Source organism: Acomys minous (assembly GCF_964271855.1).
Source record: "Acomys minous genome assembly, contig: scaffold_26, whole genome shotgun sequence".
NCBI classification, from domain to species: Eukaryota; Metazoa; Chordata; class Mammalia; order Rodentia; family Muridae; genus Acomys; species Acomys minous.
This window is the reverse complement of record NW_028182179.1, coordinates 1155392-1227480: the sequence shown is the minus strand read 5'-3', so window position 1 is coordinate 1227480 and position 72089 is coordinate 1155392.

Sequence of the window (72089 nt, the reverse complement as noted above, 5' to 3'; positions counted from 1 at the left end):
GGAAATGGGAACACACTGAGGAGACACTTGTGGGAGCTACTGTGACTAAAACTGAGCTTCCCTACGCACAGGGAAGCAAGAGAAATGCTGATTTCATCAAGCCCAGTTACATACTCAGAATCTGTACTACTGCGCAAATAGGCATGTCTCTGTAGGCAAAAAACTCATTTCTGACAAAGTTGCCCAAATGCATCTCAGAAGTGTGCAACTTTTCCTCTGCGTTAGAAAACGTCGACAAACGTTCTTTTCTGCTAGCGCTGTGCGTCTACACATTTATTTGCTGAACGGTGAAAGCGCACAGTAATTCACTTTTCTCCCAGCAAATACACTGTTTCTAAGGCAATGGGAACACACTGAGGAGACACTTGTGGGAGCTGCTGTGACTAAAACTGAGCTTCCCATGGCACAGGGAAGCAAGAGAAATGCTGATTTCATCAAGCCCAGTTATATACTCAGAATCTGTACTACTGCGCAAATAGGCATGTCTCTGTAGGCAAAAAACTCATTTCTGACAAAGTTGCCCAAATGCATCTCAGAAGTGTGCAACTTGTTCCCTGAGTTAGAAAACGTCGAGAAACGTTCGTTTCTGCTAGCGCTGTGCTTCTACACATGTATTTGCTGAACGGTGAAAGCGCACAGTAATGCACTTTTCTCCCAGCTAATACACTGTTTCTAAGGAAATGGGAACACACTGAGGAGACACTTGTGGGAGCTACTGTGACTAAAACTGAGCTTCCCTACGCACATGGAAGCAAGAGAAATGCTGATTTCATCAAGCCAAGTTACATACTCAGAATCTGTACTACTGCGCACATAGGCATGTCTCTGTAGGCAAAAAACTCATTTCTGAGAAAGTTGCCCAAATGCATCTCAGAAGTGTGCAACTTGTTCCCTGAGTTAGAAAAAGTCGAGAAACGTTCGTTTCTGCTAGCGCTGTGCTTCTACACATGTATTTGCTGAACGGTGAAAGCACACAGTAATGCACTTTTCTCCTAGCAAATACACTGTTTCTAAGGAAATGGGAACACACTGAGGAGACACTCGTGGGAGCTACTGTGACTAAAACTGAGCTTCCCTACGCACAGGGAATCAAGAGAAATGCTGATTTCATCAAGCCCAGTTACATACTCAGAATCTGTACTACTGCACAAATAGGCATGTCTCTGTAGGCAAAAAACTCATTTCTGACAAAGTTGCCCAAATGCATCTCAGAAGTGTGCAACTTGTTCTCTGTGTTAGAAAACGTCGAGAAACGGTCTTTTGTGCTAGCGCTGTGCTTCTACACATTTATTTGCTGAGCGGTGAAATCACACAGTAATGCACTTTTCTCCCAGCAAATACACTGTTTCTAAGGAAATGGGAACACACTGAGGAGACACTTTTGGGAGCTACTGTGACTAAAACTGAGCTTCCCTACGCCCAGGGAAGCAAGAGAAATGCTGATTTCATCAAGCCCAGTTACATACTCAGAATCTGTACTACTGCGCAAATAGGCATGCCTCTGTAGACAAAAAACTCTTTTCTGACAAAGTTGCCCAAATGCATCTCAGAAGTGTGCAACTTGTTCTCTGATTTAGAAAACGACGAGAAACGGTCTTTTCTGCTAGCGCTGTGCTTCTACACATGTATTTGCTGAACGGTGAAAGCGCACAGAAATGCACTTTTCTCCCAGCAAATACACTGTTTCTAAGGAAATGGGAACACACTGAGGAGACACTTGTGGGAGCTACTGTGACTAAAACTGAGCTTCGCTACGCACAGGGAAGCAAGAGAAATGCTGATTTCATCAAGCCCAGTTACATACTCAGAATCTGTACTACTGCGCAAATAGGCATGTCTCTGTAGGCAAAAAACTCATTTCTGACAAAGTTGCCCAAATGCATCTCAGAAGTGTGCAACTTGTTCCCTGAGTTAGAAAACGTCGAGAAACGGTCGTTTCTGCTAGCGCTGTGCTTCTACACATGTATTTGCTGAACGGTGAAAGCGCACAGTAATGCACTTTTCTCCCAGCAAATACACTGTTTCTAAGGAAATGGGAACACACTGAGGAGACACTTGTGGGAGCTACTGTGACTAAAACTGAGCTTCCCTACGCACCGTGAAGCAAGAGAAATGCTGATTTCATCAAGCCCAGTTACATACTCAGAATCTGTTCTACTGCGCAAATAGGCATGTCTCTTTAGGCAAAAAACTCATTTCTGACAAAGTTGCCCAAATGCATCTCAGAAGTGTGCAACTTGTTCCCTGAGTTAGAAAACGTTGAGAAACGGTCGTTTCTGATAGCGCTGTGCTTCTACACATGTATTTGCTGAACGGTGAAAGCGCACAGTAATGCACTTTTCTCCCAGCAAATACACTGTTTCTAAGGAACTGGGAACACACTGAGGAGACACTTGTGGGAGATACTGTGACTAAAACTGAGCTTCCCAACGCACAGGGAAGCAAGAGAAATGCTCATTTCATCAAGCCCAGTTACAAACTCAGAGTCTGTACAACTGCGCAAATAGGCATGTCTCTGTAGGCAAAAAACTCATTTCTGACAAAGTTGCCCAAATGCATCTCAGAAGTGTGCAACTTGTTCCCTGAGTTAGAAAACGTCGAGAAACGTTCGTTTCTGCTAGCGCTGTGCTTCTACACATGTATTTCCTGAACGGTGATAGCTCAGAGTAATGCACTTTTCTCCCAGCAAATACACTGTTTCTAAGGAAATGGGAACACACTGAGGAGACAGTTGTGGGAGCTACTGTGACTAAAACTGAGCTTCCCTACGCACAGGGAAGCAAGAGAAATGCTGATTTCATCAAGCCCAGTTACATACTCAGAATCTGTACTACTGCGCAAATAGGCATGTCTCGGTAGGCAAAAAACTCATTTCTGAGAAAGTTGCCCAAATGCATCTCAGAAGTGTGCAACTTGTTCCCTGAGTTAGAAAACGTCGAGAAACGTTCGTTTTTGCTAGCGCTGTGCTTCTACACATGTATTTGCTGAACGGTGAAAGGGCACAGTAATGCACTTTTCTCCCAGCAAATACACTGTTTCTAAGGAACTGGGAACACACTGAGGAGACACTTGTGGGAGCTACTGTGACTAAAACTGAGCTTTCCTATGCACAGGGAAGCAAGAGAAATGCTGATTTCATCAAGCCCAGTTACATACTCAGAATCTGTACTACTGCGCAAATAGGCATGTCTCTGTAGGCAAAAAACTCATTTCTGACAAAGTTGCCCAAATGCATCTCAGAAGTGTGGAACTTGTTCTCTGAGTTAGAAAACGTCGAGAAACGGTCGTTTCTGCTAGCGCTGTGCTTCTACACATGTATTTGCTGAAAGGTGAAAGCGCACAGTAATGCACTTTTCTCCCAGCAAATACACTGTTTCTAAGGAAATGGGAACACACTGAGGAGACACTTGTGGGAGCTACTGTGACTAAAACTGAGCTTCCCTACGCACAGGGAAGCAAGAGAAATGCTGATTTCATCAAGCCCAGTTACATACTCAGAATCTGTACTGCTGCGCAAACTGGCATGTCTCTGTAGGCAAAAAACTCATTTCTGACAAAGTTGCCGAAATGCATCTCAGAAGTGTGCAACTTTTTTCCTGAGTTAGAAAACGTCGAGAAACGGTCGTTTCTGCTAGCGCTGTGCTTCTACACATGTATTTGCTGAACGGTGAAAGCGCACAGTAATGCACTTTTCTCCCAGCAAATACACTGTTTCTAAGGAAATGGGAACACACTGAGGAGACACTTGTGGGAGCTACTGTGACTAAAACTGAGCTTCCCTACGCACAGGGAAACAAGAGAAATGCTGATTTCATCAAGCCCAGTTACATACTCAGAATCTGTACTACTGCGCAAATAGGCATGTCTCTTTCGGCATAAAACTTATTTCTGACAAAGTTGCCCAAATGCATCTCAGAAGTGTGCAACTTGTTCCCTGAGTTAGAAAACGTCGAGAAACGGTCGTTTCTGCTAGCGCTGTGCTTCTACACATGTATTTGCTGAACGGTGAAAGCGCACAGTAATGCACTTTTCTCCCAGCAAATACACTGTTTCTAAGGAAATGGGAACACACTGAGGAGACACTTGTGGGAGCTACTGTGACTAAAACTGAGCTTCCCTACGCACCGTGAAGCAAGAGAAATGCTGATTTCATCAAGCCCAGTTACATACTCAGAATCTGTTCTACTGCGCAAATAGGCATGTCTCTTTAGGCAAAAAACTCATTTCTGACAAAGTTGCCCAAATGCATCTCAGAAGTGTGCACCTTGTTCCCTGAGTTAGAAAACGTTGAGAAACGGTCGTTTCTGCTAGCGCTGTGCTTCTACACATGTATTTGCTGAACGGTGAAAGCGCACAGTAATGCACTTTTCTCCCAGCAAATACACTGTTTCTAAGGAACTGGGAACACACTGAGGAGACACTTGTGGGAGCTACTGTGACTAAAACTGAGCTTCCCAACGCACAGGGAAGCAAGAGAAATGCTCATTTCATCAAGCCCAGTTACAAACTCAGAGTCTGTACAACTGCGCAAATAGGCATGTCTCTGTAGGCAAAAAACTCATTTCTGACAAACTTGCCCAAATGCATCTCAGAAGTGTGCAACTTGTTCCCTGAGTTAGAAAACGTCGAGAAACGTTCGTTTCTGCTAGCGCTGTGCTTCTACACATGTATTTCCTGAACGGTGATAGCTCAGAGTAATGCACTTTTCTCCCAGCAAATACACTGTTTCTAAGGAAATGGGAACACACTGAGGAGACAGTTGTGGGAGCTACTGTGACTAAAACTGAGCTTCCCTACGCACAGGGAAGCAAGGGAAATGCTGATTTCATCCAGCCCAGTTACATACTCAGAATCTGTACTACTGCGCAAATAGGCATGTCTCTGTAGGCAAAAAACTCATTTCTGAGAAAGTTGCCCAAATGCATCTCAGAAGTGTGCAACTTGTTCCCTGAGTTAGAAAACGTCGAGAAACGTTCGTTTTTGCTAGCGCTGTGCTTCTACACATGTATTTGCTGAACGGTGAAAGGGCACAGTAATGCACTTTTCTCCCAGCAAATACACTGTTTCTAAGGAACTGGGAACACACTGAGGAGACACTTGTGGGAGCTACTGTGACTAAAACTGAGCTTCCCTACGCACAGGGATGCAAGAGAAATGCTGATTTCATCAAGCCCAGTTACATACTCAGAATCTGTACTACTGCGCAAATAGGCATGTCTCTGTAGGCAAAAAACTCATTTCTGACAAAGTTGCCCAAATGCATCTCAGAAGTGTGGAACTTGTTCTCTGAGTTAGAAAACGTCGAGAAACGTTAGTTTCTGCTAGCGCTGTGCTTCTACACATGTATTTGCTGAACGGTGAAAGCGCACAGTAATGCACTTTTCTCCCAGCAAATACACTGTTTCTAAGGAAATGGGAACACACTGAGGAGACACTTGTGGGAGCTACTGGTACTAAAACTGAGCTTCCCTACGCACAGGGAAGCAAGAGAAATGCTGATTTCATCAAGCCCAGTTGCATATTCAGAATCTTTACTACTGCGCAAATAGGCATGTCTCTGTAGGCAAAAAACTCATTTCTGAGAAAGTTGCCCAAATGCATCTCAGAAGTGTGCAACTTGTTCTCTGAGTTAGAAAACGTCGAGAAACTTTCGTTTCTGCTAGCGCTGTGCTTCTACACATGTATTTGCTGAACGGTGAAAGTGCACAGTAATGCACTTTTCTCCCTGCAAATACACTGTTTCTAAGGAAATGGGAACACACTGAGGAGACACTTGTGGGAGCTACTGTGACTAAAACTGAGCTTCCCTATGCACAGGCAAGCAAGAGAAATGCTGATTTCATCAAGCCCAGTTACATACTCAGAATCTGTACTAATGCGCAAATAGGCATGACTCTGTAGGCAAAAAACTCATTTCTGACAAAGTTGCCCAAATGCATCTCAGAAGTGTGCAACTTGTTCCCTGAGTTAGAAAACATAGAGAAACGGTCATTTCTGCTAGCGCTGTGCTTCTACACATGTACTTGCTGAACAGTGAAAGCACACAGTAATGCACTTTACTCCCAGCAAATACACTATTTCTAAGGAACTGGGAAAACACTGAGGAGACACTTGTGGGAGCTACTGTGACTAAAACTGAGCTTCCCTACGCACAGGGAAGCAAGAGAAATGCTGATTTCATCAAGCCCAGTTACATACTCAGAATCAGTACTACTGCGCAAATAGGCATGTCTCTTTAGGCAAAAAACTCATTTCTGACAAAGTTGCCAAAATGCATCTCAGAAGTGTGGAACTTGTTCTCTGAGTTAGAAAACGTCGAGAAACGTTTGTTTCTGCTAGCACTGTGTTTCTACACATGTACTTGCTGAACGGTGAAAGCGCACAGTAATGCACTTTTCTCCCAGCAAATACACTGTTTCTAAGGAAATGGGAACACACTGAGGAGACACTTGTGGGAGCTACTGTGATTAAAACTAGGCTTCCCTATGCACAGGGAAGCAAGAGAAATGCTGAGTTCATCAAGCCCAGTTACATACTCAGAATCTGTACTACTGCGCAAATAGGCATGTCTCTGTAGGCAAAAAACTCATTTCTGACAAAGTTGCCCAAATGCATCTCAGAAGTGTGCAACTTGTTCCGTGATTTAGAAAATGTCAAGAAACGTTCGTTTCTGCTAGCGCTGTGCTTCTACACATGATTTGCTGAACGGTGAAAGCGCACAGTAATGCACTTTTCTCCCAGCAAATATACTGTTTCTATGGAAATGGGAACACACTGAGGAGACACTTGTGGGAGCAACTGTGACTAAAACTGAGCTTCCTTACGCACAGGGAAGCAAGAGAAATGCTGATTTCATCAAGCCCAGTTACATACTCAGAATCTGTACTTCTGCGCAAATAGGAATGTCTCTTTAGGCAAAAAACTCATTTCTGACAAAGTTGCCCAAATGCGTCTCAGAAGTGTGCAACTTGTTCCCTGAGTTAGAAAACATAGAGAAACGGTCATATCTGCTAGCGCTGTGCTTCTACACATGTACTTGCGGAACAGTGAAAGCGCACAGTAATGCACTTTTCTCCCAGCAAATACACTGTTTCTAAGGAAATGAGAACACACTGAGGAGACACTTGCGGGAGCTACTGTGACTAAAACTGAGCTTCGCTACGCACAGGGAAGCAAGAGAAATGCTGATTTCATCAAGCCCAGTTGCATATTCAGAATCTGTACTACTGCGCAAATAGGCATGTCTCTGTAGGCAAAAAACTCATTTCTGAGAAAGTTGCCCAAATGCATCGCAGAAGTGTGCAACATGTTCCCTGAGTTAGAAAACGTCGAGAAACGGTCGTTTCTGCTAGCGCTGTGCTTCTACACATGTATTTGCTGAACGGTGAAAGCGCACAGTAATGCACTTTTCTCCCTGCAAATACACTGTTTCTAAGGAAATGGGAACACACTGAGGAGACAGTTGTGGGAGCTACTGTGACTAAAACTGAGCTTCCCTACGCACAGGGAAGCAAGAGAAATGCTGATTTCATCAAGCCCAGTTACATACTCAGAATCTGTATTACTGCGCAAATAGGCATGCCTCTGTAGGCAAAAAACTCATTTCTGACAAAGTTGCCCAAATGCATCTCAGAAATGTGCAACTTGTTCCCTGGATTAGAAAACGTAGAGAAACGTTCGTTTCTGCTAGCGCTGTGCTTCTACACATGTATTTGCTGAACGGTGAAAGCGCACAGTAATGCACTTCTCTCCCAGCAAATACACTGTTTTTAAGGAAATGGGAACACACTGAGGAGACACTTGTGGGAGCTACTGTGACGAAAACTGAGCTTCCCTACGCACAGGGAAGCAAGAGAAATGCTGATTTCATCAAGCCCAGTTACATACTCAGAATCTGTACTACTGCGCAAATAGGCATGTCTCTTTAGGCAAAAAACTCATTTCTGACAAAGTTGCCCAAATGCATCTCAGAAGTGTGCAACTTGTTCCCTGAGTTAGAAAACGTCGAGAAACGTTCGTTTCAGCTAGCGCTGTGCTTCTACACATGTATTTGCTGAACGGTGAAAGCGCACAGTAATGCACTTTTCTCCCAGCAAATACACTGTTTCTAAGGAAATGGGAACACACTGAGGAGACACTTGTGGGAGCTACTGTAACTAAAACTGAGCTTCCCTACGCACAGGGAAGCAAGAGAAATGCTGATTTCATCAAGCCCAGTTACATACTCAGAATCTGTACTACTGCGCAAATAGGCATGTCTCTTTAGGCAAAAAACTCATTTCTGACAAAGTTGCCCAAATGCATCTCAGAAGTGTGCAACTTGTTCCCTGAGTTAGATAACATAGAGAAACGGTCATTTCTGCTAGCGCTGTGCTTCTACACATGTACTTGCTGAACAGTGAAAGCACACAGTAATGCACTTTTCTCCCAGCAAATACACTGTGTCTAAGGAAATGGGAACACACTGAGGAGACACTTGTGGGAGCTACTGTGACTAAAACTGAACTTCCCTACGCACAGGGAAGCAAGAGAAATCCTGATTTCATCAAGCCAAGTTACATACTCAGAATCTGTACTACTGCGCAAATAGGCATTTCTCTGTAGGCAAAAAACTCATTTCTGACAAAGTTGCCCAAATGCATCTCAGAAGTGTGGAACTTGTTCTCTGAGTTAGAAAACATCGAGAAACGTTCGTTTCTGCTAGCGCTGTGCTTCTACACATGTACTTGCTGAACGGTGAATGCGCACAGTAATGCACTTTTCTCCCAGCAAATACACTGTTTCTAAGGAAATGGCAACACACTGAGGAGACACTTGTGGGAGCTACTGTGACTAAAACTGAGCTTCCCTATGCACAGGGAAGCAAGAGAAATGCTGAGTTCATCAAGCCCAGTTACATACTCAGAATCTGTACTACTGCGCAAATAGGCATGTCTCTTTAGGAAAAAAACTCATTTCTGACAAAGTTGCCCAAATGCATCTCAGAAGTGTGCAACTTGTTCCGTGAGTTAGAAAACGTCGAGAAACGTTCGTTTCTGCTAGCGCTGTGCTTCTACACATGTATTTGCTGAACGGTGAAAGCGCACAGTAATGGACTTTTCTCCCAGCAAATACACTGTTTCTAAGGAAATGGGAACACACTGAGGAGACACTTGTGGGAGCTACTGTGACAAAAACTGAGCTTCCCTACGCACAGGGAAGCAAGACAAATGCTGATTTCATCAAGCCTAGTTACATTCAGAATCTGTACTACTGCGCAAATAGGCATGTCTCTATAGGCAAAAAACTCATTTCTGACAAAGTTGCCCAAATGCATCTCAGAAGTGTGCAACTTGTTCCCTGAGTTAGAAAATGTTGAGAAACGTTCGTTTCTGCTAGCGCTGTGCTTCTACACATGTATTTGCTGAACGATGAAAGCGCACAGTAATGCACTTTTCTCCCAGCAAATACACTGTTTCTATGGAAATGGAAACACACTGAGGAGACACTTGTGTGAGCTACTGTGACAAAAACTGAGCTTCCCTACGCACAGGGAAGCAAGAGAAATGCTGATTTCATCAAGCCCATTTACATACTCAGAATCTGTATCTACTGCGCAAATAGGCATGTCTCTTTAGGCAAAAAACTCATTTCTGACAAAGTTGCCCAAATACTTCTCAGAAGTGTGCAACTTGTTCTCTGAGTTAGACAACGGTGAGAAACGGTCTTTTCTGCTAGCGCTGTGCTTCTACACATGTATTTGCTGAACGGTGAAAGCGCACAGTAATGCACTTTTCTCCCAGCAAATACACTGTTTCTAAGCAAATGGGAACACACTGAGGAGACACTTTTGGGGGCTACTGTGACTTAAACTGAGCTTCACTACGCACAGGGAAGCAAGAGAAAGGCTGATTTCATCAAGCCCAGTTACATACTCAGAATCTGTACTACTGCGCAAATAGGCATGTCTCTGTAGACAAAAAACTCATTTCTGACAAAGTTGCCCAAATGCATCTCAGAAGTGTGTAACTTGTTCCTTGAGTTAGAAAACGTCGAGAAACGTTCGTTTCTGCTAGCGCTGTGCTTCTACACATGTATTTGCTGAACTTTGAAAGCGCACAGTAATGCACTTTTCTCCCAGCAAATAAACTGTTTCTAAGGAAATGGGAACACACTGAGGAGACACTTGTGGGAGCTACTGTGACTAAAACTGAGCTTCCCTACGCACGGGGAAGCAAGAGAAATGCTGATTTCATCAAGCCCAATTACATACTCAGAATCCGTACTACTGCGCAAATAGGCATTCTCTGTAGGCAAAAAACTCATTTCTGACAAAGTTGCCCAAATGCATCTCAGAAGTGTGCAACTTGTTCCGTGAGTTAGAAAACGTCGAGAAACGTTCGGTTCTGCTAGCGCTGTGCTTCTACACATGTATTTGCTGAACGGTGAAAGGGCACAGTAATGCACTTTTCTCCCAGCAAATACACTGTTTCTAAGGAAATGGGAACACACTGAGGAGACACTTGTGGGAGCTACAGTGACTAAAACTGAGCTTCCCTACGCACAGGGAAGCAAGAGAAATGCTGATTTCATCAAGCCCAGTTACATACTCAGAATCTGTACTACTGCGCAAATAGGCATGTCTCTGTAGGCAAAAAACTCATTTCGGACAAAGTTGCCCAAATGCATCTCAGAAGTGTGCAACTTGTTCCCTGAGTTAGAAAACGTCGAGAAACGTTCGTTTCTGCTAGCGCTGTGCTTCTACACATGTATTTGCTGACCGGTGAAAGCGCACAGTAATGCACTTTTCTCCCAGCAAATACACTGTTTCTACGGTAATGGGAACACTGTGGAGACACTTGTGGGAGCTACTGTGACTAAAACTGAGCTTCCCTACGCACAGGGAATCAAGAGAAATGCTGATTTCATCAAGCCCAGTTACATACTCAGAATCTGTACTACTGCGCAAATAGGCATGTCTCTTTAGGCAAAAAACTCATTTCTGACAAAGTTGCCCAAATGCATCTCAGAAGTGTGCAACTTGTTCCCTGAGTTAGAAAACGTCGAGAAACGGTCGTTTCTGCTAGCGCTGTGCTTCTACAAGTATACTTGCTGAACGTTGAAAGCGCACAGTAATGCACTTTTCTCCCAGCAAATACACTGTTTCTGAGGAAATGGGAACACACTGAGGAGACACTTGTGGGAGCTACAGTGAATAAAACTGAGCTTCCCTACGCACAGGGAAGTAAGAGAAATGCTGATTTCATCAAGCCCAGTTACATACTCAGAATCTGTACTACTGCGCAAATAGGCATGTCTCTGTAGGCAAAAAACTCATTTCTGACAAAGTTGCCCAAATGCATCTCAGAAGTGTGCAACTTGTTCCGTGAGTTAGAAAACGTCGAGAAACGTTCGTTTCTGCTAGCGCTGTGCTTCTACACATGTATTTGCTGAACGGTGAAAGCGCACAGTAATGCACTTTTCTCCCAGCAAATACACTGTTTCTGAGGAAATGGGAACACACTGAGGAGACACTTGTGGGAGCTACTGTGACTAAAACTGAGCTTCCCTACGCATAGGGAAGCAAGAGAAATGCTGATTCCATCAAGCCCAGTTACATACTCAGAATCTGTACTACTGCGCAAATAGGCATGTCTCTGTAGGCAAAAAACTCATTTCTGACAAAGTTGCCCAAATGCATCTCAGAAGTGTGCAACTTGTTCCCTGAGTTAGAAAACGTCGAGAAACGGTCGTTTCTGCTAGCGCTGTGCTTCTACACATGTATTTGCTGAACGGTGAAAGCGCACCGTAATGCACTTTTCTCCCAGCAAATACACTGTTTCTACCGAAATGGGAACACTGTGGAGACACTTCTGGGAGCTACTGTGACTAAAACTGAGCTTCCCTACGCACAGGGAAGCAAGAGAAATGCTGATTTCGTCAAGCCCAGTTACATACTCAGAATCTGTACTACTGCGCAAATAGGCATGTCTCTGTAGGCAAAAAACTCATTTCTGACAAAGTTGCCCAAATGCATCTCAGAAGTGTGCAACTTGTTCCCTGAGTTAGAAAACGTCGAGAAACGTTCGTTTCTGCTAGCGCTGTGCTTCTACACATGTATTTGCTGAACGGTGAAAGCGCACAGTAATGCACTTTTCTCCCAGCAAATACACTGTTTCTAAGGAAATGGGAACACACTGAGGAGACACTTGTGGGAGCTACTGGGACTAAAACTGAGCTTCCCTATGCACAGGGAAGCAAGAGAAATGCTGATTTCATCAAGCCCAGTTACATACTCAGAATCTGTACTACTGCGCAAATAGGCATGTCTCTTTAGGCAAAAAACTCATTTCTCACAAAGTTGCCCAAATGCATCTCAGAAGTGTGCAACTTGTTCCCTGAGTTAGAAAACGTCGAGAAACGTTCATTTCTGCTAGCGCTGTGCTTCTACACATGTATTTGCTGAACGGTGAAAGCGCACAGTAATGCACTTTTCTCCCAGCAAATACACTGTTTCTAAGGAAATGGGAACACACTGAGGAGACACTTGTGGGAGCTACCGGGACTAAAACTGAGCTTCCCTACGCACAGGGAAGCAAGAGAAATGCTGATTTCATCAAGCCCAGTTACATATTCAGAATCTGTACTACTGCGCAATTAGGCATGTCTCTTTAGGCAAAAAACTCATTTCTGACAAAGTTGCCCAAATGCATCTCAGAAGTGTGCAACTTGTTCCCTGAGTTAGAAAACTTCGAGAAACGTTTGTTTCTGCTAGCGCTGTGCTTCTACACATGTATTTTCTGAACGGTTAAAGCGCACAGTAATGCAATTTTCTCCCACCAAATACACTGTTTCTAAGGAAATGGGAACACACTGAGAAGACACTTGTGGGAGCTACTGTGACTAAAACTGAGCTTCCCTATGCACAGGGAAGCAAGAGAAATGCTGATTTCATCAAGCCCAGTTACATACTCAGAATCTGTACTACTGCGCAAATAGGCATGTCTCTGTAGGGAAAAAACTCATTTCTGACAAAGTTGCCAAATGCATCTCAGAAGTGTGCAACTTGTTCCCTGAGTTAGAAAACGTCGAGAAACGATTGATTCTGCTAGTGCTGTGCTTCTACACATGTATTTGCTGCCGGTGAAAGCACACAGTAATGCACTTTTCTCCCAGCAAATACACTGTTGCTAAGGAAATGGGAACACACTGAGGAGACACTTGTGGGAGCTACTGTGACTAAAACTGAGCTTCCCTACGCACAGGGAAGCAAGAGAAATGCTGATTTCATCAAGCCCAGTTACATACTCAGAATCTGTACTACTGCGCAAATAGGCATGTCTCTGTAGGCAAAAAACTCATTTCTGACAAAGTTGCCCAAATGCATCTCAGAAGTGTGCAACTTGTTCCCTGAGTTAGAAAACGTCGAGAAACGGTCGTTTCTGCTAGCGCTGTGCTTCTACACATGTATTTGCTGAACGGTGGAAGCGCACAGTAATGCACTTTTCTCCCAGCAAATACAGTGTTTCTAAGGAAATGGGAACACACTGAGGAGACACTTGTGGGAGCTACTGTGACTAAAACTGAGCTTCCCTACGCACAGGGAAGCAAGAGAAATGCTGATTTCATCAAGCCCAGTTACTTACTCAGAATCTGTACTACTGCGCAAATAGGCATGTCTCTGTAGGCAAAAAACTCATTTCAGACAAAGTTGCCCAAATGCATCTCAGAAGTGTGCAACTTGTTCCCTGAGTTAGAAAACGTCGAGAAACGTTAGTTTCTGCTAGCGCTGTGCTTCTACACATGTATTTGCTGAACGGTGAAAACGCACAGTAATGCACTTTTCTCCCAGCAAATACACTGTTTCTAAGGAAATGGGAACACACTGAGGAGACACTTGTGGGAGCTACTGGGACTAAAACTGAGCTTCCCTACGCAAAGGGAAGCAAGAGAAATGCTGATTTCATCAAGCCCAGTTACATACTCAGAATCTGTACTACTGCGCAAATAGGCATGTCTCTGTAGGCAAAAAACTCATTTCTGACAAAGTTGCCCAAATGCATCTCAGAAGTGTGGAACTTGTTCTCTGAGTTAGAAAACTTCGAGAAACGTTTGTTTCTGCTAGCGCTGTGCTTCTACACATGTATTTTCTGAACGGTGAAAGCGCACAGTAATGCACTTTTCTCCCAGCAAATACACTGTTTCTAAGGAAATGGGAACACACTGAGAAGACACTTGTGGGAGCTACTGTGACTAAAACTGAGCTTCCCTACGCACAGGGAAGCAAGAGAAATGCTGATTTCATCAAGCCTAGTTACATACTCAGAATCTGTACTACTGCAAAAATAGGCATGTCTCTGTAGGCAAAAAACTCATTTCTGACAAAGTTGCCCAAATGCATCTCAGAAGTGTGCAACTTGTTCCCTGAGTTAGAAAACTTAGAGAAACGTTAGTTTCTGCTAGCGCTGTGCTTCTACACATGTATTTGCTGAAAGGTGAAAGCGCACAGTAATGCACTTTTCTCCCAGCAAATACACTGTTTCTAAGGAAATGGGAACACACTGAGGAGACACTTGTGGGAGGTACTGGGACTAAAACTGAGCTTCCCTACGCACAGGGAAGCAAGAGAAATGCTGATTTCATCAAGCCCAGTTACATACTCAGAATCTGTACTACTGCGCAAATAGGCATGTCTCTGTAGGCAAAAAACTCATTTCGGACAAAGTTGCCCAAATGCATCTCAGAAGTGTGCAACTTGTTCCCTGAGTTAGAAAACGTCGAGAAACGTTCGTTTCTGCTAGCGCTGTGCTTCTACACATGTATTTGCTGAACGGTGGAAGCGCACAGTAATGCACTTTTCTCCCAGCAAATACACTGTTTCTAAGGAAATGGGAACACACTGAGGAGACACTTGTGGGAGCTACTGTGACTAAAACTGAGCTTTTCTACGCACAGGGAAGCAAGAGAAATGCTGATTTCATCAAGCCCAGTTACATACTCAGAATCTGTACTACTGCGCAAATAGGCATGTCTCTGTAGGCAAAAAACTCATTTCAGACAAAGTTGCCCAAATGCATCTCAGAAGTGTGCAACTTGTTCCCTGAGTTAGAAAACGTCGAGAAACGTTAGTTTCTGATAGCGCTGTGCTTCTACACATGTATTTGCTGAACGGTGAAAGCGCACAGTAATGCACTTTTCTCCCAGCAAATACACTGTTTCTAAGGAAATGGGAACACACTGAGGAGACACTTGTGGGAGCTACTGGGACTAAAACTGAGCTTCCCTACGCACAGGGAAGCAAGAGAAATGCTGATTTCATCAAGCCCAGTTACATACTCAGAATCTGTACTACTGGGCAAATAGGCATGTCTCCTTAGGCAAAAAACTCATTTCTGACAAAGTTGCCCAAATGCATCTCAGAAGTGTGGAACTTGTTCTCTGAGTTAGAAAACGTCGAGAAACGTTCGTTTCTGCTAGCGCGGTGCTTCTACACATGTATTTGCTGAACGGTGAAAGCGCACAGTAATGCACTTTTCTCCCAGCAAATACACTGTTTCTAAGGAAATGGGAACACACTGAGGAGACACTTGTGGGAGCTACTGTGAGTAAAACTGAGCTTCCCTACGCACAGGGAAGCAAGACAAATGCTGATTTCATCAAGCCCAGTTACATACTCAGAATCTGTACTACTGCGCAAATAGGCATGTCTCTTTAGGCAAAAAACTCATTTCTGACAAAGTTGCCCAAATGCATCTCAGAAGTGTGCAACTTGTTCCCTGAGTTAGAAAACGTCGAGAAACGGTCGTTTCTGCTAGCGATATGCTTCTACACATGTATTTGCTGAACGGTGAAAGCGCACAGTAATGCACTTTTCTCCCAGCAAATACACTGTTTCTAAGGAAATGGGAACACACTGAGGAGACACTTGTGGGAGCTACTGGGACTAAAACTGAGCTTCCCTACGCACAGGGAAGCAAGAGAAATGCTGATTTAATCAAGCCCAGTTACATACTCAGAATCTGTACTACTGCGCAAATAGGCATGTCTCTGTAGGCAAAAAACTCATTTTTGAGAAAGTTACCCAAATGCATCTCAGAAGTGTGCAACTTGTTCCCTGAGTTAGAAAACGTCGAGAAACGTTCGTTACTGCTAGCGCTGTGCTTCTACACATGTATTTGCTGAACGGTGAAAGCGCACAGTAATGCACTTTTCTCCCAGCAAATACACTGTTTCTAAGGAAATGGGAACACACTGAGGAGACACTTGTGGGAGCTACTGTGACTAAAACTGAGCTTCCCTGCGCACAGGGAAGCAAGAGAAATGCTGATTTCATCAAGCCCAGTTACATACTCAGAATCTGTACTACTGCGCAAATAGGCATGTCTCTTTAGGCAAAAAACTCATTTCTGACAAAGTTGCCCAAATGCATCTCAGAAGTGTGCCACTTGTTCCCTGAGTTAGAAAACGTCGAGAAACGGTCGTTTCAGCTAGCGCTGTGCTTCTACACATGTATTTACTGAACGGTGAAAGCGCACAGTGATGCACTTTTCTCCCAGCAAATACACTGTTTCTAAGGAACTGGGAAAACACTGAGGAGACACATGTGGGAGCTACTGTGACTAAAACTGAGCTTCCCTACGCACAGGGAAGCAAGAGAAATGCTGATTTAATCAAGCCCAGTTACATACTCAGAATCCGTACTACTGCGCAAATAGGCATGTCTCTGTAGGCAAAAAACTCATTTCTGACAAAGTTGCCCAAATGCATCTCAGAAGTGTGCAACTTGTTCCCTGAGTTAGAAAACGTCGAGAAACGGTCGTTTCTGCTAGCGCTGTGCTTCTACACATGTATTTGCTGAACGGTGAAAGCGCACAGTAATGCACTTTTCTCCCAGCAAATACACTGTTTCTAAGGAACTGGGAACACATTGAGGAGACACTTGTGGGAGCTACTGTGACTAAAACTGAGCTTCCCTACGCACAGGGAAGCAAGAGAAATGCTGATTTCATCAAGCCCAGTTACATACTCAGAATCTGTACTACTGCGCAAATAGGCATGTCTCTGTAGGCAAAAAACTCATTTCTGACAAAGTTGCCCAAATGCATCTCAGAAGTGTGCAACTTGTTCCCTGAGTTAGAAAACGTCGAGAAACGGTCGTTTTTCCTAGCGCTGTGCTTCTACACATGTATTTGCTGAACGGTGAAAGCGCACAGTAATGCACTTTTCTCTCAGCAAATACACTGTTTCTAAGGAAATGGGAACACACTGAGGAGACACTTGTGGGAGCTACTGTGACTAAAACTGAGCTTCCCTACGCACAGGGAAGCAAGAGAAATGCTGATTTAATCAAGCCCAGTTACATACTCAGAATCTGTACTACTGCGCAAATAGGCATGTCTCTGTAGGCAAAAAACTCATTTCTGACAAAGTTGCCCAAATGCATCTCAGAAGTGTGCAACTTGTTCCCTGATTTAGAAAACGTCGAGAAACGGTCGTTTCTGCTAGCGCTGTGCTTCTACACATGTATTTGCTGAACGGTGAAAGCGCACAGTAATGCACTTTTCTCCCACAAATACAGTGTTTCTAAGGAAATGGGAACACACTGAGGAGACACTTGTGGGAGCTACTGTGACTAAAACTGAGCTTCCCTACGCACAGGGAAGCAAGAGAAATGCTGATTTCATCAAGCCCAGTTACATACTCAGAATCTGTACTACTGCGCAAATAGGCATGTCTCTGTAGGCAAAAAACTATTTTGACAAAGTTGCCCAAATGCATTTCAGAAGTGTGCCACTTGTTCCCTGAGTTAGAAAACGTCGAGAAACGGTCGTTTCTGCTAGCGCTGTGCTTCTACACATGTATTTGCTGAACGGTGAAAGCGCACAGTAATGCACTTTTTCTCCCAGCAAATACACTGTGTCTAAGGAAATGGGAACACACTGAGGAGACACTTGTGGGAGCTACTGTGACTAAAACTGAGCTTCCCTACGCACAGGGAAGCAAGAGAAATGCTGATTTCATCAAGCCCAGTTACATACTCAGAATCTGTACTACTGGGCAAATAGGCATGTCTCTGTAGGCAAAAAATCAATTTTGAGTAAGTTACCCAAATGCATCTCAAGGTAATGTGCACGTTCCCTGAGTTAGAAAACGTCGAGAAACGTTGTTTCTGCTAGCGCTGTGCTTCTACACATGTATTTGCTGAATGGTGAAAGTGCACAGTAATGCACTTTTCTCCCAGCAAATACACTGTTTCTAAGGAAATGGGAACACACGGAGGAGACACTTGTGGGAGCTACTGTGACTAAAACTGAGCTTCCCTACGCACAGGGAAGCAAGAGAAATGCTGATTTCAAGCCAGCCATCACATACTCAGAATCTGTACTATTGTGCAAATAGGCATGTCTTTGTAGGCAAAAAAACTCATTTCTGACAAGTTGCCCAATGCATCTCAGAAGTTGCCACTTGTTCCCTGAGTTAGAAAACGTCGAGAAACGGTCGTTTCAGCTAGCGCTGTGCTTCTACCATGTATTGCTGAACGGTGAAAGCGCACAGTAATGCACTTTTCTCCCAGCAAATACACTGTTTCTAAGGAAAATGGGAACACACTGAGGAGACATTTGTGGGAGCTACTGTGACTAAAACTGAGCTTCCCTACGCACAGGGAAGCAAGAGAAATGCTGATTTCATCAAGCCCAGCTATATACTCAGAATCTGTACTACTGCGGCAAATAGGCATGTCTCTGTAGGCAAAACTCATTTTGAGAAGTTACCCAAATGCATCTCAGAAGTGTGCAACTTTGTTCTCTGAGTTTCCCTGAGTTAGAAAACGTTGAGAAACGTTCGTTACTGCTAGCGCTGTGCTTCTACACATGTATTTGCTGAACGGTGAAAGCGCACAGTAATGCACTTTTCTCCCAGCAAATATACTGTTTCTAAGGAAATGGGAACACACTGAGGAGACACTTGTGGGAGCTACTGTGACTAAAACTGAGCTTCCCTACGCACAGGGAAGCCAGAGAAATGCTGATTTCATCAAGCCCAGTTACATACTCAGAATCTGTACTACTGCGCAAATAGGCATGTCTCTTTAGGCAAAAAACTCATTTCTGACAAAGTTGCCCAAATGCATCTCAGAAGTGTGCCACTTGTTCCCTGAGTTAGAAAATGTCGAGAAACGGTCGTTTCAGCTAGCAATGTGCTTCTACACATGTATTTACTGAACGGTGAAAGCGCACAGTAATGCATTTTTCTCCCAGCAAATACACTGCTTCTAAGGAAATGGGAACACACTGAGGAGACACTTGTGGGAGCGACTGTGACTAAAACTGAGCTTCCCTACTCACAGGGAAGCAAGAGAAATGCTGATGTCATCAAGCCCAGTTACATACTCAGAATCTGTACTTCTGCGCAAATAGGCATGTCTCTGTACGCAAAAAACTCATTTCAGACAAAGTTGCCCAAATGCATCTCAGAAGTGTGCAATTGTTCCCTGAGTTAGAAAACGTCAAGAAACGTTCGTTTCTGCTAGCGCTGTGCTTCTACACTTGTATTTGCTGAACGGTGAAAGCGCACAGTAATGCACTATTCTCCCAGCAAATACACTGTTTCTAAGGAAACGGGAACACACTGAGGAGACACCTGTGTGAGCTACTGGGACAAAACTGAGCTTCCCTACGCACAGGGAAGCAAGAGAAATGCTGATTTCATCAAGCCTAGTTACATACTCAGATCTGTACTACTGCGCCAAATAGGCATGTCTCTGTAGGCAAAAAACTCATTTCTGACAAAGTTGCCCAAATGCATCTCAGAAGTGTGCAACTTGTTCCCTGAGTTAGAAAACGTCGAGAAACGTTCGTTTCTGCTAGCGCTGTGCTTCTACACATGTATTTGCTGAACGGTGAAAGCGCACAGTAATGCACTTTTCTCCCAGCAAATACACTGTTTCTAAGGAAATGGGAACACACTGAGGAGACACTTGTGGGAGCTACTGTGACTAAAACTGAGCTTCCCTACGCACGGGAAGCAAGAGAAATGCTGATTTCATCAAGCCCAGTTACATACTCAGAATCTGTACTACTGCGCAAATAGGCATGTCTCTTTAGGCAAAAAACTCATTTCTGACAAAGTTGCCCAAATGCATCTCAGAAGTGTGCCACTTGTTCCCTGAGTTAGAAAATGTCGAGAAACGGTCGTTTCAGCTAGCAATGTGCTTCTACACATGTATTTACTGAACGGTGAAAGCGCACAGTAATGCATTTTTCTCCCAGCAAATACACTGCTTCTAAGGAAACGGGAACACACTGAGGAGACACCTGTGGGAGCTACTGGGACAAAACTGAGCTTCCCTACGCACAGGGAAGCAAGAGAAATGCTGATTTCATCAAGCCTAGTTACATACTCAGAATCTGTACTACTGCGCAAATAGGCATGTCTCTGTAGGCAAAAAACTCATTTCTGACAAAGTTGCCCAAATGCATCTCAGAAGTGTGCAACTTGTTCCCTGAGTTAGAAAACGTCGAGAAACGTTCGTTTCTGCTAGCGCTGTGCTTCTACACATGTATTTGCTGAACGGTGAAAGCGCACAGTAATGCCCTTTTCTCCCAGCAAATACACTGTTTCTAAGGAAATGGGAACACACTGAGGAGACACTTGTGGGAGCTACAGTGATTAAACTGAGCTTCCCTACGCACAGGGAAGCAAGAGAAATGCTGATTTCATCAAGCCCAGTTACATACTCAGAATCTGTACTACTGCGCATATAGGCATGTCTCTGTAGGCAAAAAACTCATTTCTGACAAAGTTGCCCAAATGCATCTCAGAAGTGTGCAACTTGTTCCCTGAGTTAGAAAACGTCGAGAAACGGTCGTTTCAGCTAGCGCTGTGCTTCTACAAATGTATTTACTGAACGGTGAAAGCGCACAGTAATGCATTTTTCTCCCAGCAAATACACTACTTCTAAGGAAATAGGAACACACTGAGGAGACACATGTGGGAGCTACTGGGACAAAACTGAGCTTCCCTACGCACAGGGAAGCAAGAGAAATGCTGATTTCATCAAGCCCAGTTACATACTCAGAATCTGTACTACTGCGCAAATAGGCATGTCTCTGTAGGCAAAAAACTCATTTCGGACAAAGTTGCCCAAATGCATCTCAGAAGTGTGCAACTTGTTCCCTGAGTTAGAAAACGTCGAGAAACGTTCGTTTCTGCTAGCGCTGTGCTTCTACACATGTATTCGCTGAACGGTGAAAGCGCACAGTAATGCACTTTTCTCACAGCAAATACACTGTTTCTAAGGAAATGGGAACACACTGAGGAGACACTTGTGGGAGCTACAGTGACTAAAACTGAGCTTCCCTACGCACAGGGAAGCAAGAGAAATGCTGATTTCATCAAGCCCAGTTACATACTCAGAATCTGTACTACTGCGCAAATAGGCATGTCTCTGTAGGCAAAAAACTCATTTCTGACAAAGTTGCCCAAATGCATCTCAGAAGTGTGCAACTTCTTCCCTGAGTTAGAAAACTTAGAAAACGTTCGTTTCTGCTAGCGCTGTGCTTCTAGACATGTATTTGCTGAACGGTGAAAGCGCACAGTAATGCACTTTTCTCCCAGCAAATACACTGTTTCTAAGGAAATGGGAACACACTGAGGAGACACTTGTGGGAGCTACTGGGACTAAAACTGAGCTTCCCTACGCACAGGGAAGCAAGAGAAATGCTGATTTCATCAAGCCCAGTTACATACTCAGAATCTGTACTACTGCGCAAATAGGCATGTCTCTGTAGGCAAAAAACTCATTTCTGACAAAGTTGCCCAAATGCATCTCAGAAGTGTGCAACTTGTTCCCTGAGTTAGAAAACGTCGAGAAACGTTCGTTTCTGCTAGCGCTGTGCTTCTACACATGTATTTGCTGAACGGTGGAAGCGCACAGTAATGCACTTTTCCCCAGCAAATACAGTGTTTCTAAGGAAATGGGACCACACTGAGGAGACACTTGTGGGAGCTACTGTGACTAAAACTGAGCTTCCCTACGCACAGGGAAGCAAGAGAAATGCTGATTTCATCAAGCCCAGTTACTTACTCAGAATCTGTACTACTGCGCAAATAGGCATGTCTCTGTAGGCAAAAAACTCATTTCAGACAAAGTTGCCCAAATGCATCTCAGAAGTGTGCAACTTGTTCCCTGAGTTAGAAAACGTCGAGAAACGTTAGTTTCTGCTAGCGCTGTGCTTCTACACATGTATTTGCTGAACGGTGAAAACGCACAGTAATGCACTTTTCTCCCAGCAAATACACTGTTTCTAAGGAAATGGGAACACACTGAGGAGACACTTGTGGGAGCTACTGGGACTAAAACTGAGCTTCCCTACGCAAAGGGAAGCAAGAGAAATGCTGATTTCATCAAGCCAAGTTACATACTCAGAATCTGTACTACTGCGCAAATAGACATGTCTCTGTAGGCAAAAAACTCATTTCTGACAAAGTTGCCCAAATGCATCTCAGAAGTGTGCAACTTCTTCCCTGAGTTAGAAAACTTAGAGAAACGTTCGTTTCCGATAGCGCTGTGCTTCTACACATGTATTTGCTGAACGGTGAAAGCGCACAGTAATGCACTTTTCTCCCAGCAAATACACTGTTTCTAAGGAAATGGGAACACACTGAGGAGACACTTGTGGGAGCTACTGTGACTAAAACTGAGCTTCCCTAAGAACAGGGAAGCAAGAGAAATGCTGATTTCATCAAGCCCAGTTACATACTCAGAATCTGTACTACTGCGCAAATAGGCATGTCTCTGTAGGCAAAAAACGCATTTCTGACAAAGTTCCCCAAATGCATCTCAGAAGTGTGCAACTTGTTCCCTGAGTTAGAAAACGTCGAGAAACGGTCGTTTCTGCTAGCGCGGTGCTTCTACACATGTATTTGCTGAACGGTGAAAGCGCACAGTAATGCACTTTTCTCCCAGCAAATACACTGTTTCTAAGGAAATGGGAACACACTGAGGAGACACTTGTGGGAGCTACTGTGACTAAAATTGAGCTTCCCTACGCACAGGGAAGCAAGAGAAATGCTGATTTCATCAAGCCCAGTTACATACTCAGAATCTGTACTACTGCGCAAATAGGCATGTCTCTGTAGGCAAAAAACTCATTTCTGACAAAGTTGCCCAAATGCATCTCAGAAGTGTGCAACTTGTTCCCTGAGTTAGAAAACGTCGAGAAACATTCGTTTCTGCTAGCGCTGTGCTTCTACACATGTATTTGCTGAACGGTGAAAGCGCACAGTAATGCACTTTTCTCCCAGCAAATACAGTGTTTCTAAGGAAATGGGAACACACTGAGGAGACACTTGTGGGAGCTACTGTGACTAAAACTGAGCTTCCCTACGCACAGGGAAGCAAGAGAAATGCTGATTTCATCAAGCCCAGTTACATACTCAGAATCTGTACTACTGCGCAAATAGGCATGTCTCTGTAGGCAAAAAACTCATTTCTGACAAAGTTGCCCAAATGCATTTCAGAAGTGTGCCACTTATTCCCTGAGTTAGAAAACGTCGAGAACCGGTCGTTTCTACTAGCGCTGTGCTTCTACACATGTATTTGCTGAACGGTGAAAGCGCACAGTAATGCACTTTTCTCCCAGCAAATACACTGTTTCTAAGGAACTGGGAACACACTGAGGAGACACTTGTGGGAGCTACTGTGACTAAAACTGAGCTTCCCTACGCACAGGGAAGCAAGAGAAATGCTGATTTCATCAAGGCCAGTTACATACTCAGAATCTGTACTACTGGGCAAATAGGCATGTCTCTGTAGGCAAAAAACTCAATTTTGAATAAGTTACCCAAATGCATCTCAGAAGTGTGCAACTTGTTCCCTGAGTTAGAAAACGTCGAGAAACGTTCGTTTCTGCTAGCGCTGTGCTTCTACACATGTATTTGCTGAATGGTGAAAGTGCACAGAAATGCACTTTTCTCCCAGCAAATACACTGTTTCTAAGGAAATGGGAACACACGGAGAAGACACTTGTGGGAGCTACTGTGACTAAAACTGAGCTTCCCTACGGACAGGGAAGCAAGAGAAATGCTGATTTCATCAAGCCCAGTCACATACTCAGAATCTGTACTATTGCGCAAATAGGCATGTCTCTGTAGGCAAAAAACTCATTTCTGACAAAGTTGCCCAAATGCATCTCAGAAGTGTGCCACTTGTTCCCTGAGTTAGAAAACGTCGAGAAACGGTCGTTTCAGCTAGCGCTGTGCTTCTACACATGTATTTGCTGAACGGTGAAAGCGCACAGTAATGCACTTTTCTCCCAGCAAATACACTGTTTCTAAGGAAATGGGAACACACTGAGGAGACACTTGTGGGAGCTACTGTGACTAAAACTGAGCTTCCCTACGCACAGGGAAGCAAGAGAAATGCTGATTTCAACAAGCCCAGCTATATACTCAGAATCTGTACTACTGCGCAAATAGGCATGTCTCTGTAGGCAAAAAACTCATTTTTGAGAAAGTTACCCAAATGCATCTCAGAAGTGTGCAACTTGTTCCCTGAGTTAGAAAACGTCGAGAAACGTTCGTTACTGCTAGCGCTGTGCTTCTACACATGTATTTGCTGAACGGTGAAAGCGCACAGTAATGCACTTTTCTCCCAGCAAATACACTGTTTCTAAGGAAATGGGAACACACTGAGGAGACACTTGTGGGAGCTACTGTGACTAAAACTGAGCTTCCCTACGCACAGGGAAGCAAGAGAAATGCTGATTTCATCAAGCCCAGTTACATACTCAGAATCTGTACTACTGCGCAAATAGGCATGTCTCTTTAGGCAAAAAACTCATTTCTGACAAAGTTGGCCAAATGCATCTCAGAAGTGTGCCACTTGTTCCCTGAGTTAGAAAATGTCGAGAAACGGTCGGTTCAGCTAGCAATGTGCTTCTACACATGTATTTACTAAACGGTGAAAGCGCACAGTAATGCATTTTTCTCCCAGCAAATACACTGCTTCTAAGGAAATGGGAACACACTGAGGAGACACTTGTGGGAGCGACTGTGACTAAAACTGAGCTTCCCTACTCACAGGGAAGCAAGAGAAATGCTGATGTCATCAAGCCCAGTTACATACTCAGAATCTGTACTTCTGCGCAAATAGGCATGTCTCTTTAGGCAAAAAACTCATTTCTGACAAAGTTGCCCAAATGCATCTCAGAAGTTTGCCACTTGTTCCCTGAGTTAGAAAACGTCTAGAAACGGTCATTTCAGCTAGCGCTGTGCTTCTACACATGTATTTGCTGAACGGTGAAAGCGCACAGTGATGCACTTTTCTCCCAGCAAATACACTGTTTCTAAGGAACTGGGAACACACTGAGGAGACACATGTGGGAGCTACTGTGACTAAAACTGAGCTTCCCTACGCACAGGGAAGCAAGAGAAATGCTGATTTCATCAAGCCCTGTTACATACTCAGAATCTATACTACTGCGCAAATAGGCATGTCTCTGTAGGCACAAAACTCATTTTTGAGAAAGTTACCGAAATGCATCTCAGAAGTGTGCAACTTGTTCCCTGAGATAGAAAACGTCGAGAAACGTTCGTTTCTGCTAGCGCTGTGCTTCTACACATGTATTTGCTGAACGGTGAAAGCACACAGCAATGCACTTTTCTCCCAGCAAATACACTGTTTCTAAGGAAACGGGAACACACTGAGGAGACACCTGTGGGAGCTACTGGGACAAAACTGAGCTTCCCTACGCACAGGGAAGCAAGAGAAATGCTGATTTCATCAAGCCCAGTTACATACTCAGAATCTGTACTACTGCGCAAATAGGCATGTCTCTGTAGGCAAAAAACTCATTTCTGACAAAGTTGCCCAAATGCATCTCAGAAGTGTGCAACTTGTTCCCTGAGTTAGAAAACGTCGAGAAACGTTCGTTTCTGCTAGCGCTGTGCTTCTACACATGTATTCGCTGAACGGTGAAAGCGCACAGTAATGCACTATTCTCCCAGCAAATACACTGTTTCTAAGGAAATGGGAACACACTGAGGAGACACTTGTGGGAGCTACAGTGACTAAAACTGAGCTTCCCTACGCACAGGGAAGCAAGAGAAATGCCGATTTCATCAAGCCCAGTTACATACTCAGAATCTGTACTACTGCGCAAATAGGCATGTCTCTGTAGGCAAAAAACTCATTTCTGACAAAGTTGCCCAATGCATTTCAGAAGTGTGCCACTTGTTCCCTGAGTTAGAAAACGTCGAGAAACGGTCGTTTCAGCTAGCGCTGTGCTTCTACACATGTACTTGCTGAACGGTGAAAGCGCACAGTAATGCACTTTTCTCCGAGTAAATACACTGTTTCTAAGGAACTGGGAACACACTGAGGAGACACTTGTGGGAGCTACTGTGACTAAAACTGAGCTTCCCTACGCACAGGGAAGCAAGAGAAATGCTGATTTCATCAAGCCCATTTACATACTCAGAATCTGTACTACTGCGCAAATAGGCATGTCTCTATAGGCAAAAAACTCATTTCTGACAATGTTGCCCAAATGCATCTCAGAAGTGTGCCACTTGTTCCCTGAGTTAGAAAACGTCGAGCAACGGTCGTTTCAGCTAGCGCTGTGCTTCTACACATGTATTTGCTGAACGGTGAATGCGCACCGTGATGCACTTTTCTCCCAGAAAATACACTGTTTCTAAGGAACTAGGAACACACTGAGGAGACACTTGTGGGAGCTACTGTGACTAAAACTGAGCTTCCCTACGCACAGGGAAGCAAGAGAAATGCTGATTTCATCAAGCCCAGTTACATACTCAGAATCTGTACTAGTGCGCAAATAGGCATGTCTCTTTAGGCAAAAAACTCATTTGTGACAAAGTGCCCAAATGCATCTCAGAAGTGTGCAACTTGTTCCCTGAGTTAGATAACGTCGAGAAACGTTCGTTTCTGCTAGTGCTGTGCTTCTACACATGTATTTGCTGAACGGTGAAAGCGCACAGTAATGCACTTTTCTCCCAGCAAATACACTGTTTCTATGGAACTGGGAACACACTGAGGAGACACTTGTGGGAGCTACTGGGACTAAAACTGAGCTTCCCTACGCACAGGGAAGCAAGAGAAATGCTGATTTCATCAAGCCCAGTTACATACTCAGAATCTGTACTACTGCGCAAATAGTCATGTCTCTTTAGGCAAAAAACTCATTTCTGACAAAGTTGCCCAAATGCATCTCTGAAGTGTGCAACCTGTTCCCTGAGTTAGAAAATGTCGAGAAACTTTCGTTTCTGCTAGCGCTGTGCTTCTACACATGTATTTGCTGAACGGTGAAAGCGCACAGTAATGCACTTTTCTCCCAGCAAATACACTGTTTCTAAGGAAATGGGAACACACTGAGGAGACACTTGTGGGAGCTACTGTGACTAAAACTGAGCTTCCCTACGCACAGGGAAGCAAGAGAAATGCTGATTTCATCAAGCCCAGTTACATACTCAGAATCTGTACTACTGCGCAAATAGGCATGTCTCTGTACGCAAAAAACTCATTTGTGACAAAGTGCCCAAATGCATCTCAGAAGTGTGCAACTTGTTCCCTGAGTTAGAAAACGTCGAGAAACTTTCGTTTCTGCTAGTGCTGTGCTTCTACACATGTATTTGCTGAACGGTGAAAGCGCACAGTAATGCACTTTTCTCCCAGCAAATACACTGTTTCTATGGAACTGGGAACACACTGAGGAGACACTTGTGGGAGCTACTGGGAATAAAACTGAGCTTCCCTACGCACAGGGAAGCAAGAGAAATGCTGATTTCATCAAGCCCAGTTACATACTCAGAATCTGTACTACTGCGCAAATAGTCATGTCTCTTTAGCAAAAAACTCATATCTGACAAAGTTGCCCAAATGCATCTCTGAAGTGTGCAACCTGTTCCCTGAGTTAGAAAATGTCGAGAAACTTTCGTTTCTGCTAGCGCTGTGCTTCTACACATGTATTTGCTGAACGGTGAAAGCGCACAGTAATGCACTTTTCTCCCAGCAAATACACTGTTTCTAAGGAAATGGGAACACACTGAGGAGACACTTGTGGGAGCTACTGTGACTAAAACTGAGCTTCCCTACGCACAGGGAAGCAAGAGAAATGCTGATTTCATCAAGCCCAGTTACATACTCAGAATCTGTACTACTGCGCAAATAGGCATGTCTCTGTAGGCAAAAAACTCATTTCTGACAAAGTTGCCCAAATGCATCTCAGAAGTTTGCAACTTGTTCCCTGAGTTAGAAAACGTCGAGAAACGGTCGTTTCTGCTAGCGCTGTGCTTCTACACATGTATTTGTTGAACGGTGAAAGCACACAGTAATGCACTTTTCTCCCAGCAAATACACTGTTTCTAAGGAAATGGGAACACACTGAGGAGACACTTGTGGGAGCTACTGTGACTAAAACTGAGCTTCCCTACTCATAGGGAAGCAAGAGAAATGCTGATTTCATCAAGCCCAGTTACATACTCAGAATCTGTACTACTGCGCAAATAGGCATGTCTCTTTAGGCAAAAAACTCATTTCTGACAAAGTTGCCCAAATGCATCTCAGAAGTGTGCAACTTGTTCCCTGAGTTAGAAAACGTCGAGAAACGGTCGTTTCTGCTAGCGCTGTGCTTCTACACATGTATTAGCCGAACGGTGAAAGAGCACAGTAATGCACTTTTCTCCCAGCAAATACACTGTTTCTAAGGAAATGGGAACACACTGAGGAGACACTTGTGGGAGCTACTGTGACTAAAACTGAGCTTCCCTACGAACAGGGAAGCAAGAGAAATGCTGATTTCATCCAGCCCAGTTATATACTCAGAATCTCTACTACTGCGCAAATAGGCATGTCTCTGTAGGCAAAAAACTCATTTCTGACAAAGTTGCCCAAATGCATCTCAGAAGTGTGCAACTTGTTCCCTGAGTTAGAAAACTTCGAGAAACGGTCGTTTCTGCTAGCGCTGTGCTTCTACACATGTATTTGCTGAACGGTGAAAGCGCACAGTAATACACTTTTCTCCCAGCAAATACACTGTTTCTAAGGAAATGGGAACACACTGAGGAGACACTTGTGGGAGCTACTGTGACTAACTGAGCTTCCCTACGCACAGGGAAGCAAGAGAAATGCTGATTTCATCAAGCCCAGTTACATGCTCAGAATCTGTACTACTGCGCAAATAGGCATGTCTCTGTACGCAAAAAACTCATTTCTGACAAAGTTGCCCAAATGCATCTCAGAAGTGTGCAATTGTTCCCTGAGTTAGAAAACGTCGAGAAACGTTCGTTTCTGCTAGCGCTGTGCTTCTACACATGTATTTGCTGAACGGTGAATGCGCACCGTGATTCACTTTTCTCCCAGAAAATACACTGTTTCTAAGGAACTGGGAACACACTGAGGAGACACTTGTGGGAGCTACTGTGACTAAAACTGAGCTTCCCTACGCACAGGGAAGCAAGAGAAATGCTGATTTCATCAAGCCCAGTTACATACTCAGAATCTGTACTAGTGCGCAAATAGGCATGTCTCTTTAGGCAAAAAACTCATTTGTGACAAAGTGCCCAAATGCATCTCAGAAGTGTGCAACTTGTTCCCTGAGTTAGAAAACGTCGAGAAACGTTCGTTTCTGCTAGTGCTGTGCTTCTACACATGTATTTGCTGAACGGTGAAAGCGCACAGTAATGCACTTTTCTCCCAGCAAATACACTGTTTCTATGGAACTGGAAACACACTGAGGAGACACTTGTGGGAGCTACTGGGACTAAAACTGAGCTTCCCTACGCACAGGGAAGCAAGAGAAATGCTGATTTCATCAAGCCCAGTTACATACTCAGAATCTGTACTACTGCGCAAATAGTCATGTCTCTTTAGGAAAAAAACTCATTTCTGACAAAGTTGCCCAAATGCATCTCTGAAGTGTGCAACCTGTTCCCTGAGTTAGAAAATGTCGAGAAACTTTCGTTTCTGCTAGCGCTGTGCTTCTACACATGTATTTGCTGAACGGTGAAAGCGCACAGTAATGCACTTTTCTCCCAGCAAATACACTGTTTCTAAGGAAATGGGAACACACTGAGGAGACACTTGTGGGAGCTACTGTGACTAAAACTGAGCTTCCCTACGCACAGGGAAGCAAGAGAAATGCTGATTTCATCAAGCCCAGTTACATACTCAGAATCTGTACTAGTGCGCAAATAGGCATGTCTCTTTAGGCAAAAAACTCATTTGTGAAAAAGTGCCCAAATGCATCTCAGAAGTGTGCAACTTGTTCCCTGAGTTAGAAAACGTCGAGAAACGGTCGTTTCTGCTAGTGCTGTGCTTCTACAAATGTATTTGCTGAACGGTGAAAGCGCACAGTAATGCACTTTTCTCCCAGCAAATACACTGTTTCTATGGAACTGGGAACACACTGAGGAGACACTTGTGGGAGCTACTGGGACTAAAACTGAGCTTCCCTACGCACAGGGAAGCAAGAGAAATGCTGATTTCATCAAGCCCAGTTACATACTCAGAATCTGTACTACTGCGCAAATAGGCATGTCTCTTTAGGCAAAAAACTCATTTCTGACAAAGTTGCCCAAATGCATCTCAGAAGTTTGCAACTTGTTCCCTGAGTTAGAAAACGTCGAGAAACGGTCGTTTCTGCTAGCGCTGTGCTTCTACACATGTATTTGCTGAACGGTGAAAGCGCACAGTAATGCACTTTTCTCCCAGCAAATACACTGTGTCTAAGGAAATGGGAACAAACTGAGGAGACACTTGTGGGAGCTACTGTGACTAAAACTGAGCTTCCCTACGTACAGGGAAGCAAGAGAAATGCTGATTTCATCATGTGCAGTTACATACTCAGAATCTGTACTCCTGCACAAATAGGCATGTCTCTTTATGCAAAAAACTCATTTCTGACAAACTTGCCCAAATGCATCTCAGAGGTGTGCAACTTGTTCCCTGAGTTAGAAAACGTCGAGAAAAGGTCGTTTCTGCTAGCGCTGTGCTTCTACACATGTACTTGCTGAACGGTGAAAGCGCACAGTAATGCACTTTTCTCCCAGCAAATACACTGTTTCTATGGAAATGGGAACACACTGAGGAGACACTTGTGGGAGCTACTGTAACTAAAACTGGGCTTCCCTACGCACAGGGAAGCAAGAGAAATGCTGATTTCATCAAGCCCAGTTACATACTCAGAATCTGTACTACTGCGCAAATAGGCATGTCTCTGTAGGCAAAAAACTCATTTCTGACAAAGTTGCCCAAATGCATCTCAGAAGTGTGCAACTTGTTCCCTGAGTTAGAAAACGTCGAGAAACGTTCGTTTCTGCTAGCGCTGTGCTTCTACACATGTATTTGCTGAACGGTGAAAGCGCACAGTAATGCACTTTTCTCCCAGCAAATACACTGTTTCTAAGGAAATGGGAACACACTGAGGAGACACTTGTGGGAGCTACTGTGACTAATATTGAGCTTCCCTACGCACAGGGAAGCAAGAGAAATGCTGATTTCATCAAGCCCAGTTACATACTGAGAATCTGTACTACTGCGCAAATAGGCATGTCTCTGTAGGCAAAAAACTCTTTTCTGACAAAGTTGCCCAAATGCATCTCAGAAGTGTGCAACTTGTTCCCTGAGTTAGAAAACGTCGAGAAACGTTCGTTTCTGCTAGCGCTGTGCTTCTACACACGTATTTGTTGAACGGTGAAAGCGCACAGTAATGCACTTTTCTCCCAGCAAATACACTGTTTCTAAGGAAATGGGAACACACTGAGGAGACACTTGTGGGAGCTACTGTGACTAAAACTGAGCTTCCCTACGCACAGGGAAGCAAGAGAAATGCTGATTTCATCCAGCCCAGTTACATACTCAGAATCTCTACTACTGCGCAAATAGGCATGTCTCTGTAGGCAAAAAACTCATTTCTGACAAAGTTGCCCAAATGCATCTCAGAAGTGTGCAACTTGTTCCCTGAGTTAGAAAACGTCGAGAAACGGTCATATCTGCTAACGCTGTGCTTCTACACATGTATTTGCTGAACGGTGAAAGCGCAAGTAATGCACTTTTCTCCCAGCAAATACACTGTTTCTAAGGAAATGGGAACACACTGAGGAGACACTTGTGGGAGCTACTGTGACTAATATTGAGCTTCCCTACGCACAGGGAAGCAAGAGAAATGCTGATTTCATCAAGCCCAGTTACATACTGAGAATCTGTACTACTGCGCAAATAGGCATGTCTCTGTAGGCAAAAAACTCTTTTCTGACAAAGTTGCCCAAATGCATCTCAGAAGTGTGCAACTTGTTCCCTGAGTTAGAAAACGTCGAGAAACGTTCGTTTCTGCTAGCGCTGTGCTTCTACACACGTATTTGTTGAACGGTGAAAGCGCACAGTAATGCACTTTTCTCCCAGCAAATACACTGTTTCTAAGGAAATGGGAACACACTGAGGAGACACTTGTGGGAGCTACTGTGACTAAAACTGAGCTTCCCTACGCACAGGGAAGCAAGAGAAATGCTGATTTCATCCAGCCCAGTTACATACTCAGAATCTCTACTACTGCGCAAATAGGCATGTCTCTGTAGGCAAAAAACTCATTTCTGACAAAGTTGCCCAAATGCATCTCAGAAGTGTGCAACTTGTTCCCTGAGTTAGAAAACGTCGAGAAACGGTCATATCTGCTAACGCTGTGCTTCTACACATGTATTTGCTGAACGGTGAAAGCGCACAGTAATGCACTTTTCTCCCAGCAAATACACTGTTTCTAAGGAAATGGGAACACACTGAGGAGACACTTGTGGGAGCTACTGTGACTAAAACTGAGCTTCCCTACGCACAGGGAAGCAAGAGAAATGCTGATTTCATCAAGCCCAGTTACATACTCAGAATCTGTACTACTGCGCAAATAGGCATGTCTCTTTAGGCAAAAAACTCATTTAGGACAAAGTTGCCCAAATGCATCTCAGAAGTGTGCAACTTGTTCCCTGAGTTAGAAAACGTCGAGAAACGGTCGTTTCTTCTAGCGCTATGCTTCTACACATATATTTGCTGAACAGTGAAAGCGCACAGTAATGCACTTTTCTCCCAGCAAATACACTGTTTCTAAGGAAATGGGAACACACTGAGGAGACACTTGTGGGAGCTACTGTGACTAAAACTGAGCTTCCCTACACACAGGGAAGCAAGAGAAATGCTGATTTCATCAAGCCCAGTTACATACTCAGAATCTGTATTACTGCGCAAATAGGCATGTCTCTTTAGGCAAAAAACTCATTTCTGACAAAGTTGCCCAAATGCATCTCAGAAGTGTGCAACCTGTTCCCTGAGTTAGAAAACGTCGAGAAATGTTCGTTTCTAGTAGGGCTGTGCTTCTACACATGTATTTGCTGAACGGTGAAAGCGCACAGTAATGCACTTTTCTCCCAGCAAATACACTGTGTCTAAGGAAATGGGAACACACTGAGGAGACACTTGTGGGAGCTACTGTGACTAAAACTGAGCTTCCCTACGCACAGGGAAGCAAGAGAAATGCTGATTTCATCAAGCCCAGTTACATACTCAGAATCTGTACTACTGCGCAAATAGGCATGTCTCTTTAGGCAAAAAACTCATTTCTGACAAAGTTGCCCAAATGCATCTCAGAAGTGTGCAACTTGTTCCCTGAGTTAGAAAACGTCGAGAAACGGTCGTTTCTTCTAGCGCTGTGCTTCTACACATGTATTTGCTGAACGGTGAAAGCGCACAGTAATGCACTTTTCTCCCAGCAAATACACTGTGTCTATGGAAATGGGAACACACTGAGGAGACACTTGTGGGAGCTACTGTGACTAAAACTGAGCTTCCCTACGCACAGGGAAGCAAGAGAAATGCTGATTTCATCAAGCCCAGTTACATACTCAGAATCTGTACTACTGCGCAAATAGGCATGTCTCTTTAGGCAAAAAACTCATTTCTGACAAAGTTGCCCAAATGCATCTCAGAAGTGTGCAACTTGTTCCCTGAGTTAGAAAACGTCGAGAAACGGTCGTTTCAGCTAGCGCTGTGCTTCTACACATGTATTTTCTGAACGGTGAAAGCGCACAGTAATGCACTTTTCTCCCAGCAAATACACTGTGTCTAAGGAAATGGGAACACACTGAGGAGACACTTGTGGGAGCTACTGTGACTAAAACTGAGCTTCCCTACGCACAGGGAAGCAAGAGAAATGCTGATTTCATCAAGCCCAGTTACATACTCAGAATCTGTACTACTGCGCAAATAGGCATGTCTCTTTAGGCAAAAAACTCATTTCTGACAAAGTTGCCCAAATGCATCTCAGAAGTGTGCAACTTGTTCCCTGAGTTAGAAAACGTCGAGAAACGGTCGTTTCAGCTAGCGCTGTGCTTCTACACATGTATTTTCTGAACGGTGAAAGCGCACAGTAATGCACTTTTCTCCCAGCAAATACACTGTGTCTAAGGAAATGGGAACACACTGAGGAGACACTTGTGGGAGCTACTGTGACTAAAACTGAGCTTCCCTACGCACAGGGAAGCAAGAGAAATGCTGATTTCATCAAGCCCAGTTACATACTCAGAATCTGTACTACTGCGCAAATAGGCATGTCTCTTTAGCCAAAAAACTCATTTCTGACAAAGTTGCCCAAATGCATCTCAGAAGTGTGCAACTTGTTCCCTGAGTTAGAAAACGTCGAGAAACGGTCGTTTCTGCTAGCGCTGTGCTTCTACACATGTATTTGTTGAACGGTGAAAGCGCACAGTAATGCACTTTTCTCCCAGCAAATACACTGTTTCTAAGGAAATGGGAACACACTGAGGAGACACTTGTGGGAGCTACTGTGACTAAAACTGAGCTTCCCTACGCACAGGGAAGCAAGAGAAATGCTGATTTCATCAAGCCCAATTACATACTCAGAATCTGTACTACTGCGCAAATAGGCATGTCTCTTTAGCCAAAAAACTCATTTCTGACAAAGTTGCCCAAATGCATCTCAGAAGTGTGCAACTTGTTCCCTGAGTTAGAAAACGTCGAGAAACGGTCGTTTCTGCTAGCGCTGTGCTTCTACACATGTATTTGTTGAACGGTGAAAGCGCACAGTAATGCACTTTTCTCCCAGCAAATACACTGTTTCTAAGGAAATGGGAACACACTGAGGAGACACTTGAGGGAGCTACTGTGACGTAAACTGAGCTTCCCTACGCACAGGGAAGCAAGAGAAATGCTGATTTCATCCAGCCCAGTTACATACTCAGAATCTGTACTACTGCGCAAATAGGCATGTCTCTGTAGGCAAAAAACTCATTTCTGACAAAGTTGCCCAAATGCATCTCAGAAGTGTGCAACTTGTTCCCTGAGTTAGAAAACGTCGAGAAACGGTCGTTTCTGCTAGCGCTGTGCTTCTACACATGTATTTGTTGAACGGTGAAAGCACACAGTAATGCACTTTTCTCCCAGCAAATACACTGTTTCTAAGGAAATGGGAACCCTCTGAGGAGACACTTGTGGGAGCTACTGTGACTAAAACTGAGCTTCCCTACTCACAGGGAAGCAAGAGAAATGCTGATTTCATCAAACCCATTTACATACTCAGAATCTGTACTACTGCACAAATAGGCATGTCTCTTTAGGCAAAAAACTCATTTCTGACAAAGTTGCCCAAATGCATCTCAGAAGTGTGCAACTTGTTCCCTGAGTTAGAAAACGTCGAGAAACGGTCGTTTCTGCTAGCGCTGTGCTTCTACACATGTATTAGCTGAACGGTGAAAGAGCACAGTAATGCACTTTTCTCCCAGCAAATACACTGTTTCTAAGGAAATGGGAACACACTGAGGAGACACTTGTGGTAGCTACTGTGACTAAAACTGAGCTTCCCTATGCACAGGGAAGCAAGAGAAATGCTGATTTCATCATGCGCAGTTACATACTCAGAATCTGTACTCCTGCACAAATAGGCATGTCTCTTTAGGCAAAAAACTCATTTCTGACAAACTTGCCCAAATGCATCTCAGAGGTTTGCAACTTGTTCCCTGAGTTAGAAAACGTCGAGAAAAGGTCGTTTCTGCTAGCGCTGTGCTTCTACACATGTACTTGCTGAACGGTGAAAGCGCACAGTAATGCACTTTTCTCCCATCAAATACACTGTTTCTAAGGAAATGGGAACACACTGAGGAGACACTTGTGGGAGCTACTGTGACTAAAACTGAGCTTCCCTACGCACAGGGAAGCAAGAGAAATGCTGATTTCATCCAGCCCAGTTACATACTCAGAATCTGTACTAATGTGCAAATAGGCATGTCTCTTTAGGCAAAAAAATCATTTCTGCCAAAGTTGCCCAAATGCATCTCAGAAGTGTGCAAATTGTTCCCTGAGTTAGAAAACGTCGAGAAACGGTCGTTTCTGCTAGCGCTGTGCTTCTACACATGTATCTGCTGAACGGTAAAAGCGCACAGTAATGCACTTTTCTCCCAGCAAATACACTGTTTCTAAGGAAATGGAAACACACTGAGGAGACACTTGGGGGAGCTACTGTGACTAAAACTGAGCTTCCCTACGCACAGGGAAGCAAGAGAAATGCTGATTTCATCAAGCCCCGTTACATACTCAGAATCTGTACTACTGCGCAAATAGGTATGTCTCTTTAGGCAAAAAACTCATTTCTGACAAAGTTGCCCAAATGCATCTCAGAAGTGTGCAACCTGTTCCCTGAGTTAGAAAACGTCGAGAAACGGTCGTTTCTGCTAGCGCTGTGCTTCTACACATGTATTTGCTGAACGGTGAAAGCGCACAGTAATGCACTTTTCTCCCAGCAAATACACTGTTTCTAAGGAACTGGGAACACACTGAGGAGACACTTGTGGGAGCTACTGTGACTAAAACTGAGCTTCCCTACGCACAGGGAAGCAAAAGAAATGCTGATTTCATCAAGCCCAGTTACATACTCAGAATCTGTACTACTGCGCAAATAGGCATGTCTCTGTAGGCAAAAAACTCATTTCTGACAAAGTTGCCCAAATGCATCTCAGAAGTGTGCAACCTGTTCCCTGAGTTAGAAAACGTCGAGAAACGGTCGTTTCTGCTAGCGCTGTGCTTCTACACATGTATTTGCTGAACGGAGAAAGCGCACAGTAATGCACTTTTCTCCCAGCAAATACACTGTTTCTAAGGAAATGTGAACATACTGAGGAGACACTTGTGGGAGCTACTGTGACTAAAACTGAGCTTCCCTACACACAGGGAAGCAAGAGAAATGCTGATTTCATCAAGCCCAGTTACATACTCAGAATCTGTACTACTGCGCAAATAGGCATGTCTCTTTAGGCAAAAAACTCATTTCTGACAAAGTTGCCCAAATGCATTTCAGAAGTGTGCAACCTGTTCCCTGAGTTAGAAAACGTCGAGAAACGTGCGTTTCTAGTAGGGCTGTGCTTCTACACATGTATTTGCTGAACGGTGAAAGCGCACAGTAATGCACTTTTCTCCCAGCAAATACACTGTTTCTAAGGAACTGGGAACACACTGAGGAGACACTTGTGGGAGCTACTGTGACTAAAACTGAGCTTCCCTACGCACAGGGAAGCAAAAGAAATGCTGATTTCATCAAGCCCAGTTACATACTCAGAATCTGTACTACTGCGCAAATAGGCATGTCTCTGTAGGCAAAAAACTCATTTCTGACAAAGTTGCCCAAATGCATCTCAGAAGTGTGCAACTTGTTCCCTGAGTTAGAAAACGTCGAGAAACGGTCGTTTCTGCTAGCGCTGTGCTTCTACACATATATTTGCTGAACGGTGAACGCGCACAGTAATGCACTTTTCTCCCAGCAAATACACTGTTTCTAAGAAAATGTGAACACACTGAGGAGACACTTGTGGGAGCTACTGTGACTAAAACTGAGCTTCCCTACACACAGGGAAGCAAGAGAAATGCTGACTTCATCAAGCCCAGTTACATACTCAGAATCTGTACTACTGCGCAAATAGGCATGTCTCTTTAGGCAAAAAACTCATTTCTGACAAAGTTGCCCAAATGCATCTCAGAAGTGTGCAACCTGTTCCCTGAGTTAGAAAACGTCGAGAAACGTTCGTTTCTAGTAGGGCTGTGCTTCTACACATGTATTTGCTGAACGGTGAAAGCGCACAGTAATGCACTTTTCTCCCAGCAAATACACTGTGTCTAAGGAAATGGGAACACACTGAGGAGACACTTGTGGGAGCTTCTGTGACTAAAACTGAGCTTCCCTACACACAGGGAAGCAGGAGAAATGCTGATTTCATCAAGCCCAGTTACATACTCAGAATCTGTACTACTGCGCAAATAGGCATGTCTCTTTAGGCAAAAAACTCATTTCTGACAAAGTTGCCCAAATGCATCTCAGAAGTGTGCACCTTGTTCCTTGAGTTAGAAAACGTCGAGAAACGGTCGTTTCTGCTAGCGCTGTGCTTCTACACATGTATTTGCTGAACAGAGAAAGCGCACAGTAATGCACTTTTCCCCCAGCAAATACACTGTTTCTAAGGAAATGGGAACACACTGAGGAGACACTTGTGGGAGCTACTGTGACTAAAACTGAGCTTCCCTACGCACAGGGAAGCAAGAGAAATGCTGATTTCATCAAGCCCAGTTACATTCTCAGAATCTGTACTACTGCGCAAATAGGCATGTCTCTTTAGGCAAAAAACTCATTTCTGACTAAGTTGCCCAAATGCATCTCAGAAGTGTGCAACTTGTTCCCTGAGTTAGAAAACGTCGAGAAACGGTCGTTTCTGCTAGCGCTGTGCTTCTACACATATATTTGCTGAACGGTGAACGCGCACAGTAATGCACTTTTCTCCCAGCAAATACACTGTTTCTAAGAAAATGTGAACACACTGAGGAGACACTTGTGGGAGCTACTGTGACTAAAACTGAGCTTCCCTACACACAGGGAAGCAAGAGAAATGCTGACTTCATCAAGCCCAGTTACATACTCAGAATCTGTACTACTGCGCAAATAGGCATGTCTCTTTAGGCAAAAAACTCATTTCTGACAAAGTTGCCCAAATGCATCTCAGAAGTGTGCAACCTGTTCCCTGAGTTAGAAAACGTCGAGAAACGTTCGTTTCTAGTAGGGCTGTGCTTCTACACATGTATTTGCTGAACGGTGAAAGCGCACAGTAATGCACTTTTCTCCCAGCAAATACACTGTGTCTAAGGAAATGGGAACACACTGAGGAGACACTTGTGGGAGCTTCTGTGACTAAAACTGAGCTTCCCTACACACAGGGAAGCAGGAGAAATGCTGATTTCATCAAGCCCAGTTACATACTCAGAATCTGTACTACTGCGCAAATACGCATGTCTCTTTAGGCAAAAAACTCATTTCTGACAAAGTTGCCCAAATGCATCTCAGAAGTGTGCACCTTGTTCCTTGAGTTAGAAAACGTCGAGAAACGGTCGTTTCTGCTAGCGCTGTGCTTCTACACATGTATTTGCTGAACGGAGAAAGCGCACAGTAATGCACTTTTCCCCCAGCAAATACACTGTTTCTAAGGAAATGGGAACACACTGAGGAGACACTTGTGGGAGCTACTGTGACTAAAACTGAGCTTCCCTACGCACAGGGAAGCAAGAGAAATGCTGATTTCATCAAGCCCAGTTACATTCTCAGAATCTGTACTACTGCGCAAATAGGCATGTCTCTTTAGGCAAAAAACTCATTTCTGACTAAGTTGCCCAAATGCATCTCAGAAGTGTGCAACTTGTTCCCTGAGTTAGAAAACGTCGAGAAACGGTCGTTTCTGCTAGCGCTGTGCTTCTACACATGTATTTCCTGAACGGTGAAAGTGCACAGTAATGCACTTTTCTCCCAGCAAATACACTGTTTCTAAGGAAATGGGAACACACTGAGGAGACACTTGTGGGAGCTACTGTGACTAAAACTGAGCTTCCCTAAGAACAGGGAAGCAAGAGAAATGCTGATTTCATCAAGCCCAGTTACATACTCAGAATCTGTACTACTGCGCAAATAGGCATGTCTCTTTAGGCAAAAAACTCATTTCTGACAAAGTTGCCCAAATGCATCTCAGAAGTGTGCAACTTGTTCCCTGAGTTAGAAAACGTCGAGAAACGGTCGTTTCTGCTAGCGCTGTGCTTCTACACATGTATTTGCTGAACGGAGAAAGCGCACAGTAATGCACTTTTCTCCCAGCAAATACACTGTTTCTAAGGAAATGGGAACACACTGAGGAGACACTTGTGGGAGCTACTGTGACTAAAACTGAGCTTCCCTACGCACAGGGAAGCAAGAGAAATGCTGATTTCATCAAGCCCAGTTACATACTCAGAATCTGTACTACTGCGCAAATAGGCATGTCTCTTTAGGCAAAAAACTCATTTCTGACAAAGTTGCCCAAATGCATCTCAGAAGTGTGCAACTTGTTCCCTGAGTTAGAAAACGTCGAGAAACGGTCGTTTCTGCTAGCGCTGTGCTTCTACACATGTATTTGCTGAACGGTGAAAGCGCACAGTAATGCACTTTTCTCCCAGCAAATACACTGTTTCAAAGGAAATGGGAACACACTGAAGAGACACTTGTGGGAGCTACTGTGACTAAAACTGAGCTTCCCTACGCACAGGGAAGCAAGAGAAATGCTGATTTCATCAAGCCCAGTTACATACTCAGAATCTGTACTACTGCGCAAATAGGCATGTCTCTGTAGGCAAAAACCTCATTTCTGACAAAGTTGCCCAAATGCATCTCAGAAGTGTGCAACTTGTTACCTGAGTTAGAAAAAGTCCAGAAACGGTCGTTTCTGCTAGCGCTGTGCTTCTACACATATATTTGGTGAACGGTGAAAGCGCACAGTAATGCACTTTTCTCCCAGCAAATACACTGTTTCTAAGGAAATGGGAACACACTGAGGAGACACTTGTGGGAGCTACTGTGACTAAAACTGAGCTTCCCTACACACAGGGAAGCAAGAGAAATGCTGACTTCATCAAGCCCAGTTACACACTCAGAATCTGTACTACTGCGCAAATAGGCATGTCTCTTTAGGCAAAAAACTCATTTCTGACAAAGTTGCCCAAATGCATCTCAGAAGTGTGCAACCTGTTCCCTGAGTTAGAAAACGTCGAGAAACGTTCGTTTCTAGTAGGGCTGTGCTTCTACACATGTATTTGCTGAACGGTGAAAGCGCACAGTAATGCACTTTTCTCCCAGCAAATACACTGTGTCTAAGGAAATGGGAACACACTGAGGAGACACTTGTGGGAGCTTCTGTGAATAAAACTGAGCTTCCCTACACACAGGGAAGCAAGAGAAATGCTGATTTCATCAAGCCCAGTTACATACTCAGAATCTGTACTACTGCGCAAATACGCATGTCTCTTTAGGCAAAAAACTCATTTCTGACAAAGTTGCCCAAATGCATCTCAGAAGTGTGCACCTTTTTCCTTGAGTTAGAAAACGTCGAGAAACGGTCGTTTCTGCTAGCGCTGTGCATCTACACATGTATTTTCTGAACGGAGAAAGCGCACAGTAATGCACTTTTCCCCCAGCAAATACACTGTTTCTAAGGAAGTGGGAACACACTGAGGAGACACTTGTGGGAGCTACTGTGACTAAAACTGAGCTTCCCTACGCACAGGGAAGCAAGAAAAATGCTGATTTCATCAAGCCCAGTTACATACTCCGAATCTGTACTACTGCGCAAATAGGCATGTCTCTTTAGGCAAAAAACTCATTTCTGACTAAGTTGCCCAAATGCATCTCAGAAGTGTGCAACTTGTTTCCTGAGTTAGAAAATGTCGAGAAACGGTCGTTTCTGCTAGCGCTGTGCTTCTACACATGTATTTGCTGAACGGTGAAAGTGCACAGTAATGCACTTTTCTCCCAGCAAATACACTGTTTCTAAGGAAATGGGAACACACTGAGGAGACACTTGTGGGAGCTACTGTGACTAAAACTGAGCTTCCCTAAGAACAGGGAAGCAAGAGAAATGCTGATTTAATCAAGCCCAGTTACATACTCAGAATCTGTACTACTGCGCAAATAGGCATGTCTCTTTAGGCAAAAAACTCATTTCTGACAAAGTTGCCCAAATGCATCTCAAAAGTGTGCAACTTGTTCCCTGAGTTAGAATACGTCTAGAAACGGTCGTTTCTGCTAGCGCTGTGCTTCTACACATGTATTTGCTGAACAGTGAATGCGCACAGTAATGCACTTTTCTCCCAGCAAATACACTGTTTCTAAGGAACTGGGAACACAGTGAGGAGACACTTGTGGGAGCTACTGTGACTAAAACTGAGCTTCCCTACGCACAGGGAAGCAAGAGAAATGCTTATTTCATCAAGCCCAGTTACCCACTCAGAATCTGTACTACTGCGCAAATAGGCATGTCTCTTTAGGCAAAAAACTCATTTCTGACAAAGTTGCCCAAATGCATCTCAGAAGAGTGCAACTTGTTCCCTGAGTTAGAAAACGTCGAGAAACGGTCATTTCTGCTAGCGCTGTGCTTCTACACATGTATTTGCTGAACGGTGAAAGCGCACAGTAATGCACTTTTCTCCCAGCAAATACACTGTTTCTAAGGAAATGGGAACACACTGAGGAGACACTTGTGGGAGCTACTGTGACTAAAACTGAGCTTCCCTACGCACAGGGAAGCAAGAGAAATGCTGATTTCATCAAGCCCAGTTACATACTCAGAATCTGTACTACTGCGCAAATAGGCATGTCTCTGTAGGCAAAAAACTCATTTCTGACAAAGTTGCCCAAATGCATCTCAGAAGTGTGCAACTTGTTCCCTGAGTTAGAAAACGTCGAGAAACGTTCGTTTCTGCTAGCGCTGTGCTTCTACACATGTATTTGCTGAACGGTGAAAGCGCACAGTAATGCACTTTTCTCCCAGCAAATACACTGTTTCTAAGGAAATGGGAACACACTGAGGAGACACTTGTGGGAGCTACTGTGACTAAAACTGAGCTTCCCTACACACAGGGAAGCAAGAGAAATGCTGATTTCATCAAGTCCAGTTACATACTCAGAATCTGTACTACTGCGCAAATAGGCATGTCTCTTTAGGCAAAAAACTCATTTCTGACAAAGTTGCCCAAATGCATCTCAGAAGTGTGCAACTTGTTCCCTGAGTTAGAAAACGTCGAGAAACGGTCGTTTCTGCTAGGGCTGTGCTTCTACACATGTATTTGCTGAACGGTGAAAGCGCACATAATACACTTTTCTCCCAGGAAATACACTGTTTCTAAGGAAATGGGAACACACTGAGGAGACACTTGTGGGAGCTACTGTGACTAAAACTGAGCTTCCCTACGCACAGGGAAGCAAGAGAAATGCTGATTTCATCAAGCCCAGTTACATACTCAGAATCTGTACTACTGCGCAAATAGGCATGTCTCTTTAGGCAAAAAACTCATTTCTGACAAAGTTGCCCAAATGCATCTCAGAAGTGTGCAACTTGTTCCCTGAGTAAGAAAACGTCGAGAAACGGTCGTTTCTGCTACCGCTGTGCTTCTACACATATATTTGCTGAACGGTGAAAGCGCACAGTAATGCACTTTTCTCCCAGCAAATACACTGTTTCTAAGGAAATGGGAACACACTGAGGAGACACTTGTGGGAGCTACTGTGACTAAAACTGAGCTTCTCTACACACAGGGAAGCAAGAGAAATGCTGACTTCATCAAGCCCAGTTACATACTCAGAATCTGTACTACTGCGCAAATAGGCATGTCTCTTTAGGCAAAAAACTCATTTCTGACAAAGTTGCCCAAATGCATCTCAGAAGTGTGCAACCTGTTCCCTGAGTTAGAAAACGTCGAGAAACGTTCGTTTCTAGTAGGGCTGTGCTTCTACACATGTATTTGCTGAACGGTGAAAGCGCACAGTAATACACTTTTCTCCCAGCAAATACACTGTGTCTAAGGAAATGGGAACACACTGAGGAGACACTTGTGGGAGCTTCTGTGAATAAAACTGAGCTTCCCTACACACAGGGAAGCAAGAGAAATGCTGATTTCATCAAGCCCAGTTACATACTCAGAATCTGTACTACTGCGCAAATAGGCATGTCTCTGTAGGCAAAAAACTCATTTCTGACAAAGTTGCCCAAATGCATCTCAGAAGTGTGCACCTTGTTCCTTGAATTAGAAAAGTCGAGAAACGGTCGTTTCTGCTAGCGCTGTGCTTCTACACATGTATTTGCTGAACGGAGAAAGCGCACAGTAATGCACTTTTCCCCCAGCAAATACACTGTTTCTAAGGAAGTGGGAACACACTGAGGAGACACTTGTGGGAGCTACTGTGACTAAAACTGATCTTCCCTACGCACAGGGAAGCAAGAGAAATGCTGATTTCATCAAGCCCAGTTACATACTCAGAATCTGTACTACTGCGCAAATAGGCATGTCTCTTTAGGCAAAAAACTCATTTCTGACTAAGTTGCCCAAATGCGTCTCAGAAGTGTGCAACTTGTTCACTGAGTTAGAAAACGTCGAGAAACGGTCGTTTCTGCTAGCGCTGTGCTTCTACACATGTATTTGCTGCACGGTGAAAGTGCACAGTAATGCACTTTTCTCCCAGCAAATACACTGTTTCTAAGGGAATGGGAACACACTGAGGAGACACTTGTGGGAGCTACTGTGACTAAAACTGAGCTTCCCTAAGAACAGGGAAGCAAGAGAAATGCTGATTTCATCAAGCCCAGTTACATACTCAGAATCTGTACTACTGCGCAAATAGGCATGTCTCTTTAGGCAAAAAACTCATTTCTGACAAAGTTGCCCAAATGCATCTCAGAAGTGTGCAACTTGTTCCCTGAGTTAGAATACGTCTAGAAACGGTCGTTTCTGCTAGCGCTGTGCTTCTACACATGTATTTGCTGAACGGTGAATGCGCACAGTAATGCACTTTTCTCCCAGCAAATACACTGTTTCTAAGGAACTGGGAACACAGTGAGCATACACTTGTGGGAGCTACTGTGACTAAAACTGAGCTTCCCTACGCACAGGGAAGCAAGAGAAATGCTGATTTCATCAAGCCCAGTTACATACTCAGAATCTGTACTACTGCGCAAATAGGCATGTCTCTGTAGGCAAAAAACTCATTTCTGACAAAGTTGCCCAAATGCATCTCAGAAGTGTGCAACTTGTTCCCTGAGTTAGAAAACGTCGAGAAACGGTCGTTTCTGCTAGCGCTGTGCTTCTACACATGTATTTGCTGAACGGTGAAAGTGCACAGTAATGCTCTTTTCTCACAGCAAATACACTGTTTCTAAGGAAATGGGAACACACTGAGGAGACACTTGTGGGAGCTACTGTGACTAAAACTGAGCTTCCCTACACACAGGGAAGCAAGAGAAATGCTGATTTCATCAAGTCCAGTTACATACTCAGAATCTGTACTACTGCGCAAATAGGCATGTCTCTTTAGGCAAAAAACTCATTTCTGACAAAGTTGCCCAAATGCATCTCAGAAGTGTGCAACTTGTTCCCTGAGTTAGAAAACGTCGAGAAACGGTCGTTTCTGCTAGGGCTGTGCTTCTACACATGTATTTGCTGAACGGTGAAAGCGCACATAATACACTTTTCTCCCAGGAAATACACTGTTTCTAAGGAAATGGGAACACACTGAGGAGACACTTGTGGGAGCTACTGTGACTAAAACTGTGCTTCCCTACGCACAGGGAAGCAAGAGAAATGCTGATTTCATCAAGCCCAGTTACATACTCAGAATCTGTACTACTGCGCAAATAGGCATGTCTCTTTAGCCAAAAAACTCATTTCTGACAAAGTTGCCCAAATTCATCTCAGAAGTGTGCAACTTGTTCCCTGAGTTAGAAAACGTCGAGAAACGGTCGTTTCTGCTAGCGCTGTGCTTCTACACATGTATTTCCTGAACGGTGAAAGCGCACAGTAATGCACTTTTCTCCCAGCAAATACACTGTTTCTAAGGAAATGGGAACACACTGAGGAGACACTTGTGGGAGCTACTGTGACTAAAACTGAGCTTCCCTACGCACAGGGAAGCAAGAGAAATGCTGATTTCATCAAGCCCAGTTACATACTCAGAATCTGTACTACTGCGCAAATAGGCATGTCTCTGTAGGCAAAAAACTCATTTCTGACAAAGTTGCCCAAATGCATCTCAGAAGTGTGCAACTTGTTCCCTGAGTTAGAAAACGTCGAGAAACGGTCGTTTCTGCTAGCGCTGTGCTTCTACACATGTATTTGTTGAATGGTGAAAGCGCACAGTAATGCACTTTTCTCCCAGGAAATACACTGTTTCTAAGGAAATGGGAACACACTGAGGAGACACTTGTGGGAGCTACTGTGACTAAAACTGAGCTTCCCTACGCACAGGGAAGCAAGAGAAATGCTGATTTCATCAAGCCCAGTTACATACTCAGAATCTCTACTACTGCGCAAATAGGCATGTCTCTTTAGGCAAAAAACTCATTTCTGACTAAGTTGCCCAAATGCATCTCAGAAGTGTGCAACTTGTTCCCTGAGTTAGAAAACGTCGAGAAACGGTCGTTTCTGCTAGCGCTGTGCTTCTACACATGTATTTGCTGAACGGTGAAAGTGCACAGTAATGCACTTTTCTCCCAGCAAATACACTGTTTCTAAGGAAATGGGAACACACTGAGGAGACAATTGTCGGAGCTACTGTGACTAAAACTGAGCTTCCCTAAGAACAGGGAAGCAAGAGAAATGCTGATTTCATCAAGCCAAGTTACATACTCAGAATCTGTACTACTGCGCAAATAGGCATGTCTCTTTAGGCAAAAAACTCATTTCTGACAAAGTTGCCCAAATGCATCTCAGAAGTGTGCAACTTGTTCCCTGAGTTAGAAAACGTCGAGAAACGGTCGTTTCTGCTAGCGCTGTGCTTCTACACATGTATTTGCTGAACGGTGAAAGCGCACAGTAATGCACTTTTCTCCCAGCAAATACACTGTTTCTAAGGAAATGGGAACACACTGAGGAGACACTTGTGGGAGCTACTGTGACTAAAACTGAGCTTCCCTACGCACAGGGAAGCAAGAGAAATGCTGATTTCATCAAGCCCAGTTACATACTCAGAATCTGTACTACTGCGCAAATAGGCATGAATCTGTAGGCAAAAAACTCATTTCTGACAAAGTTGCCCAAATGCATCTCAGAAGTGTGCAACTTGTTCCCTGAGTTAGAAAACGTCGAGAAACGTTTGTTTCTGCTAGCGCTGTGCTTCTACACATGTATTTGCTGAACGGTGAAAGCGCACAGTAATGCACTTTTCTCCCAGCAAATACACTGTTTCTAACGAAATGGGAACACACTGAGGAGACACTTGTGGGAGCTACTGTGACTAAAACTGAGCTTCCCTATGCACAGGGAAGCAAGAGAAATGCTGATTTCATCAAGACCAGTTACATACTCAGAATCTGTACTACTGCGCAAATAGGCATGAATCTGTAGGCAAAAAACTCATTTCTGACAAAGTTGCCCAAATGCATCTCAGAAGTGTGCAACTTGTTCCCTGAGTTAGAAAACGTCGAGAAACGTTTGTTTCTGCTAGCGCTGTGCTTCTACACATGTATTTGCTGAACGGTGAAAGCGCACAGTAATGCACTTTTCTCCCAGCAAGAACACTGTTTCTAAGGAAATGGGAACACACTGAGGAGACACTTGTGGGAGCTACTGTGAATAAAACTGAGCTTCCCTACGCACAGGGAAGCAAGAGAAATGCTGATTTCATCAAGCTCAGTTACATACTCAGAATCTGTACTACTGCGGAAATGGGAAAGTCTCAGTAGGCAAAAAACTCATTTCTGACAAAGTTGCCTAAATGCATCTCAGAAGTGTGCAACTTGTTCCCTGAGCTAGAAAACGGCGAGAAACGGTCATATCTGCTAACGCTGTGCTTCTACACATGTATTTGGTGAACGGTGAAAGCGCACAGTAATGCACGTTTCTCCAAGCAAATACACTGTTTCTAAGGAAATGGGAACACACTGAGGAGACACTTGTGGGAGCTACTGTGACTAAAACTGGGCTTCCCTACGCACAGGGAAGCAAGAGAAATGCTGATTTCATCAAGCCCAGTTACATACTCAGAATCTGTACTACTGCGCAAATAGGCATGTCTCTGTAGGCAAAAAAATCATTTCTGACAAAGTTGCCCAAATGCATCTCAGAAGTGTGCAACTTGTTCCCTGAGTTAGAAAACGTCGAGAAACGGTCGTTTCTGCTAGCGCTGTGCTTCTACACATGTATTTGCTGAACGGTGAAAGCGCACAGTAATGCACTTTTCTCCCAGCAAATACACTGTTTCTAAGGAAATGGGAACACACTGAGGAGACACTTGTGGGAGCTACTGTGACTAAAACTGAGCTTCCCTACTCACAGGGAAGCAAGAGAAATGCTGATTTCATCAAGCCCAGTTACTTACTCAGAATCTGTACTACTGCGCAAATAGGCATGTCTCTGTAGGCAAAAAACTCATTTCTGACAATGTTGCCCAAATGCATCTCAGAAGTGTGCAACTTGTTCCCTGAGTTAGAAAACGTCGAGAAACGGTCATATCTGCTAACGCTGTGCTTCTACACATGTATTTGCTGAACGGTGAAAGCGCACAGTAATGCACTTTTCTCCCAGCAAATACACTGTTTCTAAGGAAATGGGAACACACTGAGGAGACACTTGTGGGAGCTACTGTGACTAAAACTGAGCTTCCCTACGCACAGGGAAGCAAGAGAAATGCTGATTTCATCAAGCCCAGTTACATACTCAGAATCTGTACTACTGCGCAAATAGGCATGTCTCTGTAGGCAAAAAACTCATTTTTGAGAAAGTTACCGAAATGCATCTCAGAAGTGTGCAACTTGTTCCCTGAGTTAGAAAACGTCGAGAAACGGTCGTTTCTGCTAGCGCTGTGCTTCTACACATGTATTTGCTGAACGGTGAAAGCGCACAGTAATGCACTTTTCTCCCAGCAAATACACTGTTTCTAAGGAAATGGGAACACACTGAGGAGACACTTGTGGGAGCTACTGTGACTAAAACTGAGCTTCCCTACGCACAGGGAAGCAAGAGAAATGCTGATTTCATCAAGCCCAGTTACATACTCAGAATCTGTACTACTGCGCAAATAGGCATGTCTCTGTAGGCAAAAAACTCATTTTTGAGAAAGTTACCGAAATGCATCTCAGAAGTGTGCAACTTGTTCCCTGAGTTAGAAAACATCGAGAAACGGTCGTTTCGGCTAGCGCTGTGCTTCTACACATGTATTTGCTGAACGGTGAAAGCGCACAGTAATTCACTTTTCTCCCAGCAAATACACTGTTTCTAAGGAAATGGGAACACACTGAGGAGACACTTGTGGGAGCTACTGTGACTAAAACTGAGCTTCCCTACGCACAGGGAAGCAAGAGAAATGCTGATTTCATCAAGCCCATTTACATACTCAGAATCTGTACTACTGCGCAAATAGGCATGTCTCTGTAGGCAAAAAACTCATTTCTGACAAAGTTGCCCAAATGCATCTCAGAAGTGTGCAACTTGTTCCCTGAGTTAGAAAACGTCGAGAAACGGTTGTTTCTGCTAGCGCTGTGCTTCTACACATGTATTTGCTGAACGGTGAAAGCGCACAGTAATGCACTTTTCTCCCAGCAAATACACTGTTTCTAAGGAAATGGGAACACACTGAGGAGACACTTGTGGGAGCTACTGTGACTAAAACTGAGCTTCCCTACGCACAGGGAAGCAAGAGAAATGCTGATTTCATCAAGCCCATTTACATACTCAGAATCTGTACTACTGCGCAAATAGGCATGTCTCTGTAGGCAAAAAACTCATTTCTGACAAAGTTGCCCAAATGCATCTCAGAAGTGTGCAACTTGTTCCCTGAGTTAGAAAACGTCGAGAAACGGTTGTTTCTGCTAGCGCTGTGCTTCTACACATGTATTTGCTGAACGGTGAAAGCGCACAGTAATGCACTTTTCTCCCAGCAAATACACTGTTTCTAAGGAAATGGGAACACACTGAGGAGACACTTGTGGGAGCTACTGTGACTAAAACTGAGCTTCCCTACGCACAGGGAAGCAAGAGAAATGCTGATTTCATCAAGCCCATTTACATACTCAGAATCTGTACTACTGAGCAAATAGGCATGTCTCTGTAGGCAAAAAACTCATTTCTGACAAAGTTGCCCAAATGCATCTCAGAAGTGTGCAACTTGTTCCCTGAGTTAGAAAACGTCGAGAAACGGTCGTTTCTGCTAGCGCTGTGCTTCTACACATGTATTTGCTGAACGGTGAAAGCGCACAGTAATGCACTTTTCTCCCAGCAAATACACTGTTTCTAAGGAAATGGGAACACACTGAGGAGACACTTGTGGGAGCTACTGTGACTAAAACTGAGCTTCCCTACGCACAGGGAAGCAAGAGAAATGCTGATTTCATCAAGCCCATTTACATACTCACAATCTGTACTACTGCGCAAATAGGCATGTCTCTGTAGGCAAAAAACTCATTTCTGACAAAGTTGCCCAAATGCATCTCAGAAGTGTGCAACTTGTTCCCTGAGTTAGAAAACGTCGAGAAACGGTCGTTTCTGCTAGCGCTGTGCTTCTACACATGTATTTGCTGAATGGTGAAAGCGCACAGTAATGCACTTTTCTCCCAGCAAATACACTGTTTCTAAGGAAATGGGAACACACTGAGGAGACACTTGTGGGAGCTACTGTGACTGAAACTGAGCTTCCCAACGCACAGGGAAGCAAGAGAAATGCTGATTTCATCAAGCCCATTTACATACTCAGAATCTGTACTACTGCGCAAATAGGCATGTCTCTGTAGGCAAAAAATTCATTTCTGACAAAGTTGCCCAAATGCATCTCAGAAGTGTGCAACTTGTTCCCTGAGTTAGAAAACGTCGAGAAACGGTCGTTTCTGCTAGCGCTGTGCTTCTACACATGTATTTGTTGAACGGTGAAAGCGCACAGTAATGCACTTTTCTCCCAGCAAATACACTGTTTCTAAGGAAATGGGAACACACTGAGGAGACACTTGTGGGAGCTACTGTGACTAAAACTGAGCTTCCCTACGCACAGGGAAGCAAGAGAAATGCTGATTTCATCAAGCCCATTTACATACTCAGAATCTGTACTACTGCGCAAATAGGCATGTCTCTGTAGGAAAAAAACTCATTTCTGACAAAGTTGCCCAAATGCATCTCAGAAGTGTGCAACTTGTTCCCTGAGTTAGAAAACGTCGAGAAACGGTCGTTTCTGCTAGCGCTGTGCTTCTACACATGTCTTTGCTGAACGGTGAAAGCGCACAGTAATGCACTTTTCTCCCAGCAAATACACTGTTTCTAAGGAAATGGGAACACACTGAGGAGACACTTGTGAAAGCTACTGTGACTAAAACTGAGCTTCCCTACGCACAGGGAAGCAAGAGAAATGCTGATTTCATCAAGCCCATTTACATACTCAGAATCTGTACTACTGCGCAAATAGGCATGTCTCTGTAGGCAAAAAACTCATTTCTGACAAAGTTGCCCAAATGCATCTCAGAAGTGTGCAACTTGTTCCCTGAGTTAGAAAACGTCGAGAAACGGTCGTTTCTGCTAGCGCTGTGCTTCTACACATGTATTTGCTGAACGGTGAAAGCGCACAGAAATGCACTTTTCTCCCAGCAAATACACTGTTTCTAAGGAAATGGGAACACACTGAGGAGACACTTGTGGGAGCTACTGTGACTAAAACTGAGCTTCCCTACGCACAGGGAAGCAGGAGAAATGCTGATTTCATCAAGCCCAGTTACATACTCAGAATATGTACTACTGCGCAAATAGGCATGTCTCTGTAGGCAAAAAACTCATTTCGGACAAAGTTGCCCAAATGCATCTCAGAAGTGTGCAACTTGTTCCCTGAGATAGAAAACGTCGAGAAACGGTCGTTTCTGCTAGCGCTGTGCTTCTACACATGTATTTGCTGAACGGTGAAAGCGCACAGTAATGCACTTTTCTCCCAGCAAATACACTGTTTCTAAGGAAATGGGAACACACTGAGGAGACACTTGTGGGAGCTACTGTGACTAAAACTGAGCTTCCCTACGCACAGGGAAGCAAGAGAAATGCTGATTTCATCAAGCCCAGTTACATACTCAGAATCTGTACTACTGCGCAAATAGGCATGTCTCTGTAGGCAAAAAACTCATTTCTGACAAAGTTGCCCAAATGCATCTCAGAAGTGTGCAACTTGTTCCCTGAGTTAGAAAACGTCGAGAAACGGTCGTTTCTGCTAGCGCTGTGCTTCTACACATGTATTTGCTGAACGGTGAAAGCGCACAGTAATGCACTTTTCTCCCAGCAAATACACTGTTTCTAAGGAAATGGGAACACACTGAGGAGACACTTGTGGGAGCTACTGTGACTAAAACTGAGCTTCCCTACGCACAGGGAAGCAAGAGAAATGCTGATTTCATCAAGCCCAGGTACATACTCAGAATCTGTACTACTGCGCAAATAGGCATGTCTCTGTAGGCAAAAAACTCATTTCTGACAAAGTTGCCCAAATGCATCTCAGAAGTGTGCAACTTGTTCCCTGAGTTAGAAAACGTCGAGAAACGGTCGTTTCTGCTAGCGCTGTGCTTCTACACATGTCTTTGCTGAACGGTGAAAGCGCACAGTAATGCACTTTTCTCCCAGCAAATATACTGTTTCTAAGGAAATGGGAACACACTGAGGAGACACTTGTGGGAGCTACTGTGACTGAAACTGAGCTTCCCTATGCACAGGGAAGCAAGAGAAATGCTGATTTCATCAAGCCCGGTTACATACTCAGAATCTGTACTACTGCGCAAATAGGCATGTCTCTGTAGGCAAAAAACTCATTTTTGAGAAAGGTACCGAAATGCATCTCAGAAGTGTGCAACTTGTTCCCTGAGTTCGAAAACGTCGAGAAACGTTCGTATCTGCTAGCGCTGTACTTCTACACAAGTATTTGCTGAACGGTGAAAGCGCACAGTAATGAACTTTTCTCCCAGCAAATACACTGTTTCTAAGGAAATGGGAACACACTGAGGAGACACTTGTGGGAGCTAGTGTGACTAAAACTGAGCTTCCCTACGCACAGGGAAGCAAGAAAAATGCTGATTTCATCAAGCCCAGTTACATACTCAGAATCTGTACTACTACGCAAATAGGCATGTCTCTGTAGGCAAAAAACTCATTTTTGAGAAAGTTACCGAAATGCATCTCAGAAGTGTGCAACTTGTTCCCTGAGTTAGAAAACGTCGAGAAACGGTCGTTTCTGCTAGCGCTGTGCTTCTACACATGTATTTGCTGAACGGTGAAAGCGCACAGTAATGCACTTTTCTCCCAGCAAATACACTGTTTCTAAGGAAATGGGAACACACTGAGGAGACACTTGTGGGAGCTACTGTGACTAAAACTGAGCTTCCCTACGCACAGGGAAGCAAGAGAAATGCTGATTTCATCAAGCCCAGTTACATACTCAGAATCTGTACTACTTCGCAAATAGGCATGTCTCTGTAGGCAAAAAACTCATTTCTGACAAAGTTGCCCAAATGCATCTCAGAAGTGTGCAACTTGTTCCCTGAGTTAGAAAACGTCGAGAAACGGTCGTTTCTGCTAGCGCTGTGCTTCTACACATGTATTTGCTGAACGGTGAAAGCGCACAGTAATTCACTTTTCTCCCAGCAAATACACTGTTTCTAAGGAAATGGGAACACACTGAGGAGACACTTGTGGGAGCTACTGTGACTAAAACTGAGCTTCCCTACGCACAGGGAAGCAAGAGAAATGCTGATTTCATCAAGCCCAGTTACATACTCAGAATCTGTACTACTGCGCAAATAGGCATGTCTCTGTAGGCAAAAAACTCATTTTTGAGAAAGTTACTGAAATGCATCTCAGAAGTGTGCAACTTGTTCCCTGAGTTCGAAAACGTCGAGAAACATTCGTATCTGCTAGCGCTGTGCTTCTACACATGCATTTGCTGAACGGTGAAAGCGCACAGTAATGAACTTTTCTCCCAGCAAATACACTGTTTCTAAGGAAATGGGAACACACTGAGGAGACACTTGTGGGAGCTACTGTGACTAAAACTGAGCTTCCCTACGCACAGGGAAGCAAGAGAAATGCTGATTTCATCAAGCCCAGTTACATACTCAGAATCTGTACTACTACGCAAATAGGCATGTCTCTGTAGGCAAAAAACTCATTTTTGAGAAAGTTACCGAAATGCATCTCAGAAGTGTGCAACTTCTTCCCTGAGTTAGAAAACGTCGAGAAACGGTCGTTTCTGCTAGCGCTGTGCTTCTACACATGTATTTGCTGAACGGTGAAAGCGCACAGTAATGCACTTTTCTCCCAGCAAATACACTGTTTCTAAGGAAATGGGAACACACTGAGGAGACACTTGTGAAAGCTACTGTGACTAAAACTGAGCTTCCCTACGCACAGGGAAGCAAGAGAAATGCTGATTTCATCAAGCCCATTTACATACTCAGAATCTGTACTACTGCGCAAATAGGCATGTCTCTGTAGGCAAAAAACTCATTTCTGACAAAGTTGCCCAAATGCATCTCAGAAGTGTGCAACTTGTTCCCTGAGTTAGAAAACGTCGAGAAACGGTCGTTTCTGCTAGCGCTGTGCTTCTACACATGTATTTGCTGAACGGTGAAAGCGCACAGAAATGCACTTTTCTCCCAGCAAATACACTGTTTCTAAGGAAATGGGAACACACTGAGGAGACACTTGTGGGAGCTACTGTGACTAAAACTGAGCTTCCCTACGCACAGGGAAGCAGGAGAAATGCTGATTTCATCAAGCCCAGTTACATACTCAGAATATGTACTACTGCGCAAATAGGCATGTCTCTGTAGGCAAAAAACTCATTTCGGACAAAGTTGCCCAAATGCATCTCAGAAGTGTGCAACTTGTTCCCTGAGATAGAAAACGTCGAGAAACGGTCGTTTCTGCTAGCGCTGTGCTTCTACACATGTATTTGCTGAACGGTGAAAGCGCACAGTAATGCACTTTTCTCCCAGCAAATACACTGTTTCTAAGGAAATGGGAACACACTGAGGAGACACTTGTGGGAGCTACTGTGACTAAAACTGAGCTTCCCTACGCACAGGGAAGCAAGAGAAATGCTGATTTCATCAAGCCCAGTTACATACTCAGAATCTGTACTACTGCGCAAATAGGCATGTCTCTGTAGGCAAAAAACTCATTTCTGACAAAGTTGCCCAAATGCATCTCAGAAGTGTGCAACTTGTTCCCTGAGTTAGAAAACGTCGAGAAACGTTCGTTTCTGCTAGCGCTGTGCTTCTACACATGTATTTGCTGAACGGTGAAAGCGCACAGTAATGCACTTTTCTCCCAGCAAATACGCTGTTTCTAAGGAAATGGGAACACACTGAGGAGACACTTGTGGGAGCTACTGTGACTAAAACTGAGCTTCCCTACGCACAGGGAAGCAAGAGAAATGCTGATTTCATCATGACCAGGTACATACTCAGATTCTGTACTACTGCGTAAATAGGCATGTCTCTGTAGGCAAAAAACTCATTTCTGACAAAGTTGCCCAAATGCATCTCAGAAGTGTGCAACTTGTTCCCTGATTTAGAAAACGTCGAGAAACGGTCGTTTCTGCTAGCGCTGTGCTTCTACACATGTATTTCCTGAACGGTGAAAGCGCACAGTAATGCACTTTTCTCCCAGCAAATACACTGTTTCTAAGGAAATGGGAACACACTGAGGAGACACTTGTGGGAGCTACTGTGACTAAAACTGAGCTTCCCTACGCACAGGGAAGCAAGAGAAATGCTGATTTCATCAAGCCCAGTTACATACTCAGAATCTGTACTACTGCGCAAATAGGCATGTCTCTTTAGGCAAAAAACTCATTTCTGACAAAGTTGCCCAAATGCATCTCAGAAGTGTGCAACTTGTTCCCTGAGTTAGAAAACGTCGAGAATCGGTCGTTTCTCCTTGCGCTGTGCTTCTTCACATGTATTTGCTGAACGGTGAAAGCGCACAGTAATGCACTTTTCTCCCAGCAAATACACTGTTCCTAAGGAAATGGGAACACACTGAGGAGACACTTGTGGGAGCTACTGTGACTAAAACTGAGCTTCCCTACGCACAGGGAAGCAAGAGAAATGCTGATTTCATCAAACCGAGTTACATACTCAGAATCTGTACTACTGCGCAAATAGGCATGTCTCTGTAGGCAAAAAACTCATTTCTCACAAAGTTGCCCAAATGCATCTCAGAAGTGTGCAACTTGTTCCCTGAGTTAGAAAACGTCGAGAAACGTTCGTTTCTGCTAGCGCTGTGCTTCTACACATGTATTTGCTGAACGGTGAAAGCGCACAGTAATGCACTTTTCTCCCAGCAAATACACTGTTTCTAAGGAAATGGGAACACACTGAGGAGACACTTGTGGGAGCTACTGTGACTAAAACTGAGCTTCCCTACGCACAGGGAAGCAGGAGAAATGCTGATATCATCAAGCCCAGGTACATACTCAGAATCTGTACTACTGCGCAAATAGGCATGTCTCTTTAGGCAAAAAACTCATTTCTGACAAAGTTGCCCAAATGCATCTCAGAAGTGTGCAACTTGTTCCCTGAGTTAGAAAACGTCGAGAAACGTTCGTTTCTGCTAGCGCTGTGCTTCTACACATGTATTTGCTGAACGGTGAAAGCGCACAGTAACGCACTTTTCTCCCAGCAAATACACTGTTTCTAAGGAAATGGGAACACACTGAGGAGACACTTGTGGGAGCTACTGTGACTAAAACTGAGCTTCCCTACGCACAGGGAAGCAAGAGAAATGCTGATTTCATCAAGCCCAGTTACATACTCAGAATCTGTACTACTGCGCAAATAGGCATGTCTCTGTAGGCAAAAAACTCATTTCTGACAAAGTTGCCCAAATGCATCTCAGAAGTGTGCAACTTGTTCCCTGAGTTAGAAAACGTCGAGAAACGTTCGTTTCTGCTAGCGCTGTGCTTCTACACATGTATTTGCTGAACGGTGAAAGCGCACAGTAATGCACTTTTCTCCCAGCAAATACACTGTTTCTAAGGAAATGGGAACACACTTAGGAGACACTTGTTGGAGCTACTGTGACTAAAACTGAGCTTCCCTACGCTCAGGGAAGCAAGAGAAATGCTGATTTCATCATGACCAGGTACATACTCAGATTCTGTAGTACTGCGCAAATAGGCATGTCTCTGTAGGCAAAAAACTCATTTCTGACAAAGTTGCCCAAATGCATCTCAGAAGTGTGCAACTTGTTCCCTGAGTTAGAAAACGTCGAGAAACGGTCGTTTCTGCTAGCGCTGTGCTTCTACACATGTATTTCCTGAACGGTGAAAGCGCACAGTAATGCACTTTTCTCCCAGCAAATACACTGTTTCTAAGGAAATGGGAACACACTGAGGAGACACTTGTGGGAGCTACTGTGACTAAAACTGAGCTTCCCTACGCACAGGGAAGCAAGAGAAATGCTGATTTCATCAAGCCCAGTTACATACTCAGAATCTGTACTACTCCGCAAATACGCATGTATCTGTAGGCAAAAAACTCATTTCTGACAAAGTTGCCCAAATGCATCTCAGAAGTGTGCAACTTGTTCCCTGAGTTAGAAAACGTCGAGAAACGGTCGTTTCTGCTAGCGCTGTGCTTCTACACATGTATTTGCTGAACGGTGAAAGCGCACAGTAATGCACTTTTCTCCCAGCAAATACACTGTTTCTAAGGAAATGGGAACACACTGAGGAGACACTTGTGGGAGCTACTGTGACTAAAACTGAGCTTCCCTACGCACAGGGAAGCAAGAGAAATGCTGATTTCATCAAGCCCAGTTACATACTCAGAATCTGTACTACTGCGCAAATAGGCATGTCTCTTTAGGCAAAAAACTCATTTCTGACAAAGTTGCCCAAATGCATCTCAGAAGTGTGCAACTTGTTCCCTGAGTTAGAAAACGTCGAGAAACGGTCGTTTCTCCTTGCGCTGTGCTTCTTCACATGTATTTGCTGAACGGTGAAAGTGCACAGTAATGCACTTTTCTCCCTGCAAATACACTGTTCCTAAGGAAATGGGAACACACTGAGGAGACACTTGTCGGAGCTACTGTGACTAAAACTGAGCTTCCCTACGCACAGGGAAGCAAGAGAAATGCTGATTTCATCAAACCGAGTTACATACTCAGAATCTGTACTACTGCGCAAATAGGCATGTCTCTGTAGGCAAAAAACTCATTTCTCACAAAGTTGCCCAAATGCATCTCAGAAGTGTGCAACTTGTTCCCTGAGTTAGAAAACGTCGAGAAACGGTCGTTTCTGCTAGCGCTGTGCTTCTACACATGTATTTGCTGAACGGTGAAAGCGCACAGTAATGCACTTTTCTCCCAGCAAATACACTGTTTCTAAGGAAATGGGAACACACTGAGGAGACACTTGTGGGAGCTACTGTGACTAAAACTGAGCTTCCCTACGCACAGGGAAGCAGGAGAAATGCTGATATCATCAAGCCCAGTTACATACTCAGAATCTGTACTACTGCGCAAATAGGCATGTCTCTGTAGGCAAAAAACTCATTTCTGACAAAGTTGCCCAAATGCATCTCAGAAGTGTGCAACTTGTTCCCTGAGTTAGAAAACGTCGAGAAACGTTCGTTTCTGCTAGCGCTGTGCTTCTACACATGTATTTGCTGAACGGTGAAAGCGCACAGTAACGCACTTTTCTCCCAGTAAATACACTGTTTCTAAGGAAATGGGAACACACTGAGGAGACACTTGTGGGAGCTACTGTGACTAAAACTGAGCTTCCCTACGCACAGGGAAGCAAGAGAAATGCTGATTTCATCAAGCCCAGTTACATACTCAGAATCTGTACTACTGCGCAAATAGGCATGTCTCTGTAGGCAAAAACCTCATTTCTGACAAAGTTGCCCAAATGCATCTCAGAAGTGTGCAACTTGTTCCCTGAGTTAGAAAACGTAGAGAAACGGTCATTTCTGCTAGCGGTGTGCTTCTACACATGTATTTGCTGAACGGTGAAAGCGCACAGTAATGCACTTTTCTCCCAGCAAATACACTGTTTCTAAGGAAATGGGAACACACTGAGGAGACACTTGTGGGAGCTAATGTGACTAAAACTGAGCTTCCCTACGCACAGGGAAGCAAGAGAAATGCTGATTTCATCAAGCCCAGTTACATACTCAGAATCTGTACTACTGCACATAGGCATGTCTCTGTAGGCAAAAAACTCATTTCGGACAAAGTTGCCCAAATGCATCTCAGAAGTGTGCCACTTATTCCCTGAGTTAGAAAACGTCGAGAAACGGTCGTTTCAGCTAGTGCTGTGCTTCTACACATGTATTTGCTGAACGGTGAAAGCGCACAGTGATACACTTTTCTCCCAACAAATACACTGTTTCTAAGGAAATGGGAACACACTGAGGAGACACTTGTGGGAGCTACTGTGACTAAAACTGAGCTTCCCTACGCACAGGGAAGCAAGAGAAATGCTGATTTATCAAGCCCAGGTACATACTCAGAATCTGTACTACTGCGCAAATAGGCATGTCTCTGTAGGCAAAAAACTCATTTCTGACAAAGTTGCCCAAATGCATCTCAGAAGTGTGCAACTTGTTCTCTGAGTTAGAAAATGTCGAGAAACGGTCGTTTCTGCTAGCGCTGTGCTTCTACACATGTATTTGCTGAACGGTGAAAGCGCACAGTAATGCACTTTTCTCCCAGCAAATACACTGTTTCTAAGGAAATGGGAACACACTGAGGAGACACTTGGGGGAGCTACTGTGACTAAAACTGAGCTTCCCTACGCACAGGGAAGCAAGAGAAATGCTGATTTCATCAAGCCCAGTTACATACTCAGAATCTGTACTACTGCGCAAATAGGCATGTCTCTGTAGGCAAAAAACTCATTTCTGACAAAGTTGCCCAAATGCATCTCAGAAGTGTGCAACTTGTTCCCTGAGTTAGAAAACGTCGAGAAACGTTCGTTTCTGCTAGCGCTGTGCTTCTACACATGTATTTGCTGAACGGTGAAAGCGCACAGTAATGCACTTTTCTCCCAGCAAATACACTGTTTCTAAGGATATGGGAACACACTGAGGAGACACTTGTGGGAGCTACTGTGACTAAAACTGAGCTTCCCTACGCTCAGGGAAGCAAGAGAAATGCTGATTTCATCATGACCAGGTACATACTCAGATTCTGTACTACTGCGCAAATAGGCATGTCTCTGTAGGCAAAAAACTCATTTCTGACAAAGTTGCCCAAATGCATCTCAGAAGTGTGCAACTTGTTCCCTGAGTTAGAAAACGTCGAGAAACGTTCGTTTCTGCTAGCGCTGTGCTTCTACACATGTATTTGCTGAACGGTGAAAGCGCACAGTAATGCACTTTTCTCCCAGCAAATACACTGTTTCTAAGGATATGGGAACACACTGAGGAGACACTTGTGGGAGCTACTGTGACTAAAACTGAGCTTCCCTACGCTCAGGGAAGCAAGAGAAATGCTGATTTCATCATGACCAGGTACATACTCAGATTCTGTACTACTGCGCAAATAGGCATGTCTCTGTAGGCAAAAAACTCATTTCTGACAAAGTTGCCCAAATGCATCTCAGAAGTGTGCAACTTGTTCCCTGAGTTAGAAAACGTCGAGAAACGTTCGTTTCTGCTAGCGCTGTGCTTCTACACATGTATTTCCTGAACGGTGAAAGCGCACAGTAATGCACTTTTCTCCCAGCAAATACACTGTTTCTAAGGAAATGGGAACACACTGAGGAGACACTTGTGGGAGCTACTGTGACTAAAACTGAGCTTCCCTACGCACAGGGAAGCAAGAGAAATGCTGATTTCATCAAGCCCAGTTACATACTCAGAATCTGTACTACTGCACATAGGCATGTCTCTGTAGGCAAAAAACTCATTTCGGACAAAGTTGCCCAAATGCATCTCAGAAGTGTGCCACTTATTCCCTGAGTTAGAAAACGTCGAGAAACGGTCGTTTCAGCTAGCGCTGTGCTTCTACACATGTATTTGCTGAACGGTGAAAGCGCACAGTGATACACTTTTCTCCCAACAAATACACTGTTTCTAAGGAACTGGGAACACACTGAGGAGACACTTGTGGGAGCTACTGTGACTAAAACTGAGCTTCCCTACGCACAGGGAAGCAAGAGAAATGCTGATTTATCAAGCCCAGGTACATACTCAGAATCTGTACTACTGCGCAAATAGGCATGTCTCTGTAGGCAAAAAACTCATTTCTGACAAAGTTGCCCAAATGCATCTCAGAAGTGTGCAACTTGTTCCCTGAGTTAGAAAACGTCGAGAAACGTTCGTTTCTGCTAGCGCTGTGCTTCTACACATGTATTTGCTGAACGGTGAAAGCGCACAGTAATGCACTTTTCTCCCAGCAAATACACTGTTTCTAAGGAAATGGGAACACACTGAGGAGACACTTGTGGGAGCTACTGTGACTAAAACTGAGCTTCCCTACGCTCAGGGAAGCAAGAGAAATGCTGATTTCATCATGACCAGGTACATACTCAGATTCTGTACTACTGCGCAAATAGGCATGTCTCTGTAGGCAAAAAACTCATTTCTGACAAAGTTGCCCAAATGCATCTCAGAAGTGTGCAACTTGTTCCCTGAGTTAGAAAACGTCGAGAAACGTTCGTTTCTGCTAGCGCTGTGCTTCTACACATGTATTTCCTGAACGGTGAAAGCGCACAGTAATGCACTTTTCTCCCAGCAAATACACTGTTTCTAAGGAAATGGGAACACACTGAGGAGACACTTGTGGGAGCTACTGTGACTAAAACTGAGCTTCCCTACGCACAGGGAAGCAAGAGAAATGCTGATTTCATCAAGCCCAGTTACATACTCAGAATCTGTACTACTCCGCAAATAGGCATGTCTCTGTAGGCAAAAAACTCATTTCTGACAAAGTTGCCCAAATGCATCTCAGAAGTGTGCAACTTGTTCCCTGAGTTAGAAAACGTCGAGAAACGGTCGTTTCTGCTAGCGCTGTGCTTCTACACATGTATTTGCTGAACGGTGAAAGCGCACAGTAATGCACTTTTCTCCCAGCAAATACACTGTTTCTAAGGAAATGGGAACACACTGAGGAGACACTTGTGGGAGCTACTGTGACTAAAACTGAGCTTCCCTACGCACAGGGAAGCAAGAGAAATGCTGATTTCATCAAGCCCAGTTACATACTCAGAATCTGTACTACTGCGCAAATAGGCATGTCTCTTTAGGCAAAAAACTCATTTCTGACAAAGTTGCCCAAATGCATCTCAGAAGTGTGCAACTTGTTCCCTGAGTTAGAAAACGTCGAGAAACGGTCGTTTCTCCTTGCGCTGTGCTTCTTCACATGTATTTGCTGAACGGTGAAAGCGCACAGTAATGCACTTTTCTCCCTGCAAATACACTGTTCCTACGGAAATGGGAACACACTGAGGAGACACTTGTCGGAGCTACTGTGACTAAAACTGAGCTTCCCTACGCACAGGGAAGCAAGAGAAATGCTGATTTCATCAAACCGAGTTACATACTCAGAATCTGTACTACTGCGCAAATAGGCATGTCTCTGTAGGCAAAAAACTCATTTCTCACAAAGTTGCATAAATGCATCTCAGAAGTGTGCAACTTGTTCCCTGAGTTAGAAAACGTCGAGAAACGTTCGTTTCTGCTAGCGCTGTGCTTCTACACATGTATTTGCTGAACGGTGAAAGCGCACAGTAATGCACTTTTCTCCCAGCAAATACAATGTTTCTAAGGAAATGGGAACACACTGAGGAGACACTTGTGGGAGCTACTGTGACTAAAACTGAGCTTCCCTACGCACAGGGAAGCAGGAGAAATGCTGATATCATCAAGCCCAGTTACATACTCAGAATCTGTACTACTGCGCAAATAGGCATGTCTCTGTAGGCAAAAAACTCATTTCTGACAAAGTTGCCCAAATGCATCTCAGAAGTGTGCAACTTGTTCCCTGAGTTAGAAAACGTCGAGAAACGTTCGTTTCTGCTAGCGCTGTGCTTCTACACATGTATTTGCTGAACGGTGAAAGCGCACAGTAACGCACTTTTCTCCCAGCAAATACACTGTTTCTAAGGAAATGGGAACACACTGAGGAGACACTTGTGGGAGCTACTGTGACTAAAACTGAGCTTCCCTACGCACAGGGAAGCAAGAGAAATGCTGATTTCATCAAGCCCAGGTACATACTCAGAATCTGTACTACTGCGCAAATAGGCATGTCTCTGTAGGCAAAAAACTCATTTCTGACAAAGTTGCCCAAATGCATCTCAGAAGTGTGCAACTTGTTCCCTGAGTTAGAAAATGTCGAGAAACGGTCGTTTCTGCTAGCGCTGTGCTTCTACACATTTATTTGCTGAACGGTGAAAGCGCACAGTAATGCACTTTTCTCCCAGCAAATACACTGTTTCTAAGGAAATGGGAACACACTGAGGAGACACTTGTGGGAGCTAATGTGACTAAAACTGAGCTTCCCTACGCACAGGGAAGCAAGAGAAATGCTGATTTCATCAAGCCCAGTTACATACTCAGAATCTGTACTACTGCACATAGGCATGTCTCTGTAGGCAAAAAACTCATTTCGGACAAAGTTGCCCAATTGCATCTCAGAAGTGTGCCACTTATTCCCTGAGTTAGAAAACGTCGAGAAACGGTCGTTTCAGCTAGCGCTGTGCTTCTACACATGTATTTGCTGAACGGTGAAAGCGCACAGTAATGCACTTTTCTCCCAGCAAATACACTGTTTCTAAGGAAATGGGAACACACTGAGGAGACACTTGTGGGAGCTACTGTGACTAAAACTGAGCTTCCCTACGCACAGGGAAGCAAGAGAAATGCTGATTTCATCAAGCCCAGTTACATACTCAGAATCTGTACTACTGCGCAAATAGGCATGTCTCTGTAGGCAAAAACTCATTTCTGACAAAGTTGCCCAAATGCATCTCAGAAGTGTGCAACTTGTTCCCTGAATTAGAAAACGTCGAGAAACGTTCGTTTCTGCTAGTGCTGTGCTTCTACACATGTATTTGCTGAACGATGAAAGCGCACAGTAATGCACTTTTCTCCCAGCAAATACACTGTTTCGAAGGAAATGGGAACACACTGAGGAGACACTTGTGGGAGCTACTGTGACTAAAACTGAGCTTCCCTACGCACAGGGAAGCAAGAGAAATGCTGATTTCATCAAGCCCAGGTACATACTCAGAATCTGTACTACTGCGCAAATAGGCATGTCTCTGTAGGCAAAAAACTCATTTCTGACAAAGTTGCCCAAATGCATCTCAGAAGTGTGCAACTTGTTCCCTGAGTTAGAAAACGTCGAGAAACGTTCGTTTCTGCTAGCGCTGTGCTTCTACACATGTATTTGCTGAACGGTGAAAGCGCACAGTAATGCACTTTTCTCCCAGCAAATACACTGTTTCTAAGGAAATGGGAACACACTGAGGAGACACTTGGGGGAGCTACTGTGACTAAAACTGAGCTTCCCTACGCACAGGGAAGCAAGAGAAATGCTGATTTCATCAAGCCCAGTTACATACTCAGAATCTGTACTACTGCGCAAATAGGCATGTCTCTGTAGGCAAAAAACTCATTTCGGACAAAGTTGCCCAAATGCATCTCAGAAGTGTGCAACTTGTTCCCTGAGATAGAAAACGTCGAGAAATGGTCGTTTCTACTAGCGCTGTGCTTCTACACATGTCTTTGCTGAACGGTGAAAGCGCACAGTAATGCACTTTTCTCCCAGCAAATACAGTGTTTCTAAGGAAATGGGAACACACTGAGGAGACACTTGTGGGAGCTACTGTGACTAAAACTGAGCTTCCCTACGCACAGGGAAGCAAGAGAAATGCTGATTTCATCAAGCCCAGTTACATATTCAGAATCTGTACTACTGCGCAAATAGGCATGTCTCTGTAGACAAAAAACTCATTACTGACAAAGTTGCCCAAATGCATCTCAGAAGTGTGCAACTTGTTCCCTGAGTTAGAAAACGTCGAGAAACGGTCGTTTCTGCTAGCGCTGTGCTTCTACACATGTATTTGCTCAACGGTGAAAGCGCACAGTAATGCACTTTTCTCCCAGCAAATACACTGTTTCTAAGGAAATGGGAACACACTGAGGAGACACTTGTGGGAGCTACTGTGACTAAAACTGATCTTCCCTACGCACAGGGAAGCAAGAGAAATGCTGATTTCATCAAGCCCAGTTACATACTCAGAATCTGTACTACTGCGCAAATAGGCATGTCTCTGTAGGCAAAAAACTCATTTCTGACAAAGTTGCCCAAATGCATCTCAGAAGTGTGCAACTTGTTCCCTGAGTTAGAAAACGTTGAGAAACGGTCGTTTCAGCTAGCGCTGTGCTTCTACACATGTATTTGCTGAACGGTGAAAGCGCACAGTAATGCACATTTCTCCCAGCAAAAACACTGTTTCTAAGGAAATGGGAACACACTGAGGAGACACTTGTGGGAGTTACTGTGACTAAAATTGAGCTTCCCTACGCACAGGGAAGCAAGAGAAATGCTGATTTCATCCAGCCCAATTACATACTCAGAATCTGTACTACTGCGCAAATAGGCATGTCTCTGTAGGCAAAAAACTCATTTCTGACAAAGTTGCCCAAATGCATCTCAGAAGTGTGCAACTTGTTCCCTGAGTTAGAAAACGTCGAGAAACGTTCGTTTCTGCTAGCGCTGTGCTTCTACACATGTATTTGCTGAACGGTGAAAGCGCACAGTAATGCACTTTTCTCCCAGCAAATACACTGTTTCTAAGGAAATGGGAACACACTGAGGAGACACTTGTGGGAGCTAATGTGACTAAAACTGAGCTTCCCTACGCACAGGGAAGCAAGAGAAATGCTGATTTCATCAAGCCCAGTTACATACTCAGAATCTGTACTACTGCGCAAATGGGCATGTCTCTGTAGGCAAAAAACTCATTTCGGACAAAGTTGCCCAAATGCATCTCAGAAGTGTGCCACTTATTCCCTGAGTTAGAAAACGTCGAGAAACGGTCGTTTCAGCTAGCGCTGTGCTTCTACACATGTATTTGCTGAACGGTGAAAGCGCACAGTGATACCCTTTTCTCCCAGCAAATACACTGTTTCTAAGGAAATGGGAACACACTGAGGAGACACTTGTGGGAGCTACTGTGACTAAAACTGAGCTTCCCTATGCACAGGGAAGCAAGAGAAATGCTGATTTCATCAAGCCCAGTTACATACTCAGAATCTGTACTACTGCGCAAATAGGCATGTCTCTGTAGGCAAAAAACTCATTTCTGACAAAGTTGCCCAAATGCATCTCAGAAGTGTGCAACTTGTTCCCTGAGTTAGAAAACGTCGAGAAACGATCATTTCTGCTAGCGGTGTGCTTCTACACATGTATTTGCTGAACGGTGAAAGCGCACATTAATGCACTTTTCTCCCAGCAAATACACTGTTTCTAAGGAAATGGGAACACACTGAGGAGACACTTGTGGGAGCTAATGTGACTAAAACTGAGCTTCCCTACGCACAGGGAAGCAAGAGAAATGCTGATTTCATCAAGCCCAGTTACATACTCAGAATCTGTACTACTGCACATAGGCATGTCTCTGTAGGCAAAAAACTCATTTCGGACAAAGTTGCCCAAATGCATCTCAGAAGTGTGCCACTTATTCCCTGAGTTAGAAAACGTCGAGAAACGGTCGTTTCAGCTAGCGCTGTGCTTCTACACATGTATTTGCTGAACGGTGAAAGCGCACAGTGATACACTTTTCTCCCAACAAATACACTGTTTCTAAGGAACTGGGAACACACTGAGGAGACACTTGTGGGAGCTAATGTGACTAAAACTGAGCTTCCCTACGCACAGGGAAGCAAGAGAAATGCTGATTTCATCAAGTCCAGTTACACACTCAGAATCTGTACTACTGCACATAGGCATGTCTCTGTAGGCAAAAAACTCATTTCGGACAAAGTTGCCCAAATGCATCTCAGAAGTGTGCCACTTATTCCCTGAGTTAGAAAACGTCGAGAAACGGTCGTTTCAGCTAGCGCTGTGCTTCTACACATGTATTTGCTGAACGGTGAAAGCGCACAGTGATACACTTTTCTCCCAACAAATACACTGTTTCTAAGGAACTGGGAACACACTGAGGAGACACTTGTGGGAGCTACTGTGACTAAAACTGAGCTTCCCTACGCACAGGGAAGCAAGAGAAATGCTGATTTCATCAAGCCCAGGTACATACTCAGAATCTGTACTACTGCGCAAATAGGCATGTCTCTGTAGGCAAAAAACTCATTTCTGACAAAGTTGCCCAAATGCATCTCAGAAGTGTGCAACTTGTTCCCTGAGTTAGAAAATGTCGAGAAACGGTCGTTTCTGCTAGCGCTGTGCTTCTACACATTTATTTGCTGAACGGTGAAAGCGCACAGTAATGCACTTTTCTCCCAGCAAATACACTGTTTCTAAGGAAATGGGAACACACTGAGGAGACACTTGTGGGAGCTACTGTGACTAAAACTGAGCTTCCCTATGCACAGGGAAGCAAGAGAAATGCTGATTTCATCAAGCCCAGTTATATACTCAGAATCTGTACTACTGCGCAAATAGGCATGTCTCTGTAGGCAAAAAACTCATTTCTGACAAAGTTGCCCAAATGCATCTCAGAAGTGTGCAACTTGTTCCCTGAGTTAGAAAACGTCGAGAAACGGTCATTTCAGCTAGCGCTGTGCTTCTACACATGTATTTGCTGAACGGTGAAAGCGCACAGTAATGCACATTTCTCCCAGCAAAAACACTGTTTCTAAGGAAATGGGAACACACTGAGGAGACACTTGTGGGAGCTACTGTGACTAAAACTGAGCTTCCCTACGCACAGGGAAGCAAGAGAAATGCTGATTTCATCAAGCCCAGTTACACACTCAGAATCTGTACTACTGCGCAAATAGGCATGTCTCTGTAGGCAAAAACTCATTTCTGACAAAGTTGCCCAAATGCATCTCAGAAGTGTGCAACTTGTTCCCTGATTTAGAAAACGTCGAGAAACGTTCGTTTCTGCTAGTGCTGTGCTTCTACACATGTATTTGCTGAACGATGAAAGCGCACAGTAATGCACTTTTCTCCCAGCAAATACACTGTTTCGAAGGAAATGGGAACACACTGAGGAGACACTTGTGGGAGCTACTGTGACTAAAACTGAGCTTCCCTACGCACAGGGAAGCAAGAGAAATGCTGATTTCATCAAGCCCAGGTACATACTCAGAATCTGTACTACTGCGCAAATAGGCATGTCTCTGTAGGCAAAAAACTCATTTCTGACTACGTTGCCCAAATGCATCTCAGAAGTGTGCAACTTGTTCCCTGAGTTAGAAAACGTCGAGAAACGTTCGTTTCTGCTAGCGCTGTGCTTCTACACATGTATTTGCTGAACGGTGAAAGCGCACAGTAATGCACTTTTCTCCCAGCAAATACACTGTTTCAAAAGAAGTGGGAACACACTGAGGAGACACTTGTGGGAGCTACTGTGACTAAAACTGAGCTTCCCTACGCACAGGGAAGCAAGAGAAATGCTGATTTCATCAAGCCCAGTTACATACTCAGAATCTGTACTACTGCGCAAATAGGCATGTCTCTGTAGGCAAAAAAACTCATTTCGGACAAAGTTGCCCAAATGCATCTCAGAAGTGTGCAACTTGTTCCCTGAGTTAGAAAACGTCGAGAAACGATCATTTCTGCTAGCGGTGTGCTTCTACACATGTATTTGCTGAACGGTGAAAGCGCACAGTAATGCACTTTTCTCCCAGCAAATACACTGTTTCTAAGGAAATGGGAACACACTGAGGAGACACTTGTGGGAGCTAATGTGACTAAAACTGAGCTTCCCTACGCACAGGGAAGCAAGAGAAATGCTGATTTCATCAAGCCCAGTTACATACTCAGAATCTGTACTACTGCGCAAATAGGCATGAATCTGTAGGCAAAAAACTCATTTCTGACAAAGTTGCCCAAATGCATCTCAGAAGTGTGCAACTTGTTCCCTGAGTTAGAAAATGTCGAGAAACGGTCGTTTCTGCTAGCGCTGTGCTTCTACACATGTATTTGCTGAACGGTGAAAGCGCACAGTGATACACTTTTCTCCCAACAAATACACTGTTTCTAAGGAACTGGGAACACACTGAGGAGACACTTGTGGGAGCTACTGTGACTAAAACTGAGCTTCCCTACGCACAGGGAAGCAAGAGAAATGCTGATTACATCAAGCCCAGGTACATACTCAGAATCTGTACTAATGCGCAAATAGGCATGTCTCTGTAGGCAAAAAACTCATTTCTGACAAAGTTGCCCAAATGCATCTCAGAAGTGTGCAACTTGTTCCCTGAGTTAGAAAATGTCGAGAAACGGTCGTTTCTGCTAGCGCTGTGCTTCTACACATTTATTTGCTGAACGGTGAAAGCGCACAGTAATGCACTTTTCTCCCAGCAAATACACTGTTTCTAAGGAAATGGGAACACACTGAGGAGACACTTGTGGGAGCTACTGTGACTAAAACTGAGCTTCCCTATGCACAGGGAAGCAAGAGAAATGCTGATTTCATCAAGCCCAGTTATATACTCAGAATCTGTTCTACTGCGCAAATAGGCATGTCTCTGTAGGCAAAAAACTCATTTCTGACAAAGTTGCCCAAATGCATCTCAGAAGTGTGCAACTTGTTCCCTGAGTTAGAAAACGTCGAGAAACGGTCATTTCAGCTAGCGCTGTGCTTCTACACATGTATTTGCTGAACGGTGAAAGCGCACAGTAATGCACATTTCTCCCAGCAAAAACACTGTTTCTAAGGAAATGGGAACACACTGAGGAGACACTTGTGGGAGCTACTGTGACTAAAACTGAGCTTCCCTACGCACAGGGAAGCAAGAGAAATGCTGATTTCATCAAGCCCAGTTACACACTCAGAATCTGTACTACTGCGCAAATAGGCATGTCTCTGTAGGCAAAAACTCATTTCTGACAAAGTTGCCCAAATGCATCTCAGAAGTGTGCAACTTGTTCCCTGAATTAGAAAACGTCGAGAAACGTTCGTTTCTGCTAGTGCTGTGCTTCTACACATGTATTTGCTGAACGATGAAAGCGCACAGTAATGCACTTTTCTCCCAGCAAATACACTGTTTCGAAGGAAATGGGAACACACTGAGGAGACACTTGTGGGAGCTACTGTGACTAAAACTGAGCTTCCCTACGCACAGGGAAGCAAGAGAAATGCTGATTTCATCAAGCCCAGGTACATACTCAGAATCTGTACTACTGCGCAAATAGGCATGTCTCTGTAGGCAAAAAACTCATTTCTGACAAAGTTGCCCAAATGCATCTCAGAAGTGTGCAACTTGTTCCCTGAGTTAGAAAACGTCGAGAAACGTTCGTTTCTGCTAGCGCTGTGCTTCTACACATGTATTTGCTGAACGGTGAAAGCGCACAGTAATGCACTTTTCTCCCAGCAAATACACTGTTTCTAAAAAAATGGGAACACACTGAGGAGACACTTGTGGGAGCTAATGTGACTAAAACTGAGCTTCCCTACGCACAGGGAAGCAAGAGAAATGCTGATTTCATCAAGCCCAGGTACATACTCAGAATCTGTACTACTGCGCAAATAGGCATGTCACTGTAGGCAAAAAACTCATTTCTGACAAAGTTGCCCAAATGCATCTCAGAAGTGTGCAACTTGTTCCCTGAGTTAGAAAACGTCGAGAAACGTTCGTTTCTGCTAGCGCTGTGCTTCTACACATGTATTTGCTGAATGGTGAAAGCGCACAGTAATGCACTTTTCTCCCAGCAAATACACTGTTTCTAAGGAAATGGGAACACACTGAGGAGACACTTGTGGGAGCTACTGTGACTAAAACTGAGCTTCCCTACGCACAGGGAAGCAAGAGAAATGCTGATTTCATCAAGCCCAGTTACATACTCAGAATCTGTACTACTGCGCAAATAGGCATGTCTCTGTAGGCAAAAAACTCATTTCGGACAAAGTTGCCCAAATGCATCTCAGAAGTGTGCAACTTGTTCCCTGAGTTAGAAAACGTCGAGAAACGATCATTTCTGCTAGTGGTGTGCTTCTACACATGTATTTGCTGAACGGTGAAAGCGCACAGTAATGCACTTTTCTCCCAGCAAATACACTGTTTCTAAGGAAATGGGAACACACTGAGGAGACACTTGTGGGAGCTAATGTGACTAAAACTGAGCTTCCCTACGCACAGGGAAGCAAGAGAAATGCTGATTTCATCAAGCCCAGTTACATACTCAGAATCTGTACTACTGCACATAGGCATGTCTCTGTAGGCAAAAAACTCATTTCGGACAAAGTTGCCCAATTGCATCTCAGAAGTGTGCCACTTATTCCCTGAGTTAGAAAACGTCGAGAAACGGTCGTTTCAGCTAGCGCTGTGCTTCTACACATGTATTTGCTGAACGGTGAAAGCGCACAGTGATACACTTTTCTCCCAACAAATACACTGTTTCTAAGGAACTGGGAACAAACTGAGGAGACACTTGTGGGAGCTACTGTGACTAAAACTGAGCTTCCCTACGCACAGGGAAGCAAGAGAAATGCTGATTTCATCAAGCCCAGGTACATACTCAGAATCTGTACTACTGCGCAAATAGGCATGTCTCTGTAGGCAAAAAACTCATTTCTGACAAAGTTGCCCAAATGCATCTCAGAAGTGTGCAACTTGTTCCCTGAGTTAGAAAACGTCGAGAAACGTTCGTTTCTGCTAGCGCTGTGCTTCTACACATGTATTTGCTGAACGGTGAAAGCGCACAGTGATGCACTTTTCTCCCAGCAAATACACTGTTTCTAAGGAAATGGGAACACACTGAGGAGACACTTGTGGGAGCTACTGTGACTAAAACTGAGCTTCCCTACGCACAGGGAAGCAAGAGAAATGCTGATTTCATCAAGCCCAGTTACATACTCAGAATCTGTACTACTGCGCAAATAGGC